A 70,381-nucleotide genomic window follows, 5' to 3' on the forward strand; every position below is an offset into this window, starting at 1 on the left:
TGCTGTGCTGATACCTCTTGATCATTTAATCCATGATTTCACGTGAGGGTCTCCATGGAGTTCCTGGTTCCAGTTTCAGTTCCACTTGAAAAGTGCATTTGGCTGCCCCAGCTCTGAGAAATGTGGGAACTGGAGTGTCTTGGTCAGAGGTAGCAGGGAATAACTGCAGTTATTTTCTACAGAGATCAGTTATTTTCTACAGAGATCTTCAAACTCTGAAATGAAGTAAAGAGCCCTTGTTTCATACAGGGCTAATAAGAGAGACTTTCAAGCAGTGACTCAAGCCAGGACAGTTATTCTGATGTGCAAGTACCATCATCTCTGTTTAACAGCAGCACACCTTAATCACTTGCCTTCCTGTGACTTTCCTCCTGAAATCTGTCTTTGGCCCAACTGGGAAATGGATCCTTTACCTGTTCTGTGAGGATCTCTTGCAATCACTCCTTTCCCACTTGAACCTCTCCCACTAATTCAGTAAAGCAGCTGGCCCATGTTTAATGTCCAGTATCTGTTGTAAACTCACTGACTGAACTGGACTTCAGCGTTGGGGTTTCTTGCTTTATCACACTTGGGTTCGTCGTTCTCAGCTCCGTACGGACTCACTGCTAGCAACCTCTCCACTTGCTGTTCATGATCCCCTTCTCAGTCCTTTGTCCTCTCATGATTCTGTCATACCTGTTGTGTCACTAAAAAGCTTTTATTAAATCACTGCCCTTAAATGTCCTCTCTATCTATCTGCCACTCTTCCCAGAAATCTCTCCCTTCCAGTGATTTCCTCCTCAGTAGTTTCTGAATCATCCTTCTCTCTGTGCCTCTTTGCCTTCAGTTAGGGTGAAAAAATTTCAGAAGACACCTCAAAATGATCAAAACAGAATCAATTACCTAGTCAAATGGAAAACCAAAACCAAACCATCCCACTTTTCTGCACTCCCAGCTCTCTCCTGACAACAAACACATTAATGAGATTTCAGTATCGATCGATTCAAGAGCCAAGCAGAAATAAGGTCCATGCCCTGGATGCAGATGTAGCCACCACATTGAGAGCACTGCCTGGAGGTGGAGCTGTAGGAAGAGCTGGGTCTCAGTGACCCTGCCTTCACCACCTCCTTCAGGGTGCCACCACCTTCTCTGAGGCAACTCTCAGACAGGGGGAGGGAGAGCAGGGCTACACTTCTGACCAACCAGTTAAACTAAGTAAAGAGTTCTGCTCCCGACCACTCCTGCATTTTGAATCTGCACAGCGGCCCATCCCAGTCCAGCTCTATGCTTTACGTATGCTGCAAATAAAACTCTGGAGAGGTTTGAAGAGTAACTGAGCAACAAAAGATAAAAACTAGACGAGGACATCAGATGTCTAGGGCAAGCAGCTATCTGTAAAGTGCTATAGAAAGATGGTTGCGTATAAATTTGGCATGCTAGAATTATAGTAAGGAGTGTTTGTCGTGGTTCTTTTGAATAACAAAGATGTTATGACATGCCAAGACCCAGAATTTTTGCAGAATATTGCAATCTGCAGGCTCTCTGCTTTAGATAATCCTGTCGCACACAGACTTTTACAAACTGTCACCAATCTGTCTCAGAGATGAGCTGTAACTGTAGGGATTTGACAGCTTGCAGTCGTTCAAAATACTATAACTACAGATTGTCAAAACATCAGAGAACAGTTTTGCAAAAGTGTAGAGATATTTTCAAAACAGCTTTTTACACCTCTGTAAGACAAGATGGTAATGCAGTTTCTGGTAGAAGTACGTATGTTCTGACTGCCTGGAATCCTCCTCCATATTTCCAAACAAGGTATTGATCATTTCTGAATGTAAAATTCATAAAATAACTGCTAGTAGGTGGGGCCACAAATACTGTTTCACTCTAGGTATGGCTGTACCTCACTGACTGGAAAACAGATTTCTAAGAATTGCATGTAAAATACTTTGGGATTCAGAACAAAGAACACTTCGTTGCATCAGATTCCTACAGATCAGATCAATTTCCAGTTAATCAGCTGCCCTAATGTTTTGAGATAAGATGCATTCAGAATGAGAAATCTCAGTAATATTTCAGAATCTGCCTGATTCAGCTGGAGTCAATGTTGACAAAAACACAAAAACAAACCTCAGAAAATCATCTGTTTTCATTGTAACACTCACTGATTCAAGTGCTGTAGTACTGCTTGTTTCCTACTAACTTATCTCTGCTCACATTTGCCCTTCTTGTAAATGAAAAGAGCTCTGTGCATTTTACTGCCCAAATATAACTTTTTGGCTTTTAATCCTTTTACAGGCTTCTCTTTTCCCTTTTCTTTGCTTCTTTCTTTTTTCTTTTTGTTTTTCTTTTTTTTTTTTTTTTTGTTAGATTATGTGTCAGGAAACGTCCAATCCCCTTCTGGTTCATCAGCCCATGCCACAAACTTTGGATCTGAAAAAGAGAGAAGAAAATCTAGTTACCTGGAGGAGAAAGGTAAAAGCAAACAGTCATCTGGAACTGTTCAGAAGAATCAAAGACTGAGGATTTGCCTTTCCTTCCTCCTTGCCTTATATTTTTTCTGAGCAAATTAATTCCATGGCCCACTGGTGTTACAGATGGATGTTCTTTTGGAAAAAAAAAAAAACAACCAAACAAACAACACACAAAAATGTATTTTGTTCAATGTGTTTGCACAATGGATCTTCAACTCTCTACAGTCAAAGTAACAGTCGGCAAGTGTGAAGATGCCACCTGCAGTTAGTTTAATATTTAAGCAATGTCTTGACTTAGAGGATCTGCCCTGTTTTTAGACACGCTAACCATTCCTCTTCCACTTGACAAGGAACTAAGGAAAGCTCCCTTGCAAGTTGTAAAGCCTGTTCTGTGCCTGCTGAGTGTGACTTGGCAAGGCAGTCAACCTTCTGGGATGTTTCTGAATGATGCCCAGTGCTGCATTGCCTGACAGTTGCCTGTATCCTACCTTAACGTGGTCAGTGACGGAAGCACTGCTCTGCTATAGCTGAAGCAAACAGTGGTTTAAGATGGTTTTGATGTTGCATGGAATGCCCTGTAGGTTGTTCTGCAAAGTATCTATTACTAAAACCACAGCTTTGTATGTATATGGTGGTGGCTTTCTTAACACCCTTACCTTTAAGTTCATGACTTTTTTACACCTTTTTCCCTGTAAGTATTCCCAGATGGCAGATGTTCCCTGACAGCACACTTCAGTTGTAGGGTCTGTCATAGGGTTCCCATCCACAGGGACTAGCTCCAGCTGCTGAAGATTGTTTAAATCCTTGGGCAGCTGGGACAGGTGATGGTTCTGAATGAGCAGGTTTTGCAGTTCTGAACACACAAAAGCAAACAACTGGAGCATGAAGAACAGCAATGGTATGGAGCATTCGTGTGTGCTCCTCATAAACAGCACATGGATGCGGCAACAACAATTCAGTCTATGCGTGTAATGAATGTGTGTATTGAACTTCTCACCAGAGTGTTTAAAATTCAAAGTACCTGCTCCCAAATATAGAAGATGAGACTCGGGCCCTCCTAGCAAAGCATTTATTTCACTAGGTGAAGACTATTCCATGGCCAAATTCAACTTTCAAAAGTCCTGCTAACTGGCACACCAACAGTGCTAGTGAATTTAGCCACACAGAGGTACAATGCAGAACTGGGGAAGATGGAAAGACTGGGCTGGGGAGCTCCCGCAGCGAGCCAGTTCCTCATCACCACCCTGGAGTCACTGGTGCTGACTGAATGGGTCTTCTCACATCAGGGGCTCTGCTTCGTGCTGAGCTCTGGGAAATATCTTTTTTCACCAGACTCTAAGGTTGAGATAGGTTGTGGGTGAGGACCTCCTGTCCACTTGGCTTCGGGGCAGCGCTTCCCCCACCCTCCCAGTTCCTATTTGCCTCCCAGTTCCTATCCCATTTGCCTCCCTTACAATTACAGGATGAGCCCTGAATGATGCACTGCGTTCCTTCCTTCCCTTCTCTCCATCCTTCTTCCAGAATGCTTACTGGTACTTGTGTCCTTGAGGCCACAAACACAAAGACTATTTTTCACCTTGTGTTTGGCGTAGACTCTGGGAGCTGTTTAAGGAGATTGTTGCGATAGTCAAGTGTTTTCAGGTGGGTCAATGAGCTGATGGCTCATGACAATTATTCTCCATATACAGTTTTTTCAGATTCTGGAAAATATGTGTCTGTAACTTTTAATAAATAAGGAATTTTTCCTTAGCTTGATATATATAATCAAAGTACAGAGAATATTAGTAAGTGCAAAAGTAAGGTTTATAAACTGAGATACCAGTGGGATGTCTACGAAACACAGAGAGACAATATAGATTTCAAACACTGAGTTTTGATATGATTCCTATTCTGACAGCCCTAGCCTGATGCAGCACCATGTAGCTAAAAAGATGAGGAGAACCTTGAAATGCCATGCCACTGCAGACCAAGATCTTCCCCCTTCTATTGCTCCTTCCTGCAATTTGCTGATGTCTTCTGGCAGACTTGGGAATTTAATTCCTTTCTGTTGTCCCAGGTATAATCTCTCTAATGACTCCAGGAGAAAGATTTGCTTTGGAAAGATACTGAATTGGTTTCCGGACAGGCTAAGGCATTTCAGATTTGTCAGTTCTTTCACCTCGGCAGGTATCTAGACACGGTCATTAAAAAGATACATTATGTCAATTAAACACTAATCTTTGGGATTTTGTTTTTAGGGAAAAATCTCCAGGAAAATGCTATGGAACTGCATTACTGTTGATGGATGAACACAGAATATTCTGCTCATTAATATAACATTATACCTCACAGTATGGTGGAAATTTTGGCAAAAAAAAAATCTGTGTTGTTGCCTCTGCTGGAAAGATTTCTTCTGGGATTAATTTTATTTCTTAGCAGAAACATTAGTCTGCTTCTTCATATCCTTTGTATGCACAGTGCAGGGGTGAGTAATTTAAATGAATGAAATCTAAAAGTGATCCTTTTGCATAAATTACTACTTCTGTAAATTTAACTTTCAAGGAGAAAATTGCACAAGTGAAAATCTCCTTGGGAAAGAAGTGTTGCATTATATAAGGAGGAAGGTATATTCTGAGCCCTAAAGTGAGTATGTCCATGAATACTGTTACACTTACAATAGAACATTATCAAATGAACAGCAAATATTAATGGTGTTAAAGACGTTAATAATATCAGATCAATTTTAAAATTGCCCTCTGCTCTGTTTCAGTTTGTGACGTATTGATTCCACACCGATGCAGCTCTTATTTTCCAGTGTACACAGAAAAAAAAAAGATTCAAAAAGACTGAAGCAATCCCTCCCAGTCAGTGCTTCACCTTTACAATTCAACACAAAGGCCTGTGTTTCCACGTTCCTGCTTTTCTCTCGCTGCCCCAATACTCAGCTGGCAGTGACAATGAGTTACCCAGGCTCAGGTGCACACCAAGTGGAACATGGCTTCTCACTGTAGCAGGGAAAGGTGGCACTCAGTTGTCATGAAGAACCTAGATTTTCAAAAAAGGGGGTATCGATAAAATAAAGCAAAGGAACAAATATCTCCTATATCTGATTGTCATCCAGGACAAATACTTCCAGATTTTTCATGGTGCGTATTCCTTTAGGAGTCTCATCAAAGCAGTTTTCACTCAGATCTGGTATCCTGACACTGGTTAATCTGGTGAAAGACCTGCATCCTGTGCACAGTCTGATTTTCCTCGGATAAACATGGGAAAGGGACGATGCGGGAGATCTGATGTGGGAACATCTCCAGGCTGTTAGCAGACAGTCTGAGTGCTCTCATTTCAGTGAGATTCTTCAAACCTGAGGGAAGTTTGTGCAGGAGATTACGAGACAGACCCAGCACAGCCAGTTTCTGGCAGTGTTGCAGTGTGGGAGGAATGGAGGGTAAGTTATTAAAAGCTAAAAATAGTTTAACTACGTTTGTCAAAAAGCCTGCCTCTTCTGGGGTGAGATTGATTAGACTTTGTTCCAGATCTATTATGTCTAAATTAGCAATATGACAAAGCTCCCTGGGAAAACTTTCAAATCTTTTTTTTTGGAGGTAAATTTCCTTGAGTTTTGCCAGGTTCACTATTTCTTTAGGCAGATACTTTAGATTATTGTCAGAAAGGCCAAGCACTTCAACATGATGGAAGTATTCACAGATCTGCACTGGGATTCCGTGTAAGTTTGTTTTATAGAGCCTGAGCTGATGAAACTACAAGAGAGGGGATTGTTTCTTAAATCTAAGCTTTACATATGTCCTGTATATGATTCTGGTCTGAGTAGAGGATCTTCATGTGCCTCAGGTGATTGATGTCTCTGGGGATGCTTACAATCTGGTTATTTTCCCTGTGCAGCTTTTCCAGATATTCTAGACTCAAGACATCTGACGATATGGTTTACTGGCTAAATGAGTAAAAAATATCCTGTCTGTGATATGTGTGGGAGAAAGAGCTTCGTTCTCTGGCGCTTCATTCACTGGTATTTCTTGTGCAGTCTAACCATCGTCAGGTGGTTGGCTTTAGGACAGTGAGTTCCCACTGTGCAGCTTCCCGGCTCTGCTGAGACTCGGCCATCTCTGTTCCTTATTTCTCATTTCAGAAGAGAAAATAATTAAAAATGCTAAATAAATATTGGAAGGATTCAGCATTTAGGGACAGGTTCTAATCTCAGTTGTACACCTGCAAAAAGCTGCTTGTGTTCATTGAGATCAAAACCTGCAGCACACATAGCGTTACCATAGGTTTGAATCCCGGGCCATCCTGAAGTGCCCAAACAGCCAAATTTGGAGGGTGACCTTGTGAAGTCAGGGGAGCTGGACAAAGCAACCTCCTTGAGACTTGAAGGCCTATACTTACAAACACTGACTGGGATCTGTCTTCTGCTATGCTAATTGCAAAATTGCAAGATTCTTATTGTAAAAAGGTGGCACCTTCTTCTATAACTTTGTGGTTTCTGAGGCAGAGAGAAGCCAATGAATCTGATACTTGATAACCCTCAAGGTTGTATTGCTGATAGTGAAGGAGCAAGAGGTGGAAAGGGGTGACTACCTGACTGACTTCTGGTATCTGGACAGAAGAAACCTTTAAGCTGGCATTTAAGGAATGGTAAGAGAGAAAGTGAGGTCCAGAGGCAGCCATCCGTCATCTCCCCTGATGCCCTTTTTTCTGCTGCCGTAACCGCACCAGGAGGACATCAAACTTCCAGAAATGGGTGGTTTCCAGGAATCGCCAGGACAAGGAAAAAGAACGGAGTGACCATCATAGGTAGAGAAACCCATGCTGGGCTTCCAGTGTAATTCAGATGTTGCACAAGGTATTTTCTTTTTCTTTGGCTCCGAGTTCAGTACTCGTGTGCAAGCCCCACGTGTGGTGGGACAGGAGGGTGTGCGATCCCAGCCCACCCCCTCCTACGTACAAGGGCAGCAGTGAAGTTGCTAGAAGGATTTATTTGGTGGAAAGGACCAGCACAGCACCTTTGAAGTAACTGCTAATCTGAGTAACCACGGAAATTTTTGCAAAGGCTCCTTGGAGACTGCGGGCAGACCGCTAAGTAAATACTCGGAGGGTGAGCTGCCAAAACTCCCCTCTCTGTGGAGGCTGAGCACCTCAGACGCGCGGCTCTGGGCCGGGACTGGCTACCTTTGCCCGCTCCCTTTTGGTGGAGGGCCTGGGACGCCCTCCTTGGAAACGGGCTCCGTGACCAAACATTATTAACCTTGGAGCAGCCCGGCTCAGCTGCAAGGCAGAGCTCATCCCTGGGCCAGGCACCGCAGGGAGAGGGTGCTGGCGCTGATCGCTCAGGTAGGCCTGCATAGGTCGGGGCCCAGCTGCTTTACAGGGAAAAAGGACCTGCCTTTGTGAATATTAATTCTCTGTTAGCTCAGATCCTGCGTGATGGTGGATCAGAAACACATCCACAGGTCCTCATTTTTTCTTAGAGCTTTTCCTATCTGCCTGCATGTGTTATTCCTGTGTTGCATTCCAAGAGTTGTAACCCTTTTCAGACCAAGCCCAGTTTTATTGTTATGCAGAGCCTGGCAAAGCAGCACTTGGGTCCATGGTGATGTTGCTAAGCTGCCAAAACAATGCAGTAATACTTTGTTTTGTTTTTGTAGCAGGTCATGTCGGTTCGTCCAGATCTTCACCAGCACTATGTGCGGGCCTGCCAAAACTTGGGCCAACCTGAAAACCCCTTCATTGCTCTTGTGCTTCAAGAAGCTGATAAAAATGATAAAATGTAAGGAAATAACAAACAGCGTGTTTCAGATGCTTCTGAAAGCCTTAAAAAGATATCAGGACAAGGAATAGAACAATGAGAAAGTTCATGCGCTTTCAGGCTTAAACACAAATCATATTTTAGCATTTACTGCAGAGGTTCTGGTTTGACTCATCTTGACATCATCTTGGCAGAAGTTTGTAGCTATATATCCCTTTTGGGCAGCTTTACAAGCAGTGAAATTAAAAAAAAAAAGTGAAAAATATACAGGATGGTGCCTTTGTGTCCCTTAGAGAAGCCAAACCCAGTGTCTAGTCATCCTAACTCCCCTCCTTTTGTCTTGCTCCTGTTTAAAAAGCCTCAGCTGCATCCAGTTAGCTTCCAGCTAGTAATGCTTCCCTGAACGTTCTCTGAATCCTGCCAAGGTATTAACCGCTCAAACTCTCCCTCATGATGTGGCTAGGTAAGGCTTCTTCTCATAGGTGCTCCTAGGGTCAAAGTTAATTGTCCTTTGGAGCAAAAACCTGAGAAAAGACAGCATGGAAATGGCTTGTGTTAGGTTTTGATCCTGAGGTCAGGACAGTAAACAAAGGGAACAAGTTAAAAGGAGATGATGAGGTAACCTCCAGCATAGTCTATTTCCATCTGCCTTCCCCTCGTTTTGCCTCTTCCTGCTTTCTGTGCACGTGTACGAAGTGTGGTCTTGCGGCTGTGCAGTGTCTTTAGAACAGCGGAAAGGACAGTGCTGAGGTACAGCCTGAGTCACGTTGTCTGGCCCGGTGTCACCAAAGGTAGCGGCAGCAGCTAACTGCGTGCAAATGCATCAGTGAGGGCAAGGATGGATATGCTTCTCATCGGGAGAGAAAATTCATTTTCCTCTATCATTTTATTTCTCCCCATGTACTTACATTTTTGTGTTACAGCAGATGGACAAAAGGGATCACACTAAAAATAGCTGGGAATAATCATCGAGAGCCTGTGCAGAGAGTTGCAGATGACCATCTTCAAGTTCTCACCTCTGTCTTACACAGTACTGTATTTGTCACAGGTAAGCTTTTTTTTATGTGTGCTTGATATTGCTCTGCTAATAGGAGAAAACATAAGCAGTCTTGATTTTAACCTTAGTTAATTTTTATTTCTTTTTTATTTAGACATCAATTAAATGTAGATATGCATCTATCACATTCTTCATCTTTTTCAGGTTTGGATCTTAGGTGGAATGTATTGACTGATGATGGAGCAAAGCACATGGCAACGTTCCTCCAGGTGCCAAACTGATGTTTATTGTTCAGCACCTTGCAATTTATTTGGCTATAATAATATTTATCTGTGGTAAATTGGAGACAAGAATGCATTGATTTGGCAAAATTCCATTCATTTTGACTTTCACATTCAAATCCATCTCACTGGAATCTCAGATTGTATTATCTGGGGAGAGTTTTAATTTCTGGTAGAAAACTTTGACATTCGGCTGGGGTGTCCTGAAGAAGGAACAGTGGTATAAGCTGTGGGGCTTTTAGCCTTACAGTTCAATTCAACAGAGGTGGTAAGAGCGTGCCAGGGCCTTTGTTTTTGATACTTTATCATCTCTGCTAGTCTTTTTGTAGGTCTAAACCTAGGAAACTTTAATGCTGCCTTTTTGTCATTGTAAGCACCGGAATACAGATGGGAAATGGTGAGTAACCACTCAGTGCTTGTGTTCCTGGAGCTCAGGGAGGGCCATTAAGTTCCCAAAATGCCTGAAGGTCTGCATCTGAGCTTGATCACCTGCCTCGTTTTTTCATGCTGGGCATGCAAGTTCCTAGGTGGTTTCTGTAAGCCTGGTGAGGGCCTACACATGATAATGTTTTTTCTGCCTTTCCATCATCATCTGGCATACTTTGCCATTCTTTAACTACTCTAAATCAGGGGCTGCCTGAAATGCCACGAAGGACAGAGGTTTAAGTACGTGCATGGTGCATCTCCTTTTTGAAAAATGCAGACGAGCGCTGGAAAAAAGTCTCATTGATTGCTGCTTTGTTTGTTGCCCAGGAAAACTCCACTCTGCGGTACCTAAACCTGATGTTTAATGATATTGGCACAAGTGGAGCAGAGCTTATAGCGAGAGCACTCCATGTGAGTATTTCTTGTAGGCAATGGCATCTCATTTGGTATTTTTGCTTTTGATGAGCAGTACTGGCTGTCCTGCCAACATCAGAGCTGGCTGAAAGGGCCCTCTGTCTTCAGGCCATTCAGCGTTTTGCTGTATCACAGGGCTTGCTTGTTTTCCCAAGGCAGACTTCAGAAATCAGGTTTCACACAAGAAAAAGGTGCGCTATGCTGCCATTAACACTTAATTATCGCAGCTATCATGGCTGGATTTTCCTGTGTGAAAAATGCTATGCTGTGCTATGCAATATATAACGCCGTTAATTTTTTCCTGTAAAAAAAAAAAAAAAAAAAAAATTGCCTGTACCTTGATGTCAATACTTATCTTGATTCAAGATGTCTGAGACATGTTTTCGAAACTTTGCCTCGCAGCAGCAGCATAAAAACATGTTTGTTATTTTTAATGTGGTTTCCCAAGGAAATGGGGCTTGTGTGTAAGATTTGTTGTGTTTGTGAAATGAGACTCACGTGAGCTCTTTCTTCCTCCTGAATAGTCTTTGAACTAATTTCAACTCAATTTGACACGCTTCCAAAACGCTAAAGTTCTACAGTACAACACTGGGCTTGCAAGCGACACCCCAAAGCTGTTTGTGCAGCGCCCCGGCAGGGTTTGCTGGGTTTACTGGTTTTCCTGAGCAAGCCGGTGGCAGCACCTGGGTGGGTGGGCTCCCAGTGCCATGCCAGGCAGGGTGGGATCCATGGGTGGAGGTGGGTGTGTTATTGAAGGAGAGGGAAGGAGATGCTGTAGTGAGGTACCGCAGCAGGGGAAGGGGTACTGGGGACACATGAAAGACATAAAAGCCGTGTGAAACCAGGCTTCGTTAGTTCTGCTGCTCCTGGAACTACTTGTTTTTTATTCTTTTATGTAATCAGTCATAATTGCTGGTAATGAGTGGTTTTGAGGAATTAAAAGTACAAACCTACTCTGCCTTGCATTTAGGGCTTTAGCAGTGAGTACGTATTTCATATCCATTGAAATCCTGTGGAGGGTGAGGGAAAAGATGCTTACTTTTCTAGACCTCTGGTCAGAACTTTGCATGACTGGAGGCTTCACTGGCAATATAAAGACTTAGACATTGGTTTCACTCTGCACCAAGTAGTCCTGCTGAAGGCAACCACCTTCACGGAGCTTTGGCATGCAATTTAAAAGACTGTGAAAAAAAAAAAAAAGCTAATTATATTCTTCTTTAAAATAGGCTTACTAGATTTAAATAAGTTTTGATACAATTTGCATTTCAGCTGCCAATTTAGGCAGAAATATCTGCCTGGATTATTTTCATGAGTGTGAAATTTGTGAACTTGGGAGAAACAAAAGTTTTCAGATACTCTGGTTTTGCTTCCAGACTCTCATGCATTTGGTATCACTGAGGGAAGCCTGAGCCAGCCTCTTAGTCAGTGTTATCACTGAGATAAAATTCTCCTGGAGGGATGTTTTGTCTTTGTGTGACAACCAGCAGAATTGAGAGGAAAAAGGACAGTGTTGTTTTTCAGGCTATTTTAAAGGAATTGATTGTTTTGTTTTGTTTTGTCTAGAAGAATGAAACTCTTGTGTATTTAAGAATGACTGGAAACAAAATCGGAAATGAAGGTGGGATGTTCTTTGCTTCAATGCTACAAATTAACTCAACCTTAGAGAAGCTGGATCTTGGAGACTCTGATATAGTGAGTAACCCCGTAAAATTATCAGCAATGACATAAATCTTTCAAGGGTATTACAAAGGTCCTGCACTGCTTAATTAGGGGGAAATGCCATCTGTTGTCATTGATTTTACATTTTGTGATGGCTGAGGGTAAGCCAATATATAATATTGTGATGCATACCTGGAAAGGCATGTTGCGTTAAACACCTGTGAAGGCATCACTGATGACATAATAGAGCCACTATGGCCCTGGGAATTCAGGTGCTTGGCTTTCACATTTTCTGAGGTATATAAATTAGTGAGCAAAATAGAAGGAAATTTAAAAAAAAAAAAAAAACAAACAAAAACCAAAACCAACAAATTGGCCTGTATTCTAGACCCTTACTTCTCTGTACCACATTATTGACATGTAGTATGAATTTACCTAGAGGATCAATATTAGCTTAGACTTTTACCAAAGACTTTAGGGAACACACCCAAGCTGACACTGCTTCATAAATCAGGAAAACCAAAGTACAGGATTAATTAAATGGACAAATGTATTTGAGATGCATTATTCTTGCTTTTTATTTCCGGAGTTGCCAAATTTCCTAGTCATTTGTACTTCTTGGTCTAATTCCACTCTTTTATTCCATAGGGAGTTGGCACTGGTATTATCAGAAAATACATTCTGTGTCTGTAAGCACTTGCATCTCTCCCGAGTACACGGGGGCAGAAATAATAGCATTTCCAATCTGAGCCCATTTGAAGGTTTTGATGTTCTGACAATCAATTCTAAGAAGCCGTAGTAATTTGGTAGCTTGAGCTGTGCATTGGACAGGTTTCTCTAAAGAGTTTTATTTTCATTTCCAGGGTACGCAGTGTCTGATAGCAATAGCAACAGTCCTGACTCAGAACAAATCAGTCAAAGCAATAAACCTAAATCGTCCTTTACTGTACAGCCAAGAGGTACGTAAGTAAATCGTAGCGCCAGCTCAGTCAAAGACAGAAGCATAAGTGAAGTCAGTACTGATGTGTTTATGAACATCTGAGACAGCTTGGTATTGGTGAACCCAGTATTCCTCCTGCTGTTACAGCATGGAGAGTTTTATGCCCTGTTCAGAGAAATGCTGTTCAGCAGGAAATGAGGGGAAGAACAAAAACCTGCTGTTTATCTGAGCAGTGCAATGGGCAGTTGCCAGAGCCCGCAGCCTACAGAAGAAAGGCAGACTTCAACAATATGCCATGTTCACTGGGCTGCGTGGTTCTGTTGTTTCACCGCGTGAACTTGAAGCATGAATTTAACAAGTGAATGAACCTCATCAATGCAAAACCTATGGTGTATTTGTTACCCCAAACAAAGACAAAAACCCTCCAAAACAATCGAGCGCAGAAAAGAGAATCTGCAAGGCGGTGGTTGCTGGGAGTAGCACCGCAGGCCACTGGATGTGTACAGGCACACAGAGCTGCGGGGCTTTCGCTTGCAGGCATGCGGCTTCTGGGCATCACTGCTCCTGCTGAAGCCTTGGCTACAGAGCTGGGTGCCGTGGTGGTATCAGCAGACCGGCAGCAGTTTTCAGGTGTCTGTGATACATACAGTATTTTCATGATGGCAGGATAACAAAAGTAAACTGTCATGAAGGCCAGATCTTCCTAAATTCCCCACAGTGAATTTAACAGCTTAAACAGATTTTAGTTGTTTCTTTCCTAGTAAGACAGGGTTTGATCTGCCTAAACCTAGTTTCAAAAGTCAATTTAAACTACTGCTATCGAAAGTATGGGCCAGTAAGGGCCTAGTCTGTATATGTGGGAGGCTCTATTTGCCATTGTTCCCACCTTCAACTCTATCATTTTTTGAGGCCTCTGGGTTGTTGACTTATTTTTGACTCAGGCTATTATTCACTCAGTTATTTTCTTAACAAAATGAGAGAACTTCAAAATGAACTTACTTTGTTTTACAGTGAGAAGACATATTTTTTTCCCATAGCAATCCCGTTTCTTTTTTATGAAATAATAGATTAGCATTATTACAAAATACTCTTAGTGAAGACAGACTCAAACATTCAGTTTTTTAAGAGCAACGACTGTGAGAAAAACTCATTAGACATAATGATTCAAACGTTGATGCTCCTGATATTTGCAGGCATTTATATAGTTCTGTAAATCTGCAAATGTCTTTCTAATATTTTTCTTTTAAAATTATTTTTATTTTCACCATTATCATCATGTTTCCTGGTTATTTTTAATACAAAGCTGTAATACACAAAATGGAACACTACTGATGACGAAACCTTGCTGTTAGTCGTGCATCTCCCTTTTACTGAAGCAAGACCGTATCTTACCCTAAAGTACAGCCTAATAAAACTGAGTGTATGTTTTCAGGAAGAGACCACAGTTCATATAGCTCTGATGTTGAAAAATAACTCTTCTCTGGTGGAACTACATCTGCGCAAGCATGAAATGAAAAACTTTGGTGTAGAGCGACTGTGTGAGGCGTTGTATGAAAACTCCAGCCTGAGATACCTTGATCTTAGCTGGTAAGTTATAGCATGACATAGTCCTGGCTAACATTAGACACTCATTTTCTTAGCACCTTTTAAAAAAAAATGTGCATCTCTCTTTCAGCAATAAAATAACCTGTGATGGAGTAAAATTTTTGGCAGAACTACTAAAACGGAACCAGACCCTGGAAATCCTAGATCTTCATGCAAACAGAATAGAAGATGATGGAGCCATCTACCTGCGTGAAGCCTTGGCTTTGTACAACAGGAGTCTTCGGGCGTTAGTATTCACACAGCTTCCCCAGAGACTGCAGGTGTAACAACTCAGAGTATAAGAAACTCGGACTTTGCAGTGGCTGAAGTGACATCAAAACTGTCTGCTTTGATGTTACTGACCAAAATGGAAAAGTCAGGAAGTTCCAAACTTCTTAGTCCATTTTTCTTTCTCAGGGAAAAAAAAAAATGATGGATTGGGTAGGATTTCTTTGCCTAAGCATTGGCGTCTCCTGCCATGTGAGACGCCCCACGGCCTGTGAGATATCCTAAGGCACTGGCAGGTCCTCTCAGAGCCCTGCAGCTGGAGAGCAGGCAGGACACACTAACGCGTTTCGGGTGTTTGTAACGGAATGAAGTCCCCTGTAGTTTCACATGAGCTAAAGGGGTGAAACACTTGGCCAAGAAATGCCATCCAGTGCCATGTGCTAATGCCTCATGTTCAACTTCTCACACTGCCAGGCTTTTTTTTAATCCCCTTTTCTTTGTAGTACCTTTTTTTTCCATCTTGTATCTATTGCTGTGTGGCCTGACATACGCTTGCTCTTCTATTTCAGGTTTTCTTTTTTTTGGGGGTTGATGCTTAGATCAGTGTTGTAGTGGTTCATCTGACATGTGTTTCACAGCTTTTACGGTCATCCGAAGAGATGGGGACGTGTGGGCAAGGTGTTAGTTCTCTCAGCGTCTTTAAAGCTTAGGTCCCTGTGGCGCAAAAACGGAAACAAACCAAGAGCTGTACATCTTCAGAATTTTAAGATAATCAGATTCCGTGCAAGGATAAGGCACTGTATGTGTTGATTCTGCTCTTCAACACTTAAGAAAATCCTCTGTTTAAGTTAGCTTCTGGGTGAACCCAGAAGAGCTGTAATCTCTCCATCAGTGTGTATTTTGTAGCTCACATTAAACCGCGTGCCGGCAGGATGTAAAAGCTGATCAAAGGTGTTACCTGAAGCCATTAGTTTTAAGTAGCAGACTGAGGAGGTGGCGGCTGCTAGGTGCCTCTGAAAGCCTTCCAGGTTCCCTAATATAAAAATAACTGCCACTCCACAAAGATCAAAGCTTAGCCTGGATAAATGCCAAGGCTTGGGCTTCAAAGCAGACTGGAGATGAGACCTGGCTACCACGCGGTAAGTCCCCGACACTGCCGAACTGAACAGTGAACAACCTAGCTGCATGAGGCATGGAAATGCCTTGAGAAGTAGTAAAAGTCCATAGTCCAAACTGCCTTTAGCAACCTGAAAAAGATTTTATCATAGGACTTGATGCAAATAATTACATTATTAATATCAAATACAAAATCTCAAGATACATGTAATGTATTTTATCATTATATATTATTATGTGTCTTATAAAATAAGAATAAGCCATAGTTAAAATAGTTTTAACTGAGAGATGGGAATTCTGTGGTTTGGCACACTTCTGCGTAACTATTTTCTCTGTTTATTAGGTTGTCAGTAGTAAGCAACAACATAAGTGGCAAAGGACTTGTCGCTCTTTCAGATGCAATGAAAACAAACATGGAACTTTCCTATATTTACATCTGGGGGAATAAATTTGATGAAGCCACCTGTATGGTAAGTGTTTGCTTCTGAACTCTTCTAAAAGGGTTGGGTTTTGTTTGTTCTGGTTTGTTTTTACAGATAATTGGGAAGACTGCAGCAGTTAGTGAATAAGAGACCTTATTTATTATGCTTTTTAAAAAATAATTGTAATTATTACAATGTGGTGCTGTAATGAGACTCCCTGGACATCAGCATACTGAAATGATTGAGTATTCTTCTATTGTATGTTATCTTCTAGAGCCTTCACTGCAGTCAGAATAGAACATTATATCTCATATTCTTGCTTTTATTAATTTCAGGCATTTTCAGAACTAATTCAGACGGGCCGCCTGAAACCCAATTGTACGGACGTGGAACCGTATGAAGCGGACGGGCGCGTTCACCTTGCAGAGCTCTCCCATGGCCTTCAGAAGCATTACTACTGGACACCAAATTACGGGGAGGAGACAAACAAAGCCGCTAATGCCAGTCTCGAGACTGCAGCTGTTTCAGAATACCTGTGAGTGAGGTAGGGGCTCAGTGCACTCCATGTGCTTGAGCTTCTCCTGTCTGGTTTCTAATAAAATAGGTATCAATATCAGACTTGCTGCACGTTGTTTCTTTAGGGTCTTTAGTTTAGAAGGAATCTAAAACAGCTTAAAATAATGTTAGAGATAAAATACTGAGCCAATGACCTTAACATTTGTTGCTAAATAATGCCCAATCTATTAAGAGCCTATTAATATGGAAACACATTAATTTTACTGCAGTCATACTGCACACTGTCTCCTTTACATTACCATTGTTACCTGTAGTTCTAGGGTTTCTAGGCAATGGATAAATGTAGTGAAATGACACGCTCAGAGGAAAACAGTTTCACCATAGCATAGTGCACTGAGTGACACTGGGTGTTGTTAGCGGGAACAGGGAGTACAGTCGCTGACCAGAGGCATGGGAAGAGCTCAGGCTGCAGCAGTGCGGCTGTAGGAACCGAACTCCTAGCAGATGAACTACTCTGCTCTATTCAGGAGACCTTCTCAGATCAGGATTTTTATCAAGTGCTTCTTATTTAAAAAAATATGCAGGGGCTGGATCAGAGCAGCAGCAGAGCCTACAGATGGAGTACCAGGACCACAGGGTCACCTTCCACAGGGCTGCTGCTGCTGCAGAGCTGCCCTTGCCCTTCCTGGGCTGTGCTCTCTGCAGCCCGGTCTCCACGTAGCAGGGGAAGCGCACCTGCATCGCTGCAGGCTGGAGTACAGCCAGGCAGATCAAACTGACAAAAACTTACACCCAGGACTGCTGCCGGGCAGCAGCTTTGCTCAACAGCGGGTCAGATATGCTGTAGAAGCAGACTCCTGCTGAAGCTGAGAGGTTTGGGTAAATCCATTTGTTGCTACTGTGCTCCATATACTCTCACCTTTTACTTAATGATGGCATGCTTTTGATCTTTTTCCAAGAGTAACTTTTTTTTTTTTAAACCAAGTTAAATGAACTTAAGTGTTAAGCCACTATAATGCTGTAACATTAAAGCTAGTGAACATGGTTTACTGGGATATAAATGGTATTTTGATTAACTTGCAGCATGTACTTTTTTCTTGTACTACAAATGAAAAACACCACCAAACTTGGTTTCATTATTCCTTCCTGTCTCTTAAAAACTGTTTAAAAATATTTCTATCATCATTATAGCCATGTGGCAACTCCTACAGATGAAAAAGATTACATATGCATATAATGGCAGTTAAGCATTGTTTAATGGTTTGATTACAGACTTCGTAGACGTTTGGGAATCACTCAGCTTATTTCCTTTTTCCACCCGCTCTGCTCGTACCTGTAGAAGTGACTGGATCTACACTCCTGAACAGAAAAAGTCACCAAATAGGACAGCAGAGGTTTGCGCAAAGGCTTTCACTAGTGCAGTCTTCTGCATCTCTAAATGTGCATTAAAAAATGAGTATAAAGTAACAGAATAATCTGTGAATGTATGTGTGCACAGGCAAAAGACCTATGAGATCAAAGTATGAGGGGGGAAAAAGTACTTTCAACCTAAGAAGCAGCGATAGAACTGTTTCTGTTGTGATTCTGTATTTTCACAGTGCTGGTGTAGAAACAGGGTGATGTATGGATCCCCCTTCCCAAGCTGGCAGGACCAAGATGGTGCTGATCACTGTTGTGTGTGGAGATGTTTTGTTGTTTGGTTGTGGTTTTTTTCATTCCTCCCCCTGTCCCCGGATTAGTCAGGGTCTGTTGCTCCAAAAAGCACTTAATATCATAAGAGGACTTAGAGCAGGTATGTTTGTTCTACATCCCTGCACAGGGCCATCTTAACCTGTAGTCATCTTGTAAAGCACAAAGTCCATTCGTCACACTGTGAAAACCCTGTTCTAGAGAGGAGCTTATATTTTAACTGTTGTTGGACAGGAAGAAGAGAGATAAGAAAAGCTGAGGATACACTGAACGTGATTGTTTGAGGAAAAACCTGCATGCTATGAAAATACTTATGTTTTAAAATAACTAGATAAGCCTTATCAAAGTCGGCGTTTTTCTGAGTGTTGCTGCTCTGGAGCATTGCAGGTTATACTCTGAAAGTCTAAAGAGACTCCTCTCAGTACTGAGACATTGGTGATAGAAATTCTTGCCAGAAAGACTACTAGAAGATTCAGATGGAGGTATATTTTTTCCATATCTTTCTTTCCCCTGTCCTGTATATGAAGCTCAGACTAATCTCATTGCCCAAATTAAGTGTTAATTTATTTGTATGAATGACATTCCTTAACCTGCTGTGGTAACAGGGAACCAAGTCTACCAAGTCAGTCCCAGCTTCCGGCAAACTGAAATAATTACTTGTGCAAAAGCCTGCACTGCTTAAAGAGGCCTACGCCAGAGACAGCTATTGCTTGCCCTTCTCTGAAAACCAAACCTTGAGATTCTTAAGAGATTTATCTTGTGGTCTTTGGAATGAGAAAATTTACATAGGCTACATTTTTTTTGCCCTGTTCTTGTAAGTAATTCTAGTAGCTAAAGCAAGCATGCTGCTGCTCTGTAAACCACTGTTTCAGCTTCCAGAACTTGCAGGATGTTGCTGAAAGGCAGCCTTTTTGCCTCAATTTAAAGGGAAGGAGAATAACTGATCCAGAACGCCAGTGGTACAAGGTAGGTCCCTTAAGTCTTACTGTATGCTCTAGCCACCATACCACCTTGTGTAAAATTAAACAATCTAGTAAAAATAAGTTAAGATACAAATTGTGATAAAGAAATTCACTGAATATCTACTCAGCATAAAAAGTACATCTTCAAAGCACTCTGTAAAAAAACAAAACCCCCAAACAACCAACCCTCCCCAAACGCCTCAAAACAAGTGAAAAATTAACCTAAAAGTCATTATACTAGGTAGTATTTAAAGTTTTTGTTTAATTTAGTTTGAACAGACACAAAATATCTTCTATGAGTAAAATCAAGTGTGTTTACTGCTGAGAAGAAAATGTAGTAACGCTTGCTGTGTTTTGGTATGCTGCGCCAAGGGCCACCACGCATCCTTCTGGCAGGGTGCTTTGACGGTGGTTATGTTAGAGTGCTTCCCTCCTTCTTCTGTTGCTACCCCTTGCAGTTACAAACAGGAGACACAAGGTGAGGGAAAATTACAAAACAAGTTTATTAAAGTCTAACATAAAACACTTCAGGCTAAATATGTACAACTCCCTCCCTTCCTAGGGGATTATAAAATTGAGAGTTGAGCTATATACAAATAACAGAGGAAAAATTGTATATACATGAAAGATACTTTAAAAATAATTTAACCAAAAAATCAGTTATTAGTCCTTATCTGAACTTAATTCTGCAAGGCTTACTGATAGCCTCTCCAAGATCACAGCCCTGAAATCCTTAACGTGGGACTTGTCCATACCTGAAAGGTTGTTTTGAAACACGCGATTTCAGAAAAGTTACCATGCTTTGTGCCCGCATACAGGCACGCAGTTGGAAGTCAGTGTCATACAAGGAAGGAGCTGTTCTCATAGAAGTATTTCCAAACAGCCAATTCAGCGATTTCTAGATGCAGATAACCTATTCAGGCAAAACTTGCACCAACTTCAGTTCAAAATTGACTAAAACGGTACTGAAACAACGGTGTTACAAATCATATCATTTTCTCTCAATTACTGTTAATGGAATTATTAAAATCCCCTCTTTCCATTTGCAGGTAGGTCTCACGAAGGAGGTGCCTGCCTGAAAAGATTCCATGCTTCCCCATATGGATGCCTCACAGAAATTATCAATACTGTTCTAAACCTTGTACCTCCAAAATAACTCAGAATCCTTAAACCTAGGAATTAGATGTGCAGCTGATTTCCATGCATCTATTGGCAAAAGGTACAGTACAGACCTGCTTCTTCGGGTCCTACAGCACCCAGCCTGAACACACCTACAAATATTTCTTAATATATATTTAAAATCTATATTCTAGTAAATGAATACAGTTCATAGAGATCATACCTCAGCAGCTGAGATATCTTCACAAAAGATGAGGATAGAAATCAAGACTCTCAGATGGGGACTCAAGAGAGTAGGTCACTAAATTATTGCTCTAAGACAAAACTACAAGCCTGTGTATTCTATTAAGAAAGGTTAAAATTGTTGTCTTGTAAAAAATAACAATTATCTTCTTGTCTATAAAGAAAACTAAATGACTAATAAAGCAAATGTTACTGTTATAGGTATCTAAACAAATCCTGTATAAATCTAAGCACTGTATTTTTAAAAAAAGTCTGAAATCTAAATACAGTAATAAGCTATAGTTTTAGAAATATAAAAACAGTCCAAACAAACATTGTTATGGAATGCATTTTCTATGTAGGAATGTGATTTTTTTTTTTTTTTTTTCTTCCCCTCCAGAGCTAGCTCTCTCTTGTGGTCATTTATCCTGAATGTTAAACTTCAGACACTCTTCCTCAGATAACAGCAGCATATCATTAGTTTATCTTCCAAAGCTGTTTAAGTATGAAAATTACCAGTTTTATGGTATTGTTGTTTTTCACTATTCATGACTAAGCCTATGTCTATCTCAAGACTTCTGCTCTATTTTCAGAGAGAGAAAGTAAAGAGGAACCTTAGGACAAGCTACAGAGTTTGCTTTTTTTTTTTTTTACACAGTCAAGATCCCAGTCTTTGTGGTTCTTCAGTCTTAAGTGGCAAGCCTAAGGAATCCTTCAGATGCTACATCAACAACAGAAGCTAAAAAAGAAAAACTGGGAGGAAAAGGGGAAACGCCAAACGAACAAAAAATGTCAGAGAACTTCATCCATTGTCCTTTGCCAGCACTATGAAGGACATCAGCTGTTCATGAAGGCTGTGGTACAGGTAAGCAAAGCAAATAAAGGTCAGGCAGGTATGGCAATAATTAGCTTCAGCGGACAGAGTCGGAGATGCCTGCATTAAGAACGTTCCCGGTGAACATGGTAGCACTCCTTGCTGTCCATGGTATGCTTTATCAGCAAATTGGCCATATAGTAAATGCTAAAATATGATCAAGAACCAGAGTTTTAAACATGCCACATACTAAGATGCTCAACACAAAGCAGTGAAAGATCTGTTACTTTACAAGTACAAACATGTAGGAAGTGGAAAAAAAAAATTAAAGTCATGCTCAGGGGTCAAGGGACTATTTGCAGAATATTTAAATGAAATCTTCCAAGAGTTTTTTCACAAGTCTGTTTAATTAAGGTGCAGATTAATTATTACTCCATGTAGAACAGAATCAGTTAAGAGGTATCTCCTATGCTCTTCTATTTATCAGTGTCTGAACACAAGGCCTCAGTGGAAATAAAATGCTAGCACCAAGTAAATAACCAACAAATAATATCTTTAAATGCATTGTTGGTACAGTATTATGACCGTTTCCTTACTATTTGATGATTACTTAAATAATGCTTACATTATGTTAATGGCACAAACTGGCAAACCAGAGTATAAAAGTACTGCTCTTCCTGTCAACTAGTCTTTAACTAACGACCCTACCAAGACCATAAAAATGCTGCTTTTAAAAAATTTACATTGCTAGTAATAAAACACACTTTTATATGAGTCTTTCTAGATACCAGTTTTGTGCAGTTACTGCGGACAAGTGACATGAGAGGTATGAAACACATTTATGTAGAAATACATAAATATTTCAATTCAAACAAATCCGTCGTACTCTAAGAAAACCTTGCCTGGAAGAATATCAATCTGCTCTGTATTCTTCCTTAATGCCTCCTCAAGTAGCATTCACTTACTATTTTCACAGTGAAGGGCAGGATTTATTTCCTCTTTTGTACCCGCTGTCCAGCACAAGAAGCACTACTTAAAAAAAGGATTATAAAGCCATGATTCATTCATGCGTCACTTAAGTCGACGCATATTTTCGTCTCATCTATAACATGCATGTTCCAGCTCTCCTTTCAAGCAAATGCTGCTGTTTGTGCCAAAACCAGGGCATTTTAGGGATGTGAAAAATAACTCTGGGACAAGATACAACAATGCTGGATTCACTTAAATTAAAAAAAAAAAAAAAAAAAAAGGAAGAAAATAAAAAAAAAAAGGTGACTTATTGACTTATTGGAAAGAATACCCAGTAGTATTTATGCCATTAGAACCCTCTGACTTACCACACTACAGGAAAAAAAAAAAAATAACCCTCCTTTACTTGCCTTGCCAGGAAAATATACACAAACCTATTTCCCTCTGGTCAGACTCCAACTGAAGACAGCTGCTTCTGGCAGACAGCAGCAATTCTTTGCAAGCACCTCACCAGAGCCCCGGCCTACCTTCCATCATGTACCATTCCATCACCTTAGAATGCAGGAGCACAAGCTTGTTCATACATTCCAATTACGGTTTTCCCCTTACATCTCTGGGTCAATTTTCTTAAACTACCAAATATGGCTTAAAATGTCTGCTCTCAAATGACATTGAGACACATCGGATCGGCAGGAACACGGGAGATCTCCAAATTTCATTACGGTATTTAACAGAGAATTCTTAAGGCAGATGTTGCTGGAAAGGAATCATCGCCTGGAAATCAGTGTTAATTGCAAACAGAAATTTGATTGTAGGTTAGCACAATTCAATAAAAACCGAAAGACAGCACTGCACAGTGGAAATGCCTTACAAGTGTCTTTACAGAGAGGAAAAAAAAAAAAAGAACAAGTCCAATTTGGAAAGCGTGACTGCTTGCTTATGTTCACCTTACCAAAGGCAGGCAAGTTCACTACCAAATCACCTCGATGGCTCTGTACTGCACTGTCAGTACAACTGCTGCAAGAAAATAAACTGAGGTTCTGAATATCCCGTCACAGCAGATCTTAGTAATGTTTCTGATGATGGAGACTGACTACCCGTCACGGGAAGCAGCATCTGATGGTCTTCAGTCCCAATGGGAAGAGGAAGTGCTAAAGACATCTCAGAGGGTTTCACATCTATGGACTCCGATAAAGGACTTTTCTGACTCTGAATGGATTCTTGTTCATTGAAAGAATTATCAAGTGCATTAGAATCAGGTGGAGTTTCAGATCCTGGGGAAGGAAAGAAAAAAAAAAAAAGAAAAGAAAAAAAAAAGAAATGTTCAAAAGCTCTGTCTGTCTGTCAAAACAAACACTTGATGTCACAGACTGCCTGGGCAGCTGGGCTATCAGCAGCTTCAATGCGCAGCGAAGGCAGAACGAGCTGTAAATACAATGTAAGCACTGAGAATCATGTCCTCTCTGCTTGCAGCATGACCATTAGAGACGGACAATGCATTCCAACTTGATCTCTACTTGGCATGGTACAGAAGATAACAAATCCTTGACATGACAGTGAACAAAGGAGCTCTGGAGAAAATGTAATTATGAAGGTTTCCTTAAGATTTTCCACCCCAGAAAATCTAAGAACTGTAGCCACATCCAAGCATCTTCTTTTAACCAGGATACCAACATACAATACATCACGTATCCATAAACTTCTTTGGAAGAAACCATTTGTTAACTCCATTCCAGCCAGACCTCATACAGTTTTTATCCAGTTACTTGAGAAATTATTTTCTTCTCTTAATTGAAATCACTGTTAAGAGATTCCTCACTGCCTTCCTTTTTCAGTGTAGTATGCCACTGCTCTTGGACTGCTTTCTCATTAAGCCACCTGGGATATTTGACCCCTTCTCTACCAAATGGTGCTCCAAAGCCTGCTGTTTCAGTGCTGAAGCACACCTGTCTGCCTTCTGTCTCTCCATGAGAGCTGACCTGCCTTGGCTGCGCAGCTCTCCTAGCTCACACCGCACTGGGCCCTCTCCACGCTCGCTGCTGGCTTCCACTGGCTTCAGGCTGCACTGGGGCTTTCCTGAACGGGGCTTCTCAAGGTTTTGACATTCAAAGCTGCCTCTGCGTAATGAGGTGTACGGAGCAGCCTGGTGATCTGAACATCTCTGTGCTTTGTACCACAGGCAAGTAACGTATGTCAAATTTCCTCCTAATAAAAATCTGGTGACGGGAATAGGAATCGAATGCATTTGAAAAATGTTAGAGCAATATTTGCAGCTGGGAACATTTTGCCAGCTGGTCTGATCTTGTGTGTTTGCTAATCCAGCTCAGACTTGGATTAGTCTGATTGACTGCATATATAAAAAAATCTTTCCCTGTTACCTTTAAAATATTCGTGCCTTCAAGATGTAAAGTAATTCTTCTAACCAGGATGCCTTGTTCACCTCAATCACTACCCTCATAAGGATATACTCCTAAAACATATTCAGAAGAGGTAAAAAATTTCCTACCATTAGGACTCTGCCTTCATGTGGGAAGCTCTCACAAGTTACCAGGACAAGAAAGTAAATATTCACATACAGAAATTCTTGTCAGCAACTTGTATGTTGCTCAATATGTGTTTGCTATAGCAATGCAAATGCTTAAAAATGTGTCTTGAATCTACTTTAAAGCACGTACTTTATGCTTTAAAAGGTTTGGGTATGTCTATAGTGGATGCTTTTGAAAGCTACTATCCACAAGTATTTTATTTTCTAATGATGAGCAAAAAAAAAAAAAGTTACTCGGCATAGAAGACGACAAAATAGTTAATGTGGTTTCTTAACCTTTCTTTGCACAAGGAACTCACCTGTGTGAACTTTTGTTTTGTGCTTCTTAAGATTTTTTATGTCTGTGTAAGAATTTCCACACATCTCACAGATAAATGGTCTTTCACCTGAAAAAAAATGGTTTGATCATTAGAACAATCGTGAAATTGAAAAAAAACCACAGAGATGTAGGATAACAGATTTCAATGTTATATTTTAAAATACAAATTTGTAGCTCTGTTATTTTGCCTGTGTCTGTATTCAGAATACAGTTGTTTCCAAAATAGATTAAAACAAAGCAAAAAACCCCCCTCAAAACACCGAACCCCATGTCAGAAGAAAAGCCATGATCATACATCACCACCTACACTGTTACACAACCTCTGAAAAAGACAATTAAAATAATTTCACAGATATTTTCTTTAAATTATGTTAACACAGAGATACATAAGTTAAGAAACTCTGCTGCTTTCAAGGGCAGCACAATAGGGTGTATTTTACAGGCAAAAGGGTAAAGGTGGAATATTATTTATAGTGCAGGAAGCAGCCTGTCTGGAAACTGACCTGTATGGGACCGGAAATGTTTATTGAGCTCTCCAGAGGAAATAAAACTCTTCTCACAAATGCCACAGATATATGGCTTCTCTCCTAAAGGAAACACAAGGAGTTTGTTATTTCAGCATATAAACCAGAACACGCATAAAGAACAAATCAAAATGAAACAGAGGTAACGTCCATCGGGAAAAAGAGCTCCCTAAATTGGAGTCAAAGGGAAAGAACATGAGAAAGGAGCTGGATGACACTGCCAGAGGTAACTCTCAGTCTACAGATTTCCGGGTCATTACCTATCTTCAACCCCTCTGCAACTCCTCCCTTGCCAGGCCCATTCCAGTACCGCAGCACTGTCTCCCCTTACCTGTGTGTTTTCGGGAATGGGTGATGAGAGAACTGGAGACAGCAAAGGCTTTTCCACAGCTGTCGCACACGTAAGGTTTCTCGCCCGTGTGGCGACGCACGTGGTAGGTGAGCGTGCTGGCCTGCGCAAACCGCTGGCCGCACCGGTCACACACGTAGGGCTTCTCACCGCTGTGCTTCCTGCAAACGAACGCAGACATCAGTGGTCTCCAGGCAGAAAGGGAAGCAACACCCGCAATCGAGTAACTTCCCTCAGTCAGTACTTTATCCGCAAAGTTCCTTATCCTAACGTTCTGTGAACTAAAATGTAACAACTGTGAGTGTGGTTTTGAGTTAGCAGTTTCTCACGGAATTAAATTCCCTGTCTTTTGACTCTGGGAATCAGCGCATCCGTGATTTCAGTGGCAGCCGAACTCACCTACAGGCTCTGCACGTGTAACATGCACCATGAGAACTCGGTATGTTTTGCATTATAGCGTACTGACGGATAAAATGATGATTCCTAAGAGAGGGATGTAATTCCCGGTCCTGCCAAAAATGTAAAAAGCCCCATGCAGGTAGCAGCGAACAGTGAGAACGGTTCTGTTTCACTTCCCACAAGGAACTCTCCTCTTTGGTGCTACAAGCAGTGTAAAACAAAACCCACATCACTGCCATAAGGATACCAGTGCGTAGGCTCTAACATTCATAAATCACAAATCGCTTCCCTAATGAGCAAGTACACAGATGTCATTATTCTGTTACGCAGTGTGAGAGAAGACCCACGAGAAAAGGAGTTGAAATGACCAAATTATGTGAACGTGTCACTCTTGCTCGCATCAGAGTAAATGATTCCACTTAAATAAACGCGTGGATAAGCATTTGCAGGATCTCACTTTTGCCTACCTGGCATGAATCTTCAGATTGCTCGAAGTTGCAAACTGCAGATTGCAGACATCGCATTTGTATGGTTTCTCTTCTCCATGATGCATCCGACTGTGGAACACTAACTGGCACTTCTGAGCAAAGCCTTTGTCGCATAGTTCACACTTGTATGGCTTCTCCCCTGGTGAAAAAGAAAACCCTTGTGCTCTCCGCGCTTACGTAAGAAAGCTTTCCAATCCCCTGCCTGACCAAAGCTCAAGTGTCTGATATAATACTTCTTACAAATAACAGCTTGGAACATCCTGTAATCAGTCCACCGAAGTGGAACATGCCAGGAATACGGTGGATAACAGGCTATTTTTTAACACATTACCTTTTGGGAAAAAAAGGTAATAACGTTTTTAATAATGCCATTTCCCCCACATTATTTTAAGAATGCTACTACTACATTTTTCAGACTTTCTGCTGATTACGTCTCTTCATGATTCTGAATATTCAGGCTGAACAACCAGTAAATCATCTGCTGCTTCTTGCCTGTCAAGCAGCAACAGGTCTTCAATGCAGTCTAGGGCTCGCTAATTTCTCATTGGCATCTGCTGTGGAATGCCACAGGCACTTCTCTGACTATTGGTGTTCTCTTAGCGGTCAATACTCTCATGGAGCAGATCGTGCAACTCCGCAGTCTTAGACGACAGTATAGAAGAGCCTATCTCTGCATTTCTACAGCAGTGCAAGATCAAACTAAGAACGCAACAATTCTGAAGTATGTTGTGTACAGAAAAACTTCAAAAATAAAAGTATTAGACATCTAACCTGCCATCGAACAACCAACACCATGAAATTCCCTACCTACTCATTCCCAGTACAATACCATCAAAAGCATAAAGCGCAGCTGACTTTCCTGCCAGCAAACTGTCCCTGAATACTGCTCCTAAGCTTCATCTCACACACGAATCTTTAGTCACTGGCTGACAGTACTTGCAATCCTCTCCCTCGGTCAGAGAAAGAGCAAGGTGTTCTCCTGCAGCTGTACTTCAACACCTCCTACTTCACCTCTTTACATCTTCACAGCTCCCCGGAAAGAGCTCCACTGCAGGCCCCTGCTCAGAGTTTTCCAAAGGAGAAAAAGTGCCAAGGTAAACAATTTTTTTTTTATCTGATTCACTGTTACTTCAGAATTCTGAATGCCAGCCACAAAAAGAAAACTATGTAATCCAGGTCCCTCTGGCGCTCACTGGGCTAAGAACAGCAGCAAAGGCAATGGCAGAACAGCAGCTATGCCAGATCAGCTTGAAGAATTAACTAACTCAGCATCAAGTCTTCCATCCCTAGGGAAGAACATGCAAAAAGACAAGCACAGTACTTCTCCCGTACGTCTTCCCAGGCTCCAGCAATTTGCTCTTCATAATCCTTTTAAGTCAGACTTGTTACCTGATGTTTAAGTGTTCATAACTGATTTTTCTTCTCTGCTTTGTCAGGTAGCTCTTAAAACACAAACTTCTGTAATGTTATTGAATGCAGAGATCGTAACACCATCATACATTTCAGCTGCACATTTTACTAAGTAAGATCCCAAATCCTGTAGTAAATCAGCCACCTTCCCTACCTTTTTTAAGACCCTATGGGAGAAGTTACCTACTTGTCACAAGATGGCATTTTTCCCCACTTTTGTCATCAAACATATATTAGGATTTGACATTTTTAAAAAAGCAACAGGAACAAGTACAGCGAGTTTTTCATGCTCTACTGGCAATAGTTTTTGGCACTCCATCACTCTACGGAGTTAAAGGACAGCCAGCTCTTCTCAGTCTCTCCGTAAATCAAGATGCTCAGACTAATAAAGCCCTCCCTAGCTACTTAAAGTAGAAACTATACTGAAAAATGCTGAAACACTTCATGCTCCCAGGATATAGGTACCATCCCCATATGCGTACCAGCAGCAAAGTTTCTAGAGGAAGAAGTCAGAATGCAAAGATCTTTCTAGCCCTGCGTTCACAGGCTGTGAGACAAGGCCAGCGGCTTACCTGTGTGAGTTCTTACATGTGTTTTCAGCTGATTGCACTGGGTGAATGCCTTCCCACAAAGCTGACACACGTATGGTTTCACTCCTTTGTGTATTCTCATGTGTCGACGGAGGCTACTGGCTTCTGAAAAGACTTTTCCACACGTGTTGCACACTGGCTTAGCTTTGGAGTACTTCTGGTCAAGTTCTTCCCCTGAACTCTCCAGCTGGTAAGCGTTCTTTTCGCTGGCTATGTTAGACATACAGTGCTCCTTCAGCGCACAGCTTTGCTGAGGCTTTCCCCGTTTCTGTTTCGCTGCAATAGTCTGAACTAGGATATCCTGCGCTGCCAGCGTTTCGCTTTCCACCACAGCTGCCAGCTGTAGTTCTGAGTTATCGCTGCCTTGGGCAGCCTGTTCTGTGATCTGGGTGGCCAGCTTATTTGCATCTAAAAACATCTCAATGGATGCGTTCTTGGTCACATCGTTCTGATATTGTACGGATTTATTCTGTATGCTTTTGGGGGAGCTGAAATTCTTCTTTCGTTTTTTGGTTGGAGGAGATTTCTTTTCTAAAGCTGCTTTCTTTGCCTGTGGTTGAACCAACTCTGCAGAAGCAGCGTCTGCTTTCTCCCGATTATTGTAGTCTCGGAGAGTCAGAAGGCAAGCCTGCTGATTCATTTCAACGTTTCCAGTGATACTGGACGTCTCCGTAGAAGAGGGATTAGCAATAAAAGCAAAGTCTTCCATCTTGATTTTGCATTTAGCGACCACTTCTTCTACTTTGAGATAGTCGGCAGCCTGATGAATTTCTTTAACATTCCAGCTGCAAGAAAACAAGACTTGGGTGATAATATTCTGGCCAAAGCACACATGTGTTCTGTACCAATTTTACAGAAAACAGGCAGCACAGCTACAGAAAAGTTACACCGTCAGAAAACTTTGAGAACATACACAGCAAGCTCTCATCTCTCAGTGCTGCAGAGCTGCGAGACACTAGTATGACAATTACTCCCAAACCGATGGCTCATGCCTAATGGGGACTGCAGACCCACAAAACGGAGGATTTTATTTCCAGTTACATGCCTTTTCTAGAATTTTTAAGTTAAACGTCCAATCGTAAGTTGGTAAGGCTGGACATGGAACTGTTGGTCCAAAGAGCTCAGAAATCACAGCATGAAGGGATAAAAGACTGGAGAATAGAATGCATAAACTGCTATTCTGTAATCCTTCTGCCAGAAGTCTTAAGTAATTCGCAAGCACTGCATTCACCTCAGCACTTCTGTGAGGCAGGTATTAATCTTGTTTTATAAAACGATTTGCAAACAGTCTTAATTCTGTATCAGCTGTGCTCAGACAACATTAACCCCAAGGAAGTCCTCATTTAAACTGCTACGCTCTATTTTTCAGTTCCTGCAATGCAGGCCTTGATCATTTAGAAAAAATTCATCTGGAAAAGGTCGCAACATGTAGCAGCAGTGCATTTACGGATTTACAGCATTTTAAAGAGAGATTAATGGTAAACAATATCATTCTAACAATCTGTTACACAGTAATGTAATTAAACAGTAAGTCACTAGCCGCAATTACTCTCTGCACACGAATACAACTGGTTTAGAATCCTGTACTCTACTAGCACAGAGTTCACCGCACACTCTCCTGGTGTCACCCATGCACCCACCAGCACGGAAGACAACAGAATTTGCAGACCATTGGAGCAGTCACCTAAAGGGACACAGCAAAAGATGAGGGGTGCACATGGGCAGACCTGCAGCTGTCTTCTTTAGCCAAATAGTTCTCCCTGGGTGAGAACAGTACTTTCACCTTCCTCTTCCTTCACAGATCTCAGCTGCTCAGAATGAATCCAGAAACTCTCCTGCTGCCCCAGACAGACATCAGGAATGCTGCACGCTTCTGCTCATACGTGATTTGCAAAGCATTGATCGCCACACAGCTGTGTACACTGTTCTACTGCTGTTAATTCTTGCAGCCAATTTAAAAAAAAAAAACAAAAAAAAAACCAACAAAAAAACAACAAACCACACCACATCTGTGTACTTAAATTATCAAGTATGAGTTTTCAGATATGAATAGCAACAAAGCCTTTTTTAAAATGCATTTGACACCAGACATTAAGAAAGGAGTTAAAATCCTGGCCTACATAGTTCTAAGCAGTCACACTTCCCTCATGAGGGATAATCTCTTTCTCTGCGTGAGAGAAAAGCACTGCAAAGAACCCTCACTGGACGTGAAGCAACGCAAGAGGCACAAAATTAACACAGTAAGGGGGGAAAACATTTTTTCTGTGACTCCTTTTGGACACTGTAAGATTTTCAGCAACAGATCATGCAAATTCTAACAAACATTTTTTTAAAATCATGCCTATCCTTATGCATTCCTTGGACTTTAGTCTCTACTGTATATACAGTTTCTGTGTGTTCTCTGCAAAAAAGGACTTCTATAATCCCACTTCAGAAAGAATACACTTATCCTTCCCTCTCCTGGTAATCCCATCAGATTGTTAATCCCTTCCGATCCAGAAAGACTCTGAGAGCAAAACTACCAATCAGTGAAATATCAGCCAACACACCTTTGTCGTGGCACTCACGTATCATGTGGTATTTTAAAACACATTCACGAGTTGAAGATGATCTGTTTATATATATCGTATCCACTACTATTTGTTCCTCCAGAACTTATTACAAAGAACAAAAAAGCCCAGTACTGCCTTAAGACAAAGTTTCTTTCCCTATTTTCTTTCCCCTTTTAATAGCATTTGTTACCTGTCAAGATTTAAATTTCCCGTATAAATAAACTCCAGGAGTTTTTGGAATCCATCAGCTTTCACTTGAGTCTGATCCAAAACAACATTATTGTCAGACGCGTCTCTGTAAAATGCGCCGAAGTACTCGCTGAAAGATGCAAGCACATTTCTGTGTGCTTTGAACTGAAATTCACCGATAACAACAGTGCAGTCACAAAGAAAGCCGGCTTCTCGCTGCTTGTTCAGCCTCTCTAACAGGTGCTCACAGTGATGGGAATACTGCATTTTGACAACGAGCTGCAGCCTCTTTGCTCTGATCTGCGAAAGCAAAAAAGAAAAAAAGGATTCACATGCAAGATTTATCTTTGTTTTCCCCCCCTGACCAAGTTAAGTTAATGATTACAAAAAAAAGTCAGTTTTTGACTCCACTGCTGATCACTGCTGGACAGTTTGCGTGGCGGCGCTTCCGTACGAGGCACGGCGACACGAGTGGATCCTTCTCACCGGGGGAAGCTGCTGATTTGAGAGACAGAACGAGGGGCAGAGGGCACAGACGCGCACACTCAGAGGATTACCCCGGCCAAGCTTACGAGCTGTCCCGTCAGAACCGGGCTCCGAGGGGCTTGCTGCTGGAAGGAGCCACCCGAGGCTCGGACCGCGCCGCGCTCAGGCGGCGGGGGCAGCCGCTCCCCGGGGCACAGCCCCGCTCCCCAGCGCGGGGCGAGGGGGTCCTGACCGCGTCTCACCGCGAAGGGCCGCCGCGGGAGCAGACGGACGGACGGCGGACCCCAGCAGCCGCGGCTCCCCCGGCTCCAGCTCGCCGCGGGATGGGACGGAGCCCACGGAGCCCGCAGCGCCCTCCCCCGCCGTGGCCCCCGCCACCCCCGCGCCCCCTCGGCTGACCGAGCGCCGTCCGTGCCCCCGGTGCTGCCCGCCCACCCCGAGGGCCGCTGCGGGGCCGGGTCCGGCGGAGAAGGGCGGCGGCGGCGCCTCACGCACCTGCACAGAGTAAGGGAAGCGGCACCGTCGCGTCAGGCCGCCATGTTCTGATGACGGCAAGCGCGCCGCTTCCGGAATAGGACTTCCGGTGTCCCGCTGCTGAGGGCGGCGCGGGGCTGGGCGGCAGCGGTGGCACCAGCGACAGAGCGAAAAATGGGAGCGGGGCCACGACCCGTCCCGCTGAGGGAAGCGGGCAGGGCTGGGCTGCGAACGGCTTCCCGGGATGGCTGGGGAGGCGCGGACTACAACTCCCATGATGCAGCGCGCCGCGGCCGGGCCCGCCGTCGGCATGGCGGGGAGCTGTGCATGCCGGGAGATGTAGTCGCGGCGGGCGGAGCGGAGCACTGCGGGCTGTGCCCCGCGCCTGAAGCGAAGCGGGCGGGACGCGGTGGCCACGCTGCGTTCCCCGGAGGCCGTAACGCCACGGGCGGCGGGAGTGACCTAAGGCAGCTCCCCTGCACCCCGGATTGGTAAATAAAATGGGTTTGATTACTTGTGAGTGCAGCAGCGCTGAGGAGTCTGGCCGTGTCTGTGCTTCTGGTGAAAAAGAAACCCGTAAAAGTGCTTTTGCAGGCTCGGACTTGCCCTGCTGGGGGTTTGCAGCCCCGCAGGGTTCAGTTCTGATAACTTTCGCGAGAACTTTGAAGTGGAAGGCAAAAAACGGGCCACCCCTGCCGGTGTTTCCGCCCGGTTTCGAACCGGGGACCTTTCGCGTGTTAGGCGAATGTGATAACCACTACACTACGGAAACCCTGCTGGAGGATGGCGTCCCAGCGGCCGCTGTAATGGTGTTCCGGCGGCAGCGGCTTTGTCCCGACCCAGCCTCACGCCGGTGTTCACCCCGGGACCCAGGTCCTCGCAGAACCGCGACCTGTCCGCGCTGGCAGCTCCCCAAACACCCCCGAGGAGCCGAGGGCCGCCTCTCCCCACCGCAGAGGCAGCTGTGGGGTGTGCCAGGGGTGTCACCCGCCACCCCTGCTCTGTGCCCACCAGGAACCACAGCGCTGGTGCTAACGAGAAACTTTAAAATCTTGCTCTTCCCTGGAATACTCTAATGGATTTTCAATGTGTCTAAATAAAAAGCCAGTCTCACTTAATATTTCACACTGAAGTGTCATTCTGAAATGCTATTGCTTACAATGCCAAACTCACCTCCTGCTGCAGTTACAGTCTGGAAGGATTACTTTGTCGGGAGCGAAGCACAGACAAGGAGGAAGACAGCAACCAAAGGAGCTGAAAAGCCCAGGGAGATGAGGAGCAGAGTACGACAGGGGTCTTTGCCTGCTGACACCAGCAATGCGTGTGGGATGAGCAGGACAAATCAGGCAGGGCTGCCAAGGAACAGGGCAGGGCAGTTCCAATGGGCATTTGTCAGAAATCAGAATGAGAGAGCCCCAGCCAAGAGGAGAAAGGCTTGGCGCTGCTAGCCTCGCAGGGCTGGATCATAACGAAGCAGCAGCGAGAACGTGCAGGCACGCTGGGAGCTGAGCACAGAGTGCGTTACATCAGGCAGCGTCTCCTCTGCAGGCCTCTCGCTACAGCTGCAGCTTGGAAAATAAGGAAGTGACTAATCCTCCTGGATTTTCTAGGACACCAGGGCACTGAAATGCCTGATCTTGGAAGGAGCTGTAGAAGGGAACTTAGCTTTACCATCCTTTGCAAAGGGAAACACAAACCAGACCCCACTGGTGGGAGGAGTAAGAAAAGCCAAGAGAAATGAAACAGGAAAGGCTCCCAAAGAAAGCAGTGACAGGGAAGGGAAAAGGGAAACAGAAGAAAGTTGGAAGCAAGCAGTGACGATATTCTGTTGAGTCTGGCAGTGGCAGCTGCAAGATTTCTTAACTCTACTGCTGTCATCATGCAGAGGTTTCTAATAGCTGAAAGAATGCCTGCGTAAGAGGTGCCACAAAAGAGCATTTGGGAAAAACAAGCATCCTTACAAGCTCTTTCCATGCTCAACATCTCTCGGGTCCACATGGAAAAACACCTGTGGGAGTGCATTTGTGTTCTAGGTGGCACACTGCGATCACACACAACTGTAGCACCCAGCGTGAAAAGGCTGAGACTGCAGCCACGTCTCTGCCCGGTCGTGTGTTGGTGCAGTATTAATAACACCTGTCTTGGTCCTGCAAGGTCTTCAGCAGTCCCCAAGGATTATGTTTTAATAATCGTAAATAAACTAATAGAACACAAAATGCAAATTTACTAATGACCATGTAATATTATTGCTATAATAATACTTTCAGTCACACCTGGACAACCACAGCTAAAGGAGGAAGGTCCTGAGCGGTCTCAGCTCTCACAGCTGCTGAAGTTGCCTGACCTGTGCCAAGGCCAAATATCTTTTCAGTATTTTTTCAAAACGACACATGTAATTTGAATGTACATGAAGAGCTTTTTCCTAACGTACTTTATCTGGGACATCCCCAAAAAGACTACCTTGGCCAAGGGGAGAGGCTGACGGGGGTGGAAGAGTACACTATATTTTGTTTGATTCCTGGAGGCACCCAAAAGAACACGGAGTTGTCACGTCCTGGGGAGACAGGGAGGCTGTGGGGAAGAATGTCCATGATGATAATCTGAAGACGAAAAGTAGTGAGCAGACAGTGATTCTGCCTGAGGCACTGCTTGACTCGCTCGTTAACTGAGAAAAAAGGGCAGAGCTCTTCCCTGAGCACGCTGATGTACCAGCTCTGTGTGTCTATCCAGGCTGTGCTCATACTCTGTGCTCCAGATCTCAGCACAGGCTGTGTGCTGGACTCCAGTTCTGGTGTCATCCACAGCACATCGATCTTTGAAGGCTACTGCTTGCCCCGGCGTGTTCTCTGGCTTGACCTGGACGGCTGTGATCTTACAGAACGCCTAACACGGATTTTGAAAGAAAGCAGCACTTCACAAGTCGCCACAGCTGAGGAGCTGCCTGTACAAGGCATCAAAGAAAAATCATGTTATGCGTGCCTGAGCCTTGAGGAAGAGATGACTAAGAATCCTAGCGAGGTGGAAAAAACTTACCACCTTCCTAGTGGCCATGAAATTATGGTTCAGAATCAAAGGTTTTGTTGTCCTGAAACCACTTCCACGCACCTCATGTTGGCATAGAGTCACCAGGGATTGACAAGCTCTGCTCCAATTCTATCATGAATCATGATGTTGGCGTAAGGACTTAACTTCCACTCTAGTCCTTTCTGGTGGTTTTGGCCTCTTCCCCGGAGTCAAGCTGAATGCTTACACGAGAAGACAGTCTGCATGGTCCCAGGTGGTGTTAAGGTGAAAACCAGTGCTCATCCTAACAGCAAGTTTTCTGTTTGGACAGAAGGTTCCTCGCTTCCCTGAGTGCCTTCCAGCTGATGCAGATTACCGTGACAGAATGCAGGGAGGCTGAGCCTAACAGTGCACAGAAAATGTTTCTAAAATACATGTGATTATATAACAGATTTTACATAACACTTAAAGGAAAAGAACCTGACATTACAGCTACCTGGAAGCTAGTGTCTTGGGGGAAGTCTGTGTCTGTAGCGTGCTTTTTGAAAGTCCAGTAAAAATAATAACGCCTGGCATAGTTACTTCCTTCTTAGTCCACAAATTTAAATTAGGGTTTAAATTAGAAGGAGGTAGGTTTAGATTAGATATTAGAAAAAAATTTTTTACAATGAGAGTTGTAGAGCACTGGAACAGGTTGCCCAGAAAGGTGATGCATGCCCCATCCCTGGAAACGTTCAAGGCCAGGCTGGATGAGGCTCTGAGCAACCTGATCTGGTCAGGGATGTCCCTGCTTCTTGCAGGGGGGTTGGACTAGATGACCGTTGAAGGTCCCTTCCAACTCTAACTATTCTATGATTCTATGATTCTAAATACATCTTTCTGAATAGGGGTAAAATATGTTTTTAAAGAGATTCTTTACCAGAACAATGCTGTACAGTGTATGTACAACTAAAGTTAGAAAGACAGAGAGCTCTACACTACTGCTTCATACTCCATTGTACCTGCAAAACCGCACAGCCTTGCTTTTCCGTGGAAATCACAGGATCAAAAAGCAAACACACAGAAATCGTTCTGAGGAACATGACATAGCAGAGGCGAGGCAGCCGGTGTCTGAGGAGAGCGCTCTGGGGAGCCGGTACTGTGCAGGGAAAACACGCCTTGTGCAAAGGGAGACCACGGGAGAGGTAAATACCCTCTTCCCACAGAGCGGAGGGAGCTGGCGCAGCCCTGCTCCGGGGGAATGGGGGCAGCTTCTGGGCTCACGTTCCTCTCCCAGGGATGCTCGACGGAGCCAGGAAGGGCCTGGACGCGGGCCCGGGCCCTAAATCCAGGCCCCAATACTTGGCCCTAAAACCCAGGCACCCTCCTCTAAACCCCGCCTCCCAGCCCCAGGCCTGGCTCGGGGGCTCGGATTCCGGATACGGATCCGGATCCAGGCCCAAGCCCCGGCCCCATGGAAGGGGCTGGGAGGGGGGCGGAGAGTGGAGGGCGCGGCCAGGCGCGCCCCCGGGAGCACGTGGTGCGGCCGGCAGACGAATGGCCCGAGCGTTCCAAACTCCCGCCACTCTCTCCCTCCCGCCCCCTCTCCCACGCTGCAGCCAATGGTGGAGGAGGAGGGTGCCCCTCCGACCAATAGAGGCGCGGCGGGCGTGGCCGAGGAGGCTTTAAGAAGCCCGGCGGGGGCGCCCCCAGGTCGCGTGGCGGGTGGGGAGGCCCCGGTGTCGCTAACCCTAATGGCTGCTGCAGCGCTCCCCGCGCCTGCCCGCTGTTTTACTCGCTGACTTTCAGCGGGCGAGGGGAGTAGCACGGGGGGTGGGAAGGGGAAAAGGGGGTCCGCCATCAAAAAACGTCAGCGAAGGGGGCTCCTCACCCCAGCCCGCCCTGGGGTCCCTGTCCTCCGCCTCACGCATTCGGGGGCCCGCCGCGGGTGCTCCTGCCGCCGCACCGTCCGGAGGCCGCGGTCGGCCGGCTCCAGCCACTGCCGCCGCGAAGAGTTCGTCTCTGTCAGCCTCTGCGGCGGCCGGGAACGGAGGGGCCTGCGCCCTCCTCCTCTTCCCCCCCACCCTACCGCGCTGGGGGGGCCCCAGCAGAACAAAACGGGAGCGGCGCCCCCGGGGCAACCGCCGCGCTTCCCTCAGCCGTGGGGCGCGCGGCCGGCGCCGCTCCGACACGCGCGGCGACTCGTGCTTCCCGCCCCGTCTGGGGGCTGGGGGGGGGGGGGGGGGCGTCAGGGGGAGCAGCGCGAGACCCCCTCGCGCCCCCCCCCCCCCCCGCCCCTCACTCGCGCGCCCGACCGTTGGGCCTTCCCCCCCACCCCCCCCCCTCGCCCGCCTTCCGTGAGGCTGCGGGGATCGGGGGCGCGGTGCGGCTCGGCCCGCCGGGGAGAGAGGGGGCCCCGGAGGCAAAGCGAGCCGCCCCTGGGCCCCAAAATGCCAGTCCCCGCCGAGATTCGTTCTGTGTCCCCCTCCCGGGTGGGAGGACCAGGCTCCCCGCCGCCGGTGCGATCTTGTCTGTGGTGATGGAAACGTTAGAAATGCTGAATTTTACTCATCGAGTTGGAGAAATGTTGAATTTTACTCATCGGTTTGAGGAGCAGGGAGTTGAGCTTTTGCAAAAACACACGCAGGCCTCCGAGTACGGGGCGCTGGCGACAAATATTTTGCTGAGGTGTGGAAGGAAGGGATTGCGAGGGGGAAAGCGTCGGGGCTTGTCCCCAGCCGTTCCTCTCTGCGCGGAGGCTGTGGCCCTGCTACCCGCCGCACGCCTGGCCGCCGCGCCGTCTCACCGGAGGAGTGGGGCAGAGACCCCAGCCCGTGCCGCTCACCATCTTGGAAGCAGGCTGTTTGGTTACCTCTGCTGGAAGTTCTTACCATAAGCCAAACCTTCTCCATCCATCTGTAGCCGGTATCAACTGCCTACAGAGAAATCTACCAGAAAGGCAGGCACACGTGCGCGCTGTGCGCGATGGAAGCCAAGTAGGGGCTGCTAACCCACTGGAGAGCAGACATGGCCCTAGAAGCTGGGCTTGGGCATGGCTCAATGCTCCCATTTTACCACCCCTGCAACCATTTCCTGAGTGTTTGACCAGTGCCATCTTGTGGTCTTCTGTTTTTTCTTTGCACGGAGGATCGGAGTGAACTCAGGTACCTAATTTTTAAAATTCTGTTTGAAGGAAACCTTCTGTTGGCAGAATAAGTGGAAAGGGGAGAGTCTGACATCACACGCTGGAAGATGTATAGGTCCTTTATGGTAGTGGAATCTGAACATTGCTTGATAAACCCAAGTGCCGGCTCTGGCACTGATAATATTCTTTCTTGTTTCAAAGTAACTTATGTGTTTTTGTTGTTTTAGCTTGTTTCTGAGCAACAACTTTCACTTAGCATCAAATACTTCATTTCAGACTTGCAACTAAACATGCAAAGCCAAAATATTTCATGTGCTTAGTACATTATTTTTCAAATGAAACTCTCTTTGCCTTAGAAGTGTCTCATGTCCCTGAGAAAAGTCTTGTTTCCTAAATATATCTGGTTTTGTGGCATTTACAATGATTTGTTTTTTCACTCTCGTTTCTGAAAGAGGTGATAAGCTTAAACAGCCAAGTTTTCTGAAAGCGTGAGAATATGCATGCTCTGTAGATCCATGTGCCAGAGAAAAAATGTTTGTAAACTGAAAACTTAATCTACTTTTGTTTTGTTTGGTGGTAAGGAAAACTTTGTGTGATATGGTATTGTGGAGACTGCAACAAATATAGCTGTTGTGGCTACAGCTTGTTGCTGTTTCTGAAGAGTCTGCAGCTGCCTTCCCACTCCTGTGAAACAGTCAAAAAAAGGTGCTACTGGGGATTTTAGGAATCAAAACAGAAGTTCTCAGCGATTTCTCCCATGAAGAGTCTAAAACGATTTGCAAGTGGCAGCTGCCTCCATGTATCAAAGAGATTATATTTGATGGCTCTCCTCTAAGCAGAACCTGGCTGGCAACAAGCAGTGGTTACCTGTGAGAGTCAGCAGCGTGGGGATGCAGGTCCACCGCAGTGCCATGCTTGAATCACTTGGCATTAAGTGGATTTTCTTCCCTGCAGAGCGTAAGTGCTCTTCTTAATATCTCCAGATTTGTTTGTTTTTAAAAATCTAATGGTTGTGTGCACTGAGTTTACCATCAACGCTGGCTGTGACACAAAGTGGCACAGAGGGAGGTGATGGCATTTGAGAGGAGCGCTTGTGCTCAATAAAAATATGACAGTGTGTTTTTGAGGTTCATACTCTGGGCTGCCATTCAGATGGTTTGAGAATTAGGGTTGTGTGTCCTGGGTGACTGGTTATCGAATGCCAGATACCCAGAAATTCGGGCCAAGTCATCGGGAGGTTCTGGAATGGATGTTCAGATGATGAACTTTGAAGGATGTCTTGCTTATATCTGCGTTCAGTGAGCACTTTTGCCGTTTCAGATCAGTCATACGGCATTTGTACCAGCTCAGGTATGTGGAAAGCGCTTTGGCCAAAGGTGATAAGGCATTGTCGGTCACTCTGGCAGTAGGCAATGGCGTCACTGCATCCTACTAATAGGTGCATGAGGTTGCTTTCCTTTTGCATGGTCATGTTTCTAGTGTGCTATTTCTAAACACCCTAGAGTTTCCTGTCCCTGTGAGAACTTGCTCCCTTTCTTTGGAGAACCTAGAAAAAAAAAAAAAAATCAGTGCAATGCAGCTGAAATCCCTTAGGAGATCTCATAGAATTGTCGGGATAGCAGGAGGTATAATATTACTGTGCTTGTGCAAACAGCCCTCTTCGGAGGGTGTTTCAAGAACTGACAAGTTTGGGACCCCGGAGGGGATGAGCAATTACCACATTTGCAACTGCATATTTCTAAGTGTGAGATCTCAGCTGCCGTTTGTTGTGACTGTGGCATTGTGTGATGTGCAGGGGTCTTGAGCTGTGCTCCGTTCCTGGCTCTTCCATGGACTCTGCCTTCAGTCACCTCTCAACATAGTTACGTTTCCCCATCTCACAATAATGCTCTTCTGCTCTCTGAAGAACTTGCTGTATACGAAAGCAGCAGTATTTTATCTTACACTGGTTTCGTAAGCAGTTTCTAGTTTATGTTTTAGCTTTCTTGCATTAATTTAAAAACAGTCATTGTTGTTTGGGTTGCATGTGATGTGCCAGTGCCCAACAAACCAAAACAAGGAAGATTTAAATCAGTTCGAGAGGTTTATATGCAAAGATGGACAAACTTCAGTAAATTAGCATAGATGCACATGTTGGTATGACTTTGTGTGTAAACTTAAAGTACGCTTTGCTGTGAAATTGAAATGACCAACAGAAAAGCTGTTGCTTTTTCACTTACTGAAAATTCTGCTAAATATTTCCAAAAATTGTTCACAGAGGTGACAGCGCATGCAGGCTTTGTGCAAGTTAACGCTGAACTATGATACTGAGTCTAACAAAGCAGTTCACATTGACCTTGCTTATGAGACAATGAGAAGTGTCTTAAGGAGAAATAATAATTATCAAAGAGTAAAGAATGGCTTAATTCAAAGGCTGTTTAACCTCCGACAGGTCTGGCAAACATTAATAGAACCCTACCCTAATTCTGTTTGTAGATTGCCTTAACAAGAGGTGCTTTCAAAATGTGGTTGGATGTCGTATCTAAGGATATTTATCAGCAAAAGGAATGGAAGCAGCATACATCTCAATCATTTAAAAATAAGTAATTTAACGGTAAAGTGAAGTCATGCAATCAAATCTTTGTAGATGCTAAAAATACAGACTAAAGATGGTTTAGGAGTGTAACAACTTTCGGTGCCTTCATTTGCCCTTTGTTTGCTCTGTATTCGACTTAACATACCCAAGCCGGGGAAGTTGTTTTATCCAAAAGAAGTTTGGAAAAAACAACTCCAAGCAATACTAAACCTCTGCAAGAGAGCCTGGGAGAAGAGATCTGTATCTTGGTCCTGTACTCGGTGATTTTGACCTGCTTGATGTGTCAGATCAGGTCCGTCTTCAGACAAGAGTTCTGTGTTGCACAGCCTTTGCAGAGAAAGCCGAGGGATGGCTTTCACCTTCTGTATTTATAGTTTTCAGCTTGCAGAGGCATGATATAACTTGGGCCTAATAGTATCTTAAAATTAAGCTTCATTAGTTAGTCTTGCAGTTTGAGTGTACTCAACTCTAGCAGCAGTCGCTAGGGGAGTCTTACAACTCTCAAATCTGTAAAAAAATAACAGTTGTCAATGTTTGAATTTGTGTATAGTTCCCAATTATATCAGACCTAGAAATGGTAATGGTTTAGAAGTAGAAAAGACTTTTTTTTTCTACCTCTCTGTCCAGTTTAACACTGTATTTAAAAGATTTCAATAGTGTAAGCTGCTCCCCTGTGGTTGGTGAAGCCTTTGTTTTCTACACCTTATCTGTGGTATGAGAAGCTCTTGCTGCTGATTGTATTTTTTCCAACAGTAGATGGCAATAGCCATTCATTTGTAAAATGTAAGAGTAGAACTCCGTGCATTACAGAATCTAATGTGCAAGTAGGATGGTTCTGGGGCAGAAATTGAAGTGAAACTGTTTGTAAAAACTTTTTGCAAGAACAGGTAGATTGCCATTAAATAGAAACCTTTGCAATTTAAATGTTTTTTATAGAATCCAGTTCAAAGTAAAACTTTTGAAAGATGCTATTTAAGATTCATGGGAAGCTACTATAATGAATTGTTGTTCCTATGTAAAAAGGTATTTTAAAATGCATTTTTCCAATATACATTTTAGATAAACTCAAGTGATTAAGAAATTCTGGTTAACACTAACTATTTATTCCTTTTCACGCTTGCTCAAAACGGTAGTAATTTGCAGTTTATATTTGGCTGAGAAACTAATTAAAACATGTCTTTACACAAACTAAAAAATTTATTTCATGTCTATAAACTTTAGGATTCACCTTGACAAATCAGTTTGACACCTTGACCCCACTGAAAATAGTGTCAGAGATGAGCATTTGCAGACCTTCAATTTTACGTTTGCCTCTAAAAATGCATTATATAATTTGAAACTAGATGTGCAAATGTTAGCCTTTTTAGTGTACAGCAGTATGTCGTAGGAGAAATTGCCTTCCCCGTTTCTCATTTATTTAAACAATTTTACTGTTTGCTTTTGTGGAATATATACTTTGTTTTGCAAAAGCGAATGTGGGAGGCATGTGAGTGAGGAAGGTAATAATCTATAACAAAGTTATAACAGAGTCACAAGACTTTTGGGAATTTTACAGCTGCAAACCAAAGTTCTCATGCATTATCATAGCATTCTGGTTCGCAACGATAACGAGTATAAAGGCTAGCATTTCTCTGTTTCTATTGAAAAGTTAATCAGACTTTTGTACATTAATGATGGAATATTGGCAGCTGTGATAGTTTTGTAGAAAACATTTTAGTGCTGCAATTAGTATTTTGATAAGGTTGTTTCTTACTACTGTATGGGTATTATCTGAATTTTACAGTTGGACGTTTCACTGCTCTCTGTGGGGGACAAAATGTAGCAGAAAGGATAGAAACTGACTGAAATGAAGTGATGAAGGGAGTTTTGTCCCAAGACTGCTGCTGGCTCCAGATGTGCTCTTCTGAGCTTCTTAATTTCTTCATCTATAAAACGGTGATAACGATACTGACCTCCTTTTGAGGCTGTGGATGAGAAGTGCTAAGCAGTACTATCCTCCTCTCCTTCTACCGGGGGCAATAGACCCATAAAGCTGTATTGTTTCCTGAAAGGCCAGGCTCTTCGTGCATAAAACTGTCTTCTAGGTCATGCAAACTTTCAGGATCAGGAAAATTTACCAAGTCTGCATGCTTAAACCTTTTCTCTCTGGTTCAGCCTCTGAGCCTCCTAAAGAGCAGAATTCCATAACTTCTGTCATCACTCTAATATTCCTTTAAACAACTGTATCATGGGATCTATTGTACTTAGCTGTAGTATGTCTACTGTACAGTCCATGTTTTTCGTCACAGGAAGCAGCTTGAACTGCTTATAACACATGGAGTATACATTTGTCTTGTTTTAGAACAGCTTTATATCGTTCAGCTGGCTTTACAGCCCCTTCAGTGTCTAAAGATAAGTACGTTTAAGTATAATCCTGAAGTTTTTATCTTCAGCATCATCAGGCCGTACTTGAGTTACCATTTCGTATTATACTTCTCCAGGCAGCTTTGAACAACCTTAGCTTGACAATTAAGGGAGTGAACTGGCAAAACTGCTAATTTCTCTCCCTTTCCTTACACTCTTATCTTATATTCTCTAAGGTACACGACTTTATCTACATGTTTCCAAGAAGGTGTTCAATTAATAACTCGGACAAGTCAGGGCTGATAAGATCTTTTCATGTATTAATTTAACTCTTCCTTTCAAACACAGTGCCAGAAAATCACTTTTTTCATGTTTTCTCTATTTATTCTAGCTGGATTTTTTTTTTAATTGAAGTTGTATGCTGTAGTCCTTTAATTCTGCTCCCAAGAAATTATCGGGGATTACAGTAGTGGCCTTAGAGGTAACAGGGGTTCTCGCTGCTATATTGGATGGCAGTTTTCCTCAGTGTTAATGTTGACTTGAGAGTGCTTATATTTACAGCAAAGAAAGTAAACTCAGAGTGGCTATGCGATATCTAGAAATATTAGGTGTCTTGTTACTCAGTTTCTTGTGTTCGTTTTTTTTTTTCCTGATGACAAGAATGATGCAACACAGCTGATGGGTACAACAAAATTAATGTTCAGTGGAGACAATCACAAGGTTTGTTCAAAGGCAGAGGTCTATTGGTCTGCCATGCTAGTCATTTAGCAGTCACAGGACCAATATTTAAAAGCTCCCAATTCCTTTGCTACACGTGAATGGCAGTGGTTTTAGTTTCCGTCCTGTTGGCCCTGCAGCAGGTTTAAACTTGCAATAAGAGGTAAGATGTATCGATATTACAAAAAATCCTCTTGCCTCCTGTCTACAGTTTAGACGCATCTGGACCCTAGAAGAATCTGTCATTGTCAATGTGAGATGGGAGATAGTCACTCTTGGCTAGTCCTGGAGATGACGATACCCATCTCCACAGAACAGCAGGTCATTTAGTGAACAAGAAATGAAATAATTTCACTGGGAAACTGGTAACCAACAAGCTAAAACATGAAGTTCTAAAAAAAAAAAAAATCTTTAAAGCCAATCTCGGAGAGTCCTTTTTTTTTTATTGGTAATGAAGACATTGATTCTTTATTTTTAATACTAAAATACTACTGATAAAATATTTTAGAAATTTGTATTCCCATAGCTTATAAATCAGCATTCTAATTGCTTTCAGGGGGAGCAGCAACCATACACGTGAAACTATCAAAATAGGTGGCAAATACTGGTAAATGACAAGTGGACTCTTGCTTCTGATTTTCCCTGTGAAAGCACACGAACCTTTCTGTAAAAAATTTTCCTGAAATAAACGTACAGAATCTAAAGGTAATGTTATCTAGTACAGAAATTGTTATGCAATGCAGAAAAGATGACTCATTAATCAGCTTTTCAAAATCATCTGCTTCCCTACCAAGTTGATTTTTTCATTGTCCAATCAGAGAACTTTCCATACTGATTTTTCCCACAGGAATGCCATTTTTAATGCAGCAAACTTGTATCACCAGGACAAAAAGTTGGTTTACATCCAGTGAGGATCATAAACAGATGTGGACTAATAGCTAAATTGCTGATTCTGTGATTAACATTGACCATTGTTTTAGCTGTCAATCTATTTCTTGAAAAGCTTGTGAGTATAAAGTCCATGTTGAATAAGCCTGGGGATACTGCAGTTCTGGAATATTTCCAGCACTTTGCTTCTATTTTCAAGTTTATCTCGGTAGTACCACTGAAGCAGATGACACGTGACGCTGCAGGTGACTTGCTGTGTTGCAGGGCTTGGCTACAGCACGGTTTAACGGTAATGTTAAACTTCTTTAAAATACAGTTCAGTCTTGTAATATAAGCCAGTTCAAACCATGCTTTAAGTGTGTTTCTTAACTCAAAGTTCTCGCCGAGTGTTTCAGATAGTTCAGGCACACAGTTTAAAAAAAGTTATTACAAGAAGGAGCAATACTTAAAAACGTGAAAGTCTACCTACTCGAAGCCAAGTCCTGCATGACTTTTTTTTTTTTTTTAAAGTATAGAGAGAGCTCCAAGCATTTTCCATCTTAATGCTACTGGAAGGTAAAATGTGCCTTTTAAATGCCTTTCTAATAGATAAAAGATAGGTAAGTTCATTGGTTGAACACTTGGGAACCCAATTTGAAATCCAAAGGAGAAGCTACTGAATGCTCATTGGTAGAAAGACAGATCTGGGGCTGTCTACAGATTCCTAAGGCCCATGTACTGCGTAACAAGGAAGAATACATATTGACAGCGCTCCTTAAAGGCAGGCTTCAAGGACAAAATTAAAACATTTCCATAAGGTGTAGCCATCAATCACCAGAAGGATGTTCTTGTACACCAAGTACAACACAGTATAGCTTTCCAGTGACCTTAACACACCAGCCAACATAGGAGCTGCTATAGTAATTACAGATTACATTAAGTATCAAGTAAAAGCCAACAGCCAACTACTAGGCAAGCCTTTTATGCATTATTAAAATCATATCCTTCCCAGAAGATTCAAGCTAATAAAATTGAATTTGATAATGCAATCAATAAAAAGAGAGTTTAAAAAAAAAAGTCCACTTTGTTTATAGTGTCCCAAGAAATCCTATGCTTTATATAATGCCTAATATACGTAAGCGTGGGAATAATCCCTCAGGTATATTAACAGCTTCAGTTGCATGTTCTCTGAGACTGCCTTGAATTTTTTTATTATTAAATTTTATTAAGAAATAATTGTTGTATATCAAGCATGCATTGTGCTCAGATTAAAGATTGTGGTTACCTAGTATTTCAGGAATTAAAATACAGAAAATTTTAGAAAGTATGAAATTGAAGGGATTGTTCCTACACACCAAAAAGCTTCTTGAGCAACTGGCTAGGATAGTTTGTTATGGACCCTGAAAATAAAAAAGATCAGAGATTTGACATGAAAAAAGGAGGAGAACACAAACACTTTGTATGTAAGGAGACAAATGTTCACTGCTAACATTTCTAATAAATCACTTATGGCTTGATATAACCTGTGTTTGGTGACCTGAGAGGAGCTATAGTGGATCTGATTTTCAGACCAAAAGTTTCTGAGAACTTGGCATTTTGAGGGATTATCAGAATAAGACATTTTTTTTGGTCTTGTCCAAGACAGTGTATTTTGTTATACAGTAGAACCAGAGTTACCTGTATTTGAGAACTGACACCATCCAGCAGCAGCTTTTGTGAGGTTATTGGTCAGTCTTTGATTTTATGACTCTTAAAATTTTAAAGCAAGATATATGTTATTCCCATATATCACCTACCGAATTTAGAGAAAAGTTAATATTGAACAATGTTTTACAACTGGATCGGCATTCTGTTTCTGTGAGCCTAAAGGGTCCAAGACTTGGCTGTAAAGCAGTCAGCAAATGAGTTGAGGCTGCACCAAACATCTAGAACACGGCTCAAAGCAGAATGTCGTGCAGATTCTCTGGGTAGATGATAAAATGGTTAAAAACAAATAAGGCCAGGATAAATAATTTTCACAGCAATGTATTTTACATGCAAAATGCTGTAGTTGCAAAAATCAAGCTCTTTAACAATCAGCTGGCATAGTGGGATGACAGCCTAGCATCAGCCATGCCTAAATGCACACATGCTTACTTTTTCTTCAATTCTCCCAAACCGACAAGAAAAGTTGTAACTTTATGCATTAGATCACAACTATCACCTAAAGCAAGGAGTACTCCTGGTCTGTTCCTGTTGAAGGGCATGGAAATACTGCTTCCAGTAGGAGTTAACTGAGAGTTTGTCATTCTTAATTCACGCTGTTTGCTAGCTACTTCAGGTCTGGATATAGTCTTAGCTATAGCTTTTGAATCAAAGTTGCCCTAATAAATTCTATTTTTACTTTTTAAAAGTCAGATTGGTTATTGAAAAACCGAAGTGTAAGTTCATACCTTTTTTTTTTAAACAAAACAAAACCTCACCCCCCTGGCCTGAGTCTTTATTGTTTGCTGTCTCTGAAAACTTGCCTGAAGCAGAAAATGAATCAAGGAGTAGTAGTACAGCAGGCCAAAGTCAGCCCTCGTGCAGGTCCAGTGCAATAGTTGGAAGTGTGCCTACTGAAACTGGGACTGAATTCGGTCCTCTATCTTCGCTGTGTGAGTAGAGATTCTGTTTCAGTACTTCAGAGGCGCCCAAGAAAACTTTGTAATTGATGTTTTCCACTAATTTTCTTTCTCTGCTGGTTCTGTATTTTGGTTGAATCACGTTTCTCCAGCTTTCAGATGTGTGCTTGAACACTGGAAAAACTCACTTTCATGCATAATGAAAGAGGAAAAGTTACAGAGGAGGAATTTATTGGCTAGAGTCTTCATTCCTGCTCTATATCTTGCTCTACAAGCTCCCACAGCAAGTGAGTGGTAGAGCCAAGAATAGAACACCGCTTCTCTGACACCCAATCCAGAGTCTTAACCCCTGCCTCCCGTGAGAAATTTTGTTTCGGCTTTCTGTACAGTGCAAAGATAAGATCATACTTTATTTTGGTGCATAAATTGATCTCTAGGGTGAATGAATAAGGTTGGGAAATAGCCAGAGAATAACACAATGTAAATAGTGAAACACAAGGAGGTTATATATATAACACTACAGCTTCTCAGACTGCTGTGTGTCTAGATAGAATTAATTAAAAATTATATGAGACAATGAGGTATTTGAGTTCTTTCAAGCTTGTTTTGAGCACACAGGGTCTTCTTCAAAGAGAAAGCAGGATTTCTTTTGCTCAGCTGGATTTTCTTTGAAAGCAGCCAAGGGAGGTGTTCTTCTGCCTGTAACACAGAGGTGCTTTTCCTCTCTGGTAGTACTTGCTTTGCCGGGGATAACTGCGGGTGTTGCGTTGCCTGTTTGGGCATAGCAAAGGAGTTTGGAAAAAGATGGATTTAGTGTGGGTTGACTAATGCGTTCTAACTGCAAAATATTGCTTTTATGATGGATTCAGTATAATAAGGAGTAGCACGTGTAAACTTAGCATGGGGATGTTAATATGGAATGGTTAACTGCGTGCAGTATTCACCAGTGATAAACGTAAGAGTGGTGTCCGGAAGTGCTGACTCAGCACCCCTGACTTCTGAAACACTCCTCAAAATTTGATTAAGAAAAGTGTACCCTCTTCAAAATATCCAGCTGCACTCAGCTGATAGGGGGACTCATGTTGTCCTTTGCTTTGGTGTCCACCAAACCTTCTGTGAGATTCATGACTGCAGTTTTGCTATATCAGCCTGGTCCTTTTCAGGATTTCTCTTCAGGAAAGTTCTAACAAATCAGGGAATTATCACCTTGCACTCAATTTCAGGCAACATAAGAGCTTCTCTTTTCTAGTCTTTTCCAACATAAGAACAAGAAGCAAGTGCCAAGTATCACAGGTGAAAGCTGGATCCCACCTCTCTTTTAAAAGCATACAGGTTTGAGGAGTAAAGATTTATTTCCAAAATCTCTTTATGCATCATGAATGGGTGTGTATGTGTATATGCAGAGAATAGAGATTGCTGTAAAGGGATAGAAAAAAGGTCACGGCAGCTTTCTGTCTGCATTCTTTAGCCGTGCTCGTTGCTTTCATACAAGCATTTACAACATAAACTACTCAAATGTGTTTGAAAATGATCCTGCGTTATTTTAAGTACCTAGTAGTGCGGATGCACAAACAAGTTGCTAGGAATAAGCTGAAGCATGACCTTACAGCACTACTGGGACAGAGAGATCCTTCTCCACTGATGGCAAAATAACACATTTTCTTGCTCACTGACTAGAAATGGTCGGGAATTTTTTGGCAGTGCTTTGCACTTGGGAACTCTTTATTTCCCACTGCTCAAACATTTTGTGGGAACATGCCAGCTTCAGTGAAACCTTGTAATAAAAAGTTTGTTTTCAGGCTAGAATCTAGAGGGATTGTGCTCTAACCCTGATCTGCCTGTCTGAGAAGAAGGACTTAACTCCCAAAATCTTCACATTCCAGGAAAGCCCTAATTCTGGCTCTGATGTTGTTAGAGTGCTCTTTTCCTGTGCCTTTGTAAAAACAAACAAACAAAAAAACTTGAACAGCAAACAGATTCCACTTCTAAGTTCATCTTGTTGCAATTGAGAACGCTTCTGAAATTTTGAAATTATTTCTGGGATGGGAAAAATTATTTTTCTTCTCTTTCAACTTTGCACCTCACCACTCCATCATGAACTTTGCATCGGAGGTTTTGCTCTTGATGAATGAGCTCTCAGCCATAAAGACTGCTGTGAACTAGGCTTAAGGACTTTCCTGAAAAATGGAAACTGAAAGACTAAACCACAGTTACCTTAGGAAATGTGAAGAAGGAGAAAAATGAGATCTTTGCTCTCCTGCTTCTTCTGTAGGGTTTTGTCGTTCATTCTTCAGCCAGATTCTCCTGCTGCAGACACTGGCTGCTCCTGCTCAAACCTGAGATGCGGGTAGAGCATTGCCATGTTATCAGGGAGGGTTCCCTGGGGTTCTGAGCTGGCGCGGGGCTGCAGCATCTCTAGGGACTGGCAGGCAATGCTCTGATGGTTCTGCTGTACCCTTCATGGGGGAATGCCACTCCTGCTGCTCCATCTAAAGGAAGACACAAACTGACTTGGCTCTTCTCCTTCATGGGCTTTTTTTTGGTTACTGTAGTTAGAAACACCAACTATGTTGTAAAATAAATGAGGGGAAATTTCATCTTACGTTCCTGCTGGAACCTGACATCTATTGTCATTTACTGCTTGCTGCAGTTGTGACTGTGATTTTTTTTTGTCATTATCTATGTGACAATTAAAAGGAAAGGGCTGAATTTTGACCTCAGATAAGTGTGCAATGACTACGGTTTATACTCTGCCTTCTTCCAGGCAGCAGATACCAGGAGGCTGCTCCTGTAGGCTGCAGGGCTGTCAGAGAACTTGTGGTGATATCTTTACATAGGGTTGTATCAAAGTGAAAAATGTAAATCTTACTAATCACTACACAGTATATGCATCCCCCTCTGTGAAGATGCTGGGGGAAAAAAAACGATCGAATAGCTGTTTAGTGTACTGTTAGAGTGTGCTCACAGTATGGTGATGAGTGCAGAATGAAAGAAACAATACAAAAATGTAAGTGGGAATATTTTAGAAAATTTTCCACAGACATTTTGAAACACTACTTGGTAGTCAAAATATCAGGACACTGTACTTGATGACTCTCATCTAGAACAGTGGGGCTTTAAAATATGTTTGGTTTAAGTGTGATTGAAATCTTTTGGGATTCCGTATCTAGCAGAAAGCTCTGTGCAATGATGCCTGTACTTATGTCCTAAGCAGCATTAGCAGCGTATAACAGAAGGGAGTGACTCCTATCTGATGTGGAAGGAATTAAACACACTCGACTTCTGTCCGTTTTCAGTGCTGTCTGTATATGCCCTGTATTGATATAATGTGTTGGTCGATACGCGCTTTCATATAAGCCTCAACAAACTGAAACAGCAGTACTCTGATGATACCTTCCTTCTTAACATCTCTTAGAAATAGCTATCAAATCAATTATGAATATAGTCATATAAAGTTCATCAGTGCATTCATGCTTTAATACTAATGAGTCCTATAGAAAAAGTAATTTGAAAACACCTTTCAAAGAAAAAAAGAAGTGGCTTATCTCAGCCAGTGTGAAAGTCTTAAACAAAACTCCTAGTGAAGGATTTGACAGAAGGGAGTATTTGCTGGGCACTAGGGAGCAAAGGAAGCCAAAAACTCACAGGTTTTCTGAATTATTTTTGTGAGTACCTCAAATTTAGTTTTGACAAACTGTTTTATTTCACTTTTAATAGATTGAAAACATTTTTTTTTGTTGTTGTTGCTAGGCAGTTTTTCTCAATCTTTGGACTTCGAACCTGATCATTTTAATTCAGCAGAGACTGGAGGATGGGGTTCTTCGTTTTGGTACAATAAACATGCTATAACTAGCCACTGTTTTCTGTTCACTGTTCTTAGAACTTTTGTTCTTTATGTAATGCTATTTGTATGTTAACTACAGCAGGCATCAATTAAGATGTTTAATTAAAAAATGTTATCACAGATCCAATTTAAGATCAAGGATCACATGCTATCAGAGATCCGGTACTTTGATACCACAAAAATAGGTACCTTAGAAATGGTCAGATGGGTTAGATTAGATAGTAATTTATTTTAGCTTGTTTCCTTTTTCTTAATACTCATTCCAGATAGCATAACCTGCTAGAAGTTTTAAGAAGAAACAGTAATTTTTAAAATGAAAAGTAAAAGACTTCCAGTTTAAACAAAACTGATCAAAAAATTATGGAAGTAGGAAAATGAGACCTTTAGAATAAATACGATCAAAAGCATAACAAACATTGACTGGGAGCGTAATCCTGACTGCTAACATAAATCCGTTTGTTGTAACAAACATTTAGTCTAATTTAATCTTTGAATGTATTACTGCCAGAAAGAATAGAATTTACAGGCTCTAATGTGTTGGTTACTCTTAAATTTCTGCTTTAACTATTGATGCTGATAGTGTCTCCCACGGAAAAGACCATTTTAATTATCGCTGTCATCCATCTCAGTGAAGTCTATGCATGTATATTATTTACAGACCATTCTTTAAACTACTAAATAAGTTGTATACACAGGGGGGAACAAGAGATAAAATTATGCTCCGTTGTCATCAGAGCACAACAACAGTGTACGAATTTGAGGTCTTGCAAGTTAAGAGCTTGTGATACCACGCTCAGAAGAAAGCAAAGGCAGGGTTAGGTCGTTACATGGCAGTGCATCTGCACAGCTCATGCTCAGATCTCACAAGACATTAATCACCTCTGAAAAGATGCAAGAACCCTCCACTTCTAATTAGCCCATGGCAGTTAATCGAACTGGGTGATGTGTTTTTACCTGTTTGCTTTTGGTTTACTTCTGAATTACTTTGATTTCAGATTAAGTAATCTAAATGCCTGTTTGGTGGAGAACTATTTTTTTTTTTATTCTTGCGCACTTAGAAACTCTTCTAACAGCTCTTCCGGCTAATAAATCATAACTAAGTTAGTTTCTAATGCATTTGAACTATCAGCCAGTATGTGCAGAATGTTATCAGTTTTCATGTGTTACAGATAGGGGAGGTGGAAAAGTGGTTTTAAAATGGTGTTGAGCTACTGCAAAGATTTTCCATTTGCTTCTCAGCCACTGCCTTTGTGCAATCTCAGGGCGATTGCATTTGAGTGGTAGGGAGTACGGTCTGCCAGGAGGGACGCTCTGCAAAGCTTCCTTTGACACCCATGGAACCCAAAAAGCTGTTAACTGGGCAAAGCGCTTTGATTCTCCCAGACAGACAACGGAGCAGATCTCTGCCTCCTGCTTACCAACACCAGCCATCTCTCCTCAAAAAGACTTTAAATGACTTTTCATTTTTTCTTACCCAAAAGTAGCTTTGGAAACGTGGCAAGAATGCAGACAGATTTGTAAAAGAGTCAGTCTAATCAGGTGTACAGTTCTCAGAACTTCATCACTCTTTGTTATCTGAAAAACTGCAAATAAGAAAGCAAATACCGGCAGGGCAGAGGTGCATTGTCGCATTGCAAATTTTCTGTTAGGAGAGATATTTGTGAATGCTCATAGAAAGCCTAGGATCCAAAATTTGGTACATGGGGTTCAGTCTTGTGAATGAACATTATTTTCAGAAATGAACTCAATTGCAAAATCCTTATTTTCCATGTAAATGGACATCTTGTTTAAATTCAGAGGTGAAAAAAACTGGGGTTAAGTGTAAGACCCACAATTCAATTTGCATGTTGAGTAGTTCAGACTGTAATAGAAGCTTTGTCATGTTAAGGTTAGGTCTTTCCTGTGGCTGTTCAAGTGGGCTCTAAAGACTTTTTAACACGTTGCAGGATATTAAGGGGGGAAAGTTTGACCTACATCCATTTTCTTCAGACCCACTTCTGCAGGTTTCATCACACTTCCCGTGTCTTGCATGTGGGACATTGCTGAGGGCAGGATAGGTGCCCAATAGCCTACATACAATTTCATCAGGAAAGGTATATGATTTATTGCCCTGTAAAGGGTTTTGACATGAAGCCTGTGAAAAGCACTATATAAATGCCAATACAATATAAAACGTCACACAAATACTTTACTCATTAATTCCTACCCTGTGCTTTTGTACTGGAGAGAAATGGGAGTGAAATATGAATGTGTTCCTTATGCTTTAAAGGGAAAAATGGGTTTGTGGATTTTATAAAGGCTGATGTGTCAACCTGCCTTTGTGGTTCTTTTAAAGACAAGCAGAAAGAAGCCCACTCGTTGCCTGGTAGTAACACCGTAAGTGAAAGCAGATGAAGTGCCAAGAAAGGAAAACTCCATGTTCGTGATGACAGTCCTTGGTCATGATCTTGCTCTCAAAACGCAAACAGATGATTTCATTTTTTACTTCAAAATTTCATTTATTTCAGTGCTGCTAGCTGGAAGCCTTTCTGACATTGCCTCATTACATTTTCCCCCCTTATATTTTGTCATATTGTCTTCTTTAAACAGCTCGACAAACAAAGCTTTCCCAGCCTTCATGACACCGGACAGGCCTGTTTCTGAACATGGCTCCAGCAAAAGAAAGTGTGCTTCATGGGAGTGTTTTACTGACCCGTTAGAGCTGAGCAGTGCTTGTTGCACCATCTTCATGGTGTTGCCCAATGGGGACAACAGCTCCTCAAAGCTCAGATCTCACCAGTCCCCAGCTCCTTCCCTCTGGGAAGCCAGGGAGGAAGGAGAAGGTCATGGGAGATACCACAAAACCACCTTTCATCTCCTGCAGGGATTTTCTAACCTTGCCCAGTTCACTTTGCATAATGGGAGCCAGCCTGACCCTGTTGGTATAAATCGCAAGGTCTTGTGTCTGATCAGCTGAGCGTTTCTCTCACCTACTGGGCTACCTGCGTGGTGGGGCTTCAGTTTTTTTAAACCTTCGTACATCAGCTTAAACTATTGCTGAGTACCCTGGTGAAATGTACTCCATTCCTTCATTTTTATTTCAGGTTGCTTTCCAAAATCCTTCCCCTTTCTGTATTTCTCCATGGTTTTGATTATTTCTGTTTTCACTTTTAATAGGATGTTCACTTTCTGCTGATCTCCGCTGACATTTTTCCCTTTCGATTTGTAATACTATTAATTTCCCTCTGTTCAATGTTTTGTCTACATTCAGAAAGTGTTTGTTTTTCTCTAGTGGCCTGTAACTACTTCCCCCCTCCTACTCTTTGATTTTTCCAATTATGTCTCTGCTGATGCTCCTTTAAGAGCAACATGTACTTGGGGGTAACATCTAGAGGATATGAGGACATGACTTTTTGGTCAGAAAGATCTTAAATTCTTGGAAAGATCTTGGGTTGAGGACATTGATTGCACCTTTCTCTCATAAATTGGTCAATTAGGTTTTTGGTTGTGGTTAGTTAATATGTGAGTCCTGTTACATGTCTGGGCATGGTCCTGCATTGCCAGCTTCCCGTGGGACTCGGGGCAGAGGCAAGCCAGCCCTGCTGTGGCACATTAAACCAGAGACCTCCAGCCCTTGGGTTTGGTGAAGCTTCTCTCAGGTTCAGGTGAGGGATGGAGGAATGCTGACACTAAGGGCCTGATGCAAAGTAACCCAAGAAATCTGCAACGAACTAGAAAATTAGATTGAGTTCTCTGGTGTCCCCCTTTACTAGACCGACCTCCACCCTGGTCTTTCAATGTAGCCTCTAGCCTGTTAATTTTTCTCTGCTTTTCCTTCAGTCTCAGTGTTGCGGAAATCCAAATCCTTTCTACGGGCAGAAATAAGATCTGCTTCACAGTTGGCATCCTGCACCATTTTCATGGGGAAATATTTCTAGAGGAGTATTTTGCCTGGCTTCCTGGCATTCTGCACTTGTCTCTCAAGCTGTGAATGCATTTCATTCTTCCAGCCCCGGTGTTTTCTGTGGCACTTTTACCAGGGACAGCGTAAATCCAGGCCTGTCGGAAATTCAGAGCGAGCCCTTGCTTCCTGGCAGGCGTCTCTACCAGACCGTAAACGTGTGTCCCAGTAAGCCCCACTTTCGGCTCATTTTCTTCCCCAGCCGTTGCCGTTGTCAGCGCGGGGTTGTCCCGCGGGCCCGGCCCGCAGCGTTCAGCCGCGGAGGGGCTCACACGTTGCAGTATCGCGTCGCGCCCGCCAGGGGGCGCCGCAGACCGCGGGGCGCCGCGCAGGAGGCGCGCAGGGGCCGGGTAGAGCTCCCCCCCCGCCGCAGCCCCGCGCAGCTCCTCAGGGTATCGCGGCTGGTCCTGCGCGCAGCGCGGTGCCGGGGTCCGGGGGGGGCGCAGTCGTTAGCCGCGGGTTTATCCTCAAAACTGGGGAGAGTAGCCTTACCGGGGGGCAGCGGGGGCTCCGGTGTTTGCCGATCCCCCCGCCCCAAAGTCATGTAAAAGCACCAGCGCTGGACGCAAACAGGGAGGCTTTGTGCAGGCGTGTGTGTGAAGCACGGCGCAAAAGAGCGGAAAAAGAAAAGAAAAGGAAAAAAAAAAAAAAAGTGGTCATAGTAGGTTTGTGAAGGAATCCGGTAAGTTATAGGAAGCGAAATTAAATGTCTGGTGCTTACACGACGGCATGTTTTACAAGGGAGAAGGAAACTGCGCAGAAAATGCATGGGCTTTTATTGTTGGTTTTCATTGCCTGTATTGTGGTGGATGCTTTATGCTACAGAGAGCAAGTTTAATTGAACCAGATCGCTGATTTCATATAGTAGGGGGCATGGAGTGGGGTGGGTTTTTTTGTTTTGTTTTCAGAGTTAACCATTTCGGGGACCAGAGGCAGGCAGGACTGGGCTCCGCAGCCTCCGCATTTCGAGCCAGCAAATAAAAACACATTATATAAAAACAAACACCGAGCTCGGTTATCAAAGCCTCAATCTCTCTCTATTATTTTCCCTTGTATTTGGTGCTTTTTAATTTTTTTCTTTTAAATCACATCTGTCGTTCCCAGCCTTTCCCAGGACTGCAAAGCAAAGTGGACAGCTTCCATGTGACCACCTAGCACAGGAGGCATTTTCTACTGGGAAACTTTGGAGTGATTTTTCTCCCTTCCTTTCCTTCTGAGAACTCAGAAAAGAAAATGTGCAATCTTCCCAGTGATTAAAGTCGCCGTATTTGTCTCCAGACTTATCGGGTTTATCCAAACTTTTGTGTGTGTGTGTGTATTCCTCCCCCCCGCCCCTTTCTGTGCATTTGTAAAGTAGCCCCATCGAGCAATGATAAATATCCCTGTTGATCACTTGATTGATTACCTCTCGGAAAGGTCACGCGGGCTTGCAGTAATTTCCTTTTGCCTAAGGCTCCCTTTTCACTTTTACTCCCGCACGACAGCTCCAAGTATACAGGATCTTTATTTTTGATTTTTAACCCCTAAATAGCTCCCCGAAAACAATGCGTTGGCGAAAAGAAGGAGGGAAAGGAGGCGGCTGGTCCGTGCTCTCCCGGGGCGGGTTTGAGGAGGCAGAGCCTCCCTCCCCTGCTCTCCCGCGGGCTGAGAATTCGGATTTAAACAACCAGACAAGCTATTAATTTACCCATGCTACCCAGGGTCCTGAACCCAATTAATTTCTAATAATTACAGCCCAAGGGGGCTGGAGAGATCCCTCTGCCTCTTTCTAGCCTTGCCACTTCGCGGCACCGAGGTCAGCATAGAATAATAAAGTGTATATTTTGAAAGTGATCAGCAGAACAGTGAGTTATTGCAATGAATGAAAATTGTTTCCATTTTGGCTAATTGAGCCCGTGGCTGAAAGCTGGAGTTCTGAGACTAAATAAAGAGGACTGTTTCATTTCAACGCAGGCTGGAAATCCCTGCGTAGCTTTTCGGTCACCCAGCAAGAAGCTTAATTTCTTAACAGCCAACCTGAAATCAAGCGTTGGGTAAACAGTATTAATAATTGCATTACAATGATTAAATTAATCTTACTGGTAGCTAGGAGAATATAGATTGAGATTGAATAACACGATGTAAAGTTCACTGCACAAAGACAATAGCGCAACAAATACCTCGATGAAGAATTCCAACTTTTCTCCAAGTAGGCTGCAGGGTTCGTTCGATTATAGTTTAAGGAAGAGAAAATTTCCTTTTACGGGGAATGCACTGAAACCCGTGTGTGGGGGTACGTTTGGCTTCCCAGTCGGTGTTACAAATAGATTTAATTCCATCCCTCCATCACAAAAAAAAAAACAATAAACCCAAAACAAACCCACCAAACAAACAAACAAACAAAAAACCCCTACCAAAACCCCAAAATTTAAATATTTCTTTCTGACCGTGGATCTGCTCAAAACGAACCCGCATCCCCGCTGCCAGCCACTTCCCACCCGGGCGGGCTGCGGCGGCTGCCGGCGCGGGGGAACCTTCCCCGCAGCAACGAAACGGATTTCCCGCGTAGGGGTGTGGGGGGCCGGGACCTTTCGAGGCGGGGGGCGAACCTGGCCGGACAGCGGCGCACGGCTCCGAGGGCCCCCGGGCCGATGGGCAGGGGGTGGCCCAGGCCGGGTGTCCCGGTCGGGCGGTTCGGCACCTGCCGGGCTGCCGGGGCCGCTGGGCCGGCGGGGCAGGTGGGGCAGGTGGCGGGGACAGGCGGGAGCGACTGGGCGCAGGGCTGTCCCACCGGGAAACCCCCATCTGCCAGCCCAGCCCGGCCACTGGGCTCCTAAGCGTGCTCCCCGCGGGGCCGGGCTCAGGACTCGCACCTCTGCCCGGGCGGTGGATGTGCCGGGGTTTCCGTTTAAACCGGGAAGGGGGAGTTTTGCAAAGTTCCCGGGTGTTTTCGGTTTTCCCGAGTGAACCGGAGCCGCAGGTCGGTGCAGGGTGGGTGATCTGGGGACACTCCCGGCGCAGTCTCTGCCTGAGAGTGGGGTCCCGGGTCGGGTAGTGCCCGTCCTCCGAGGACAGCCCGGGACCCCGGCCCCGCGCATCCCTCCGCACATCTTCAGCGCAGCCAGGGGGCCGCTCCCCGGGAGCCCCGGCCCTCCCTCCGCCGGGGCGGTGGGGCCCAGCTTCCCCTGGGACAGCCCGGGTTGGACACCCCGAGGGGTGCTGGGCGTCGTTGGCTGCGGGGGGGCAAGCGGAGCCCGATGCGGGAGGGCAGGACACTGCTCGGGGTTAGGTTGCACCCCTGCGCGGCTGCGGAAGGGTGAGGGGGTGGGCACCGAGTGGCTACGTGGCCCTGGAAAAAAAAATAAAAATCCAAGCTGCAAATTAAAAATAACGACGGGCATCAAGGACGGCTCCGCAGAGCGGGTTGAAGTGCTTGCGCCTTGTCTGCAGGGGGTTTGGGGAACAGCGCGGGATGCGTGGGGGGGTTGTCACCAGTGGGGTGCGGAGGGCACCGGGCGAGGGGGGGTGGCTCCGTGGGCGGCCCCGATCCGCAGCACCGGCAGGCGGGGGTGGGGGGGTGTGTGTGTGTTGGGGGGGGGGGTTGAAGAGGAAAGGGGCGATGCTGAGGATTTTATTAAAACAAAAAAGTTGAGCAGCGTGTATGTACTGGCACAGCCCCTAGTCTGAAAGATTGTAATTTTCTTTTATGGTGTCTGGCAGGATTTGCAACAGATATTAATGGGAACATAAATAGCGCATGGAAGGTATTGAACAAAACTGTTTAATGCAAGGAGGTTGTACCAGAGGAAAATCTATATGTAGTTTGGATTGATTCATACCTCGGACACAGCCATCCCCTATAGGAGTTCCCAATTTCTGCGCGCTTCCTCTTTGATTGGCAAACCCTGTAATTGAAACAGATTAGAGCGGTCGGTGTCACTGTTTTAAAAGCTTTTTTTTTTTTTTTTTTTTTTTCCTGCCCAAGTGGTGGTGACTGAGCCGAGTTCAAGGTGGGGGAAAAGTGCGCGCGCTGGGAGAGTGTACAATTTAATGCTACGCATACATAATAAAACATATAATCAAATTATATCTCTGTGTCTATATGTACGCGGAGATCTGCGATAGTTGCGGCCGGGTGAGAATAAACTATTTAAATGTTGCACAGACGCCAGAACAGTGTTGATACCGCATTTAAAAAACGGGGGAAAAAGGAAGAAAAGGGCAGGAAAAAAGTGTAATTTCCTCCCCCCCAGCCCCGGGGCGACCTCCCCCGCTATGACCCCTCCGCTACGCAGGCAGCGGAGCGGCTGCACCGCGGCCGCGGATCCCGACGGCGGGGGCTGCTCCCCGCCTCGTCCTGTCCCGTCCCGGCCCCGGTGCCTGTTGTCAGGGTCTCCCCACCGCCGGTGATGGATCGTTGCAAACTTTTTTTTTTTTTTTTTTTTTTTGGCTGCGCTGAGATGTTGAAGAGCGGGGAGGGGGGGGAGCTGCCCGTGCGCATGTGCGAAGGTGTCCGAACTGACAATGCTGGAGAGATAGCGAGCCGGGATCGAGAGAAAGAGAGTGTGTGTGTGCGGGAGAGAGAGAGGAGAGAGGGAGAGGGGGAGCGAAAAAGGAGGAAAAGCTCCGGGAAGGGGGGGAAAAAAAAAAAAAGCCCCCTCAGCCCACCCCAACCCCACGCCAGCATCGGCCGCGGGACTGGCAGCATGCGATCCAAAGGCAGGGCGAGGAAGCTGGCCGCAAGTAGGTGCAATACCCCTTTTCTCTTGGCTTTTCCCCCTCCCTCTCTGCCATGTTGCATAAAACGTGTCTGATGCGGCGCGGAGCTCGCAGGCAACCTGCAGCATCCCCCCCCCCAACCCGGCTTCCCCCGCCACCCCTCGCCTCCCCGCAGCCCGGCTGGGCTCGGCTTGGTTGGGCTCGGCTTGGCTCGGCTCGGCCCGGGGCCCGGGATGGGGGGGATGCGGTGACCGGAGCCGGTGCGGGGGCTGCGGGCGGCGGGGAAGGAGTTGAGGAAAAGTTGGAGTGGAGAGCGCTGGAAGTTGCTGCTGCTGCAAGGGGCTGGAGTGAGGAGGGGGGGGGGATGTAAAAGGCTCCGAGCCCTATAGTAGGCGCTGTGGGGCTGTCGGAAGGGCTGGGGGACGCGGGGGGCGGGGGGGGTGTGGGTGTGAGTGGGTGTGGGTGTGCGCGGAGGGGCAGCGGCAGGCAGCTCTGCGGGGCAGGCCGTCGAGCGCCGGGCTACCGGGGATCCCTGCCCAGCTCGGCCCGGGCTTGTGCCCCAAAATCACCCCACCCCCGTCAACCGCGCGTGGAGCCGCGGGAGCCGCCTCGCGTGGGGGTGTGTGTGGGGGGGTGTGTGTGTGTGGAGGGGGGCGGGCAGCGCGGAGCGGTTCCCAGCCCGCTGGAGTCACCCGCTACAAGTTGATGTAAATGTTGTAATTTCAGGCGCTTTTCCAGCGCTTTTTTAGCCGGTTTGGCCGCCCGAAGGTCTCTGTTCCGCGAGGCGAGGGCTCGGCCGTCCACACGCAAAGCCCGACTTATTTAATTATCTGCCTTACGCTCACCCCATCTGTTTCTCCTTTATGATAGGGATCTTTGCTTTTAGCTGCTGCAGTGTTGGGACTTTTTAAAAAAAAAAAAAAAAGAAAAAAAGAGGGAATCAACGAAACTTCTTCAGCTTTCGCGTCCTATTTTAAAAGCGGCTGATGTCTTTATTTTCTCTGACACATCTGGGCAAGTTTTATTTGAGATCCATGGCGATGGCAACTCACATTCCCGAGTGAAAAAAAAAAAAGAAAAAGAAAGGGCGGGCGAAAAAAAAAAAAGTCAGATGAAATGTTGCATAAGTTGCGTGACGTAAAAAGCAGATGCTTATGTACTCTTTATTTGTGAAGGGGGGGGAAAAACAGAGGAGCGTGGAAAAGGGGAAGCGGACGATCTCTCCGGATCATCATCAGCTTTTCTGTGAACCTTAACAATAACAGCGGCAACCTGCCTTTGATTAGGTGATTTTTGATGTGGATAATCCAGCGCCCGCAATTTGAAAACAAAGATGTTGTTCAGTCTCCAGGTTGCCATCCCTACTTTGGAGCTAATTATGGGGAAAAAAAAAAAAAAAATCTCAAGTTCTCGACCAAATCCGTCAGGTTTCCTTGCCTTTCCCTTGCCTTTCTCGCTGCGCAGCGGTGCGGTGCTGCTCCTGCTCCGCGGGCGGGATCCGATCGTCTGCGAAGTTTCTGCTCCGGGCTGCGCCTCTTGGCTTTCGCTGCAGCAGCAGCAGCGCTTCCCCCCTACTCCCCCCAAACAGATGCGTTGCATTAAATAATCCTTCGGTTACAATCCTCTCATAAAGGAAATAATATTTTAAAAGCTGGATTTTTTCTTCTTTGTATTTCGAAAAGCTGTTTCTTTCCCCCCCGAAGAGTGTCTCGGTTTCATGGCAAGTGGAAGGAGGTTGGAGGCGACCCCTGAAATTCAGTCGTTCGAGAGGAAAAGTTTTCGGCTTTTCAGTTCTTTCTGGCTGGGTTGGGAACAGAAAAGATTTCGTAGCCTTCGTCCTCTTACGTCGAAAACGGTATAGATCGGGATCAAGCGCATTTCTTTTATTATTTCACTTTTAGTGTTTCGTGCGTGAAGGAAAAATCGCCCCGACGGTGTGACTGTCGCTGACACCCAGGAAAGCTTTTTACTACTAATTAAGGGAGAATACCTGAAGCGCGCAGTTTCTTGACCTTAGTGTAAAACTAAAAAATAATTTTCAGGCTTCGCCGCCCCCCCCAAAAAAGTAAATAGAAAAAAAAATCAGGAGACGCAAAAAGAGCCAAGCGGGGAATAGCTAGTGATTTTTTTTTTCAAATGCCTGGCCGTAAAAATAAGTGAAAAGACGCGCAGGAGCCTTTCTCCCCGCCGCGTTTTTGCGAGGCGGCTGGCAGGGAGCGGGGTGCGGGAGCGGTGCGGGGGTGGGGAGTTGCGGGCCCGGCCTCCCGCTGCCGCGCTGCACCTTGCGCGGGCATCCGCGCTCCGCGCAGTCCCGGGGCAGCTGCTTTTCCCCTCGGGTGGGTTTGAAAGCGTATCCCCAAATAACCCCCGGCCCGAGGTAGCCCCCAGCCACCCGGTAGCCTCGTAAAGAGGCAGAAGGCGATCAGATTAGGGGAACACACGTGAGTAAGGAGGCACTTGTTACTTTTACACTTTATCACCACTTTTTTACAGGCAATTTAGTGCAGCCAAGGTAGATCCAGATCCCTCTAACCATCTGAGATAGTAAAATAACACTTTCCTAAGTTTCAGCAGGTTTTCCTGCGCCTGTAATTTGCCTTAGCCTAGCACTTTAAAGGTTTGTTTGACCGAAAAAAAGAGCGGGCGAGTTTGTTCGCCTGCTTAAAGGCTCTGTCCGGGAATTTGTTTTCGAGCAGGGAAACGCTTGCCGCGTCCAGGCTCCCGGCCCTTTCCCCGAGGCTGTTTATTCGGGGCCGCTTTGCCGTCACCCCCGCCTTGCTGCGCCTTCACCGCCGCCCGCGCTGGCTGTCAGGGACCCCGCCGGGGGGGGCAGTGCCGGCGGCCCCGGCACTGGGCCCGACTCGGCCCGGCTTGGCTCGGCACCGGGCTCGGCCCGGCAACCGGGCCCGTCTCGGCACGGCACCGGGCTCGGAACGGCCCGGACAGGCCCGGCACGGCCCGGATAGGCCCGGCAAGGTTCGGCTCGGTCCGGCACCGGGCCCAGCTCAGCTCGGCCTAGCACCGGGCTCGGCCCGGCCCGGCTCGGCTCGGCTCGGCACGGCACGGCTCGGCTCGGCTCGGCACGGCTCGGCTCGGCTCGGCACGGCTCGGGTCGGCCCGGGTCGGCCTGGCCCGCCGCCCCCCGGCCTGGCCTCTTTCGCTCCCCTCCCCCCGCGGGGCTGTCCCCGGGTGGCTTCTGAGCAGCGGATGAGGCGCGGGAGGCTGCGGGGCCGGGCGGGACGATCCCATTATGTGCCGGGCACACTTGCACCAGCCGCTTCGTTAACCCTTCTCAGCGCGGGGAGCGCGCCTGAGGCTTTTCGCTCCCTCCTTCTGCCTTGTCGTCTTTTCCTGCTTTTTCTTATTTTTTGCCTCTTTTCTTTCTTTCTCTTCTTCCCTCCCCCTCTCTCTTTTTCTTTCTTTTTTTTTTCCTCTTTTTCTTTGTTTTATCTTTCTTTTTGTTCTTTTCTTTTCTTTTCTTTTCTTTTTTCTTTTCTTTTCTTTTCTTTTCTTTTCTTTTCTTTTCTTTTCTTTTCTTTTCTTTTCTTTTCTTTTCTTTTCTTTTCTTTTCTTTTCTTTTCTTTTCTTTTCTTTTCCTTTTTCTTTTTTTTTCTTCCTTCCTCCCTTCCTTTTATTTTCTTTCCCTTCTTTCTTCCTCTCTTTCTCTCTTTCCCACCGTCTCTTCCTTAGGACCAGCAGACACCACCAAATTTGGGACCAATTTTGTGCTGCTGTGGTGGGCAATGCTGCCTGTGGCCGAGCTCCGAGATGCCTCCCGGCTGCTCCCCAGCTGCGGTGCGAGGCTGAGAAAGGACACAAAGGAAAAGGACAGTCCAAAAGGCGAGCTCGTTATTAATACAGCCCTGCTTGTAAATGAGAAATGTAACCCATGTTAATTAACGCTGTTTACATGGGTACAAGAAACTTAAGAAATGTTTCTACAAAGGGGAAGGAACTGTTTACAAAACTCTTTCAAAAGTGTGACATATTGCTGCAGTTCCAGCACTAAAAAGCCAAACACACTTACACGCCTTTGAAGTTGGCTGGCTGAGGCACCGCGATTTGACTGGGATTCAGATATTGCTTGTGGGTATAACTAATGGCTTCTACCTAGTTAGTGGGCTGGGAGGGGCGAGGGCCTGGGCGCCGTGGCCATTGGGTCCCTCCGGAGAGGGGCTGGCTCCCCGCCAGCTCTGTACAATGTCAACATTGAATATTTGAATTCCCAGACTCTATTTAACAACTTTCTAAATAAATAAACTCATTGTGTGTCTGTGTTTAAAATTATTTCACCTCTTTCATGAAAGCTACAGCGTCTTAGTACACCGGCCTCTCAGGCTGCTTTTCCCCTTTTTCTTTCCAAACAAACACAAACGGAGCTGAGCGTGTTGGTTTTTTTTTTGTTTTTTTTTTTTTTTTAACTGCCTCATGTCTCTCCCTCTCTCCCTTTCTCACTTTCTGTCTGTCTCCTTGTGAAGCACCCGGCCATCCCACGATGTCCTCAGTGGGACGGCTCTGCGCACCCTGCTATCTAATCGTAACTAAAACCAAAGCCAGGTTCACCAAGTCGGTTAAATATTAATCATTTCTAAAAGGAGGCCCATGCGAGTGCCATTGCTGCGGTGGTGCCCTGTACGTACTCAATCATTTTGGCTGCTGTACCATAGGCGGGCTCCAGGGACAGCTTTCATTGTTGCCATAAATGGCTATTAGTGTTCATATTCACCTATTCGCCTCGTTATTTAAGTGCACAGAAATGTGCGTGTCTGTGCTTACCGTATGGGTGCATACGTGCGCGTTCGTAACACACCTTTCCGTTTATGTCACGGAGATACATATGTGTGTGTGTATAAAATACCTATATATCTGTGTGCGCATACAGAGAGAAAAGCGGGTAAATATGTTTGATATCTGCAATTGCAATTAATGTAGATATTGGTTTAGAGAGGGAGCGTGGCACGCGTAGGCTCCTGGGGCGCTTGCATCCTGTGCACCTATGTCTGTACACCCGCACGGGCTCTGGAATGTTGTGGATGCATATAAGGAACACAGACAGCTGATATACAGGAGACTATATTCCCTGGGATGCTTCCCAAATTGTGTACTTCTGCTGGGAGTACTAATTGTAAAACGTTTATTGACTGCAGAAGTAAAGGTGTCTGGACAGAGAAGGCATCTCTGGCTGTCCCGGGGAGCACAGCTCCCTGATGAAGCCATCTAAATTGCTGGAAGAGGAGAGTGGAATGAATTTTCGGCCAGGACAGGTACGTGGTGTGGGAGGATAAAGGAAAGGTTGCTCCAGCCCAGGGTGGATGAGGAAAGGTCACTGGGGAAGCAGATGGAGTTTTATAAACATTGGCTAAGGGAGCCTTCTCCACAGAAATGTCCTTGCGTTGTAGTAAACAACTTTCAAAACAGATGTACTTCAACTTTGGAAGGGCTTGTTCAGACACTTAAGTTTCTGACCAAGAATTCGTTGTATTTGTTTATTTAAAATTTAAGTAGCTTTACTGTAATTTTTTGAGCAACTCAGTGCTCTTTTGCCATAATTCAATATAATCAGTTTTACATCATTTCAGTTTAGTTAGGCAAGGAGTGGCTTACAAAGTGCAGAAAGAGGTTTAATCACAGATGGCTTTTGAAACTAGCAGATACAAGTGTCGCATTACCCGGTAGACAGAGCTAGAACTGGACAAATATAGAGTAAAATACAGTTTATATTTTAAGTGGTGAAGGTATTTAACCAGTAAAACAATTTACTGAGAGCTGGGTGGATTTCAACATCACTGGAATTCCTTTGTCTTAATTAAGGTTGGCTGTTTTTCTAAAAAGATATGAGCTAATCCAAACAGGAATTAATTTAGGGAATTCCTGTAGCCTGTGTTATACAGGGGGGCCAGACCAGACCACTCTTCCTCGTTTTATAATCTGTGCACCTAGTTAAAACAGCGCCGTTTCACATGGAGACCTAGACTTAAGGCTGGGATCACAGGAATGCACTTAAAAAAATAAATGGTGGTTAAAAAAACCTGGGTTCAGCTCTGACAAGGCAGAACCAGTGTCTGGGCCAAAGTCTTCTCCATCAGTACTGCTGCTTCCCTGTACCACAGGTGTCCCCAGAGCCGTGCTGGGCTCCACGTGCCCTGTCCCTGTGTTTAAGGGCAAAGGCAAAGATGGGTTTTGCAAAGATGGGAAGGAGGAATAGGGTGTGCACACTGGGGCTGGGATATGGAGAAGGGGGTCTGGGGTTGCAAGGGTTTCGTTACAGCCCGGTGATGGCTTTCCAGTGGGTTCCTGCCACGTTAGTGTGCAACTGGTTACCTCTGCAGTTCTTAGCACCCGGACCAGGAACCAGACAAGGCCAGTATAGATCATAATATGGACCAATAAGCATCAGAAAGCACCTCCAGGTCCCCTTTGCTGCAGGAGCTGTGGGAGGGATGTGTTTGCAGGCAGATAAAGTCGGCTAAGAAACAGCGAGGTGGGGAAAGGGATGGATAAGCTAAGGAGATGTGTATGTTGTTATCCCCAGGACTCTGTCTCTTTGCATTGCCACTTTAAATCAAAAATTCAAAATGCTCTGGGTATAAAGTAACCGTGCCTGATCACTCATTGACTTTATGCTCCCTCCCTTTTGTTTGCATTTCCAGGCTATAGCGAGGCATTGCCTTCTCCAGTGCTCCTGGAAGAAAAGGCAGCCACAGAGCCGTGTGGGAGGAGGGAAGCTAGCCTGCAATGAATATTGTATTTGGTGCTAAATATGTAACAAAGAGAAAGAAACGTGAGCTAATCCAGCAATAGGAGTTGGGAAGTGAAGTACAATTCGTTTTATTTCAGGGTTTAATATTGTGGTCTGTTTCAGTGAAGTATTATCTTTTAAACTGGGATATATGCAACGACATAAAACCCCACTACCTTAAGGGAATGTCAAAGTTTGATCTACAAAATAAAGGAAATTCAAAGTTAAGGCTGAAATGTACCACATGGCCTCCAAGTCCCAGAAACAACAGGAGGCAAGGAAGTAGCTAAAGGTATGGGCCGGGTTTTAAAACGAGTTCAGCAACTATCAAGCCGCGAGCGCTCGCTGCGGCTATACAGCACGGTTCGAGCTGGGATTTGTACTGACTCGAGAGAGGCCGGCTCAATGAGATCTGCGATGATCTTGAGCCTTTTTGGAAATCTCGGCTGATCTGTGATGAGCATGAGAGTTTTTGTGGTGAAAGGATTACAGATCTGGGCTTAATTTATACAACAGAAACACTCTGTCCCCTTTGGCACCACCAGCTTTTGTTTAGAAAATCTTATATTGGAGCAAAATTTTGGTTCTGAAAATAGATATACCCAAGTTACAGCTTTATTCCTTTTCTGAAGAATTACTTATACGTTTGAATGGGTGCATTACTTTTTAGCCCTATTTAAACTCTAAACTAAATTTAAATTGCCTGTAAAATAATCCACAGAATGGAAACTGCCACACAACCGTAGCCCTTGCTCCCTGACCCAAACCCGTATTTCGTTGCAAAGCGGCGCGCTGCTCTGTTTCGTGATTACAGTAAGTTAGAAACCAGAAGAACAAGACTTCTATGAATAGGTTATTTTTGGCAATTGCATCACCAATTATGTATAGAATTTCAAAAAATATGAGTTCTGCTAGTTTGATCTCTGAGAGGGCTACAGAAAATGAAAGCTTTGAGAGTGCTGTAACATCATACTATTTTGTCTATTAGATATCATTAGATTACCAGAATAAGAATACTGAGACCTTCATATCAACCAATCTAACAAAAATTTCCCAGGTGGTTTACATTAAAAAATTAGCCATAAATATATTTTGTATAATGCAATTTGTTATGGATGTTTATTGTGTGCAGTGGGAAAATGTTTGGTTTCGGATGATCTTACTGTGTAACATGGGCCCTACCCAAACTGTTTATACTGCGGCAGCCTGCAAAGGCCCCCGTCTCATTCCGAGACCAGCTGGGATACACACTCCGAAAGCCACAGGAAGGCAAAGCCCTTCCCCTGGAAAGCCAAAGGGGCAACAGCCTCTTGTATGGGACGTGCGATAAAAAAACTTGGCAGTGGGGAAGAGCTGAGTGGTAGAGAAAACTGGAAGATGGTTTGGGGCAGTGTTGTTTAATAGGGAAAACGGGATTAAAATGATACCAGCTCCAGCAGGTCCTGTCATACTGGGATAAGGGGCTCACCTGTGTCCAAGGGATGTTTTGCTTCAAGCCTCTCCTTATTTCAGCCAGGTTGGATGAGTGCAGGCTCTGTACTGACATCCACCCGTGACTCCAGATTTACCTTTCTGCGTCGAAGAGCGGGCACTGACCCTGCCATAAGGACCAAGGGGTCCCTGTGATGGACACATCCCCCCTCCACTGGGATGCTGTGACAGGGAGGTGATGGCTTCAGAAAAAAACATCTCCTGCCCCCTCCTCTGTTTTTTTTGTTTTTTTTTTTTTTTTTTTCACAAAGTTCATATGCTGGCAAGGATGAAATCATTCCTCAGTTTAAAAAAAACCCTCAAAAACTCTCCCCCCTCCTCCCCTGCAAGTTCCTTCACACATATATTAACACCAAACTGGCAAAGCCAATGGAAAAGGATTTTGCATTTTGGCAGCAGAGCTGGCTCAGTGCTTGCCACGGGCCTGATCCCAAACCCACTGGAGCTGAAGGAGCTCATACCGACTTCAACGGGCTTTGGATTGGGTCTGGCCAGGAGGAGTCTGCTTCCCTTTGTCCTTGGAGAGGTCTATCAGCAGCTTTTGCTCTGTGGTGAGCCCCAACATGCGATGTTGTAACAGATACCTGGATTTACATCAGTGTAAGTGAATTAGGTTGGCCCTATAATCTGACCTCATTTAAGAGTCATTTTAGCCATTACGATGAAATATGAACATCGCTGATGGGGGGACTGCGGTGACTTCACATACCTGTTTCCCGCTGTGCCCCATCCATTCCCCGTGCTCCCTGTCTTTCCTGTGGGTCGAGGAGGGCTGGGGGCTGTGGTGGGCGCTTTGGGGGGTGCAAGATGTGTCTGGCACCCCAGCTTGCGCTGTGGACCTCTGCTTACCAAGGGCTGTGGTTCTCCAAATAGCCTGAATCTGTGCCTTCTAAACAAACAGCTTTGCTGTTGAAAGTGCCTGGTGGCTCCAGTAAGTGCTCTGTTTAATGCCTCCCAGCTTCATCTCAGACAAACAGAAGGTATGTGAGAGACAAGCACTGACCGCTGGAAAAAAATCCCCCCAAACATGTTTAAAACATGGCTTGAGTCACCAGTGGTGCTTATATTTTTGATTTAAAAACCATTTAACATCTCCAACATTCGACAGAAATGATTAACCTTTCCCTCTCAAAAACTCTTTACAATTTGAACTTGCTGCCGCCGCTTTTTCACCATGTTTTATTTACTTGCACCTTGGTGAGGAATTAAGCAATGCTTTTTGTGAGTTTTAATCTTTCTCGTTCTCTTTGTGGCTCCATATAAAGGGAGAAAAGGAAATGTTGTTTGAAAGAATTTTTAAGTGATGTTTCTATTTTACTTTTTTTAGGCTCTTGATGTATTTTTGGCTGCAGGGACTGGCATGAAATATTGGTCTAAGAATACACAACACTGAAAAGCAAAGGGATATCAGCTGTATCTGAGTTAACCACATTGCTTTATATTCCTGCTGTTTTGTTGTTACTATATCATGTTAATGATAATTCATAGCAATAATGACTTGTTAATTGGAAAAGGAATATGGTATTATATATTTGCCCTGGTTCTTTCAGTTCATCTAGTA

At 44.3% G+C, this 70,381-nt stretch overlaps 3 protein-coding genes and 1 non-coding gene across 10 annotated transcripts in view; 2 read left to right on the forward strand and 2 right to left on the reverse strand.

Annotated features, from left to right (window-relative positions):
* Positions 1–8,092: 8,092 nt before the first annotated feature.
* LRRC34 (leucine rich repeat containing 34) lies at positions 8,093–16,827 on the forward strand. 2 transcript variants are annotated; one of them, XM_086754749.1, is made up of 10 exons: positions 8,093–8,214; positions 9,120–9,241; positions 9,395–9,459; positions 10,225–10,308; positions 11,875–12,003; positions 12,834–12,929; positions 14,343–14,497; positions 14,586–14,741; positions 16,182–16,308; positions 16,596–16,827. In XM_086754749.1, exons 1-10 carry the CDS (start codon positions 8,099–8,101, stop codon positions 16,797–16,799), a joined length of 1,254 nt encoding a protein of 417 aa, XP_086610875.1. In that variant the 5' UTR covers positions 8,093–8,098; the 3' UTR covers positions 16,800–16,827. The 2 variants fall into 2 exon arrangements, with proteins under 2 accessions (XP_086610875.1, XP_010122136.2); XM_010123834.2 differs by having other exon boundaries at positions 8,099–8,214; positions 9,117–9,241.
* A 6,015-nt stretch (positions 16,828–22,842) lies between these two features.
* Positions 22,843–32,952, reverse strand: MYNN (myoneurin). Of its 2 annotated transcripts, XM_086754495.1 has the most exons (8): positions 32,898–32,952; positions 31,918–32,216; positions 29,158–29,960; positions 27,155–27,314; positions 26,271–26,449; positions 25,919–26,002; positions 25,396–25,482; positions 22,843–23,825 (listed from the first exon to the last, which is right to left on the reverse strand). In XM_086754495.1, exons 2-8 carry the CDS (start codon positions 32,181–32,183, stop codon positions 23,557–23,559), a joined length of 1,848 nt encoding a protein of 615 aa, XP_086610621.1. In that variant the 5' UTR covers positions 32,184–32,216; positions 32,898–32,952; the 3' UTR covers positions 22,843–23,556. The 2 variants fall into 2 exon arrangements, with proteins under 2 accessions (XP_086610621.1, XP_086610622.1); XM_086754496.1 differs by lacking the exons at positions 31,918–32,216; positions 32,898–32,952 and adding an exon at positions 30,860–31,062.
* Positions 32,953–33,575: 623 nt separating this feature from the next.
* TRNAV-AAC (transfer RNA valine (anticodon AAC)) lies at positions 33,576–33,648 on the reverse strand. The gene has a single exon. It is a non-coding gene; the product is annotated as a tRNA-Val (tRNA).
* Positions 33,649–60,435: 26,787 nt separating this feature from the next.
* The window catches only part of MECOM (MDS1 and EVI1 complex locus), a 339,255-nt gene continuing 329,309 nt past the window's right edge, over positions 60,436–70,381 (forward strand). For 2 of the 5 annotated variants that reach the window (XM_086754447.1, XM_086754448.1), the window contains exon 1: positions 60,438–60,614. In XM_086754447.1, coding sequence (XP_086610573.1) covers positions 60,578–60,614 — 37 coding nt within the window. In that variant the 5' untranslated portion in view covers positions 60,438–60,577. Of the gene's footprint in view, positions 60,615–70,381 lie in introns of all 5 variants that reach the window. The other 3 variants (XM_086754444.1, XM_086754445.1, XM_086754451.1) reach the window with 3 other exon arrangements.

Source organism: Chlamydotis macqueenii, chromosome 9 (assembly GCF_036417535.1).
Source record: "Chlamydotis macqueenii isolate bChlMac1 chromosome 9, bChlMac1.mat, whole genome shotgun sequence".
NCBI lineage: Eukaryota > Metazoa > Chordata > Aves > Otidiformes > Otididae > Chlamydotis > Chlamydotis macqueenii.

Excerpts from the sequence above, each read along its gene's own strand:
- LRRC34 (XM_010123834.2), top strand. The coding sequence starts at position 8,099 with ATGTCGGTTCGTCCAGATCTTCACCAGCACTATGTGCGGGCCTGCCAA. Across the intron at positions 9,242-9,394 it reads CAGTACTGTATTTGTCACAG|GTTTGGATCTTAGGTGGAAT; the intron begins GTAAGCTTTTTT and ends CATCTTTTTCAG. Across the intron at positions 9,460-10,224 it reads ACATGGCAACGTTCCTCCAG|GAAAACTCCACTCTGCGGTA; the intron begins GTGCCAAACTGA and ends TTTGTTGCCCAG.
- MYNN (XM_086754495.1), bottom strand. The coding sequence starts at position 32,183 with ATGCAGTATTCCCATCACTGTGAGCACCTGTTAGAGAGGCTGAACAAG. Across the intron at positions 29,961-31,917 it reads GGAAATTTAAATCTTGACAG|CTGGAATGTTAAAGAAATTC; the intron begins GTAACAAATGCT and ends GTTTTCTTGCAG. Across the intron at positions 26,003-26,270 it reads CCATTCCCGAAAACACACAG|GAGAGAAGCCATATATCTGT; the intron begins GTAAGGGGAGAC and ends TGTTTCCTTTAG.